This window comes from Rhamphochromis longiceps, linkage group LG11, assembly GCF_057381845.1.
Source record: "Rhamphochromis longiceps isolate RC_006_pf linkage group LG11, R_longiceps_female_GT1.1, whole genome shotgun sequence".
NCBI lineage: Eukaryota > Metazoa > Chordata > Actinopteri > Cichliformes > Cichlidae > Rhamphochromis > Rhamphochromis longiceps.
Genome location: NC_140567.1, coordinates 28,623,787 through 28,695,875, shown reverse-complemented (window position 1 = coordinate 28,695,875; position 72,089 = coordinate 28,623,787). Strand labels below are relative to the sequence as shown.

Below are 72,089 nucleotides of genomic sequence, written 5' to 3'. Positions count from 1 at the left end.
GTAGCTTTTGGGTACCACCGTCTACTGGGACATACTTTAAGGGGTTTATATATTGTTAATGTTCTGATTTTTACTAAATAATTTATCACTGCTTTATAGGCTGGTAACAAGCCTTTCGTAATCCCATGTTTTACATTTCCAGGCTATGAAATTTCATTTTGGTTGTCATACAACCTTGTGCAGCAAAACATGTCTTTTTAACTGTTACCTTAATTTATCCAAAAGAACCCTTTCAGAGATGAGCAGCATTTGTAGAAGAGATGAAGAAGACCTGGACCAGAAGGGATTCTGTAAGATCAAATAGTTAAACCTTTGGTAAATATTTACTCATAGTTTAGCGACTCTAACTTGCCAACTCAAAGGCAATATTTGCTTATTACTCATAAAAAACATTAATATATCCATTAAAAAAAGGGAACTAAGACAAAGAAGCAAGATTTAATACACAGTGGTGTGTTAATGATTTTCTTTAATATTAGACGTTCTAAAAAAAATGTGAAAAGAAATGTGGTGAATAATTTAAACAGTGTTGATAAGTCGCAGTGGCTACCAAAGTATACTTTGTCCTTTGGTATGCCCATGTGTATCCATTTTCATTTTATTGCAGTTAATGGTGAAGTTCTGCTGGATCAATACTGACATCTTTATGCAATCAAAGTGCACGAGGATGGCATCGACAATATTTGTAACAAATTACATCTATCATATTACTCTGTAGGTAGGAGTGCAGAGAAGGCGACAGAGCCTGTAGCTTCCTTATTCTCCATTTCTACCTCTTCCTCTGGCCGAGTTCTCCTCTCCTCTTCTCACCGTTTATGTAATAAATACTCCTCTCCCACAGCGAGCGGTAGAGAAAGTGGGGTTGGAAACTGGAAAAAGAACAGAATAATGCATTTTTTCATCAAAAATTCCTTCTCTTCCCCTACCTCAAGGTTTCCTCCTCTGAGCCACTTGAAAGATGGGCAACAATGTGGCCACACAGTGAACACCTAGTTACCATATGAAACACTCCAGCAGTGAAGTGAAGGAGACGGAGAAGGGAGAGGAGAAGTCTTGTGTTATTTATGATACTGGACCTTGTAGCTATATGGGTTACCTCTTCATGTCTACTCCGAAGTATGGCCCCCATATGCGAAGGGGTATAAGTGCAGGTTTATAAAGTTACTCCCCCTCCTCACTGTATCTCTTTGCTCCTCACTGAGAGGTTTTGAAGAAGAGAAGTAGCCCGTCTCCCTCTGTCATGGCTTTGAGCGACATTTTATATCGCCTCAGGTGTCTGTCAGTGTGACTAACAGTTCTGAGAATGGAGAACTAATATCTCAGGAACTTGCCTTCAGGCAGCTGCACATAGATTTTACTGTTGGTGGCATACAATGAGACGAAAGTCATACTTTAGAAGCATTCAGTAGCAGTAATTACTAGTGATTCAGTGAGCTAGTAGGCATTAAACATTGCCTGTGACAACTTTAGCAGGTGATGAGAAAAGAGTGGGAAAGGCAAGATAAATACAATCATCTGTACTGCAAAAGCTGCCTTCATTTTGTGGGCTGTCAGGCAAAAAGGTTGAAAAGAACAAAAGGAAATGTATTAGGGATTGTTCTCTAACTAAGCAAAAGCAGTAATAATGATGGTTTTATTTTATTTTCAGAACCTCGTGGCACTTCTAAAAGTGCTGCTAAAGAGGCTTTTTAGACTACTGCACAAGGTTGCAAAATTAATTATTTTTGCATAAAAGGACATAGTAGTCATATGTTAAAGGTTGCCCCCTCTTTTCGCCTTTATGCCAGTCCTTTGTCAGCTGTAGTGAAGGCGTTGCAGTATCTCTTGACTTCAATTACAAGGTTTACTGAAGAGAAGAGGAGAGAAAAAGAAAAGACAAGACCTTGCAGTAAAGAGACACATACCAGAGTAGGAAGGTCATCTGAACCTCGAGCACACTGAGATGTTCAGGGCCTTTCTTCAGTCATGTGTATTCAAAAGAAAAAAAATATGGCTAGTCAGTGTTCAAAAACGTATACGAACAGCTGAAAGATCATCTTTCTGCTCACCCTGAGCTGATCTGTTGTTTGCTCTGCACTGTGTACCAGGCTTATAACCCAAACCTAAACAATTTATCTTTGCCGTTGTCCTTTACATACGACTGATCGTTCCTGTTATGCATGATGGAACAGATATCACATTGTGAAGCCCTGCAAATTGGAGCCGGACAATAAATAGATCATCAAAGATGATCCTGCTGCCCCAGACAGTCGGCTTTGCCCTGCTACGCTGAGTTCAAAGGACGAAGATCGGTTGGCAAATGAGTGCGGTTGCTCAGCTCGCAGTCAATCGAAACAACAATAAAGATAAGGCTGATGGAAATAAATAAAAAAGGATGGAGGAATGAGGAGAGGAGAGGGGAAAAATAAGGCAAATGGGGGTGGGTGGGGGTGTGTGTGGGTAGGCAAAGCACAAAGATGAAATGGAGAACTGCCACTGTGCTCAAGGACACCGCATGCCACCATGTAATTAGAAATGTACACAGATGATTTGGATGCAGCGATATGATTAGGCAAAGCAGTCTCCAGTCTTAGGCCTAATCAGCTCACTTCTGAGAGATACTCCACCACTACTTGTGTGTGTGTGTGTGTGTGTGTGTGTGTGTGTGTGTGTGTGTGTGTGTGTGTGTGTGTGTGTGTGTGTGTGTGTGTGTGTGTGTGTGTGTGTGTAGGTGATGTAGAAAGGGGGGTGAATAATACTACTCCTGTCACTACAAGCTTTGGGAGGGTACAATGAGGAAAAGTTTCTGAGAAGATTTGTGAATAAGCAAGCAGATAGAATAAGGAGGTTTGGAGAAGACCTCATGATATTGTTTTTCTTAAAGATAAATATGGGGACAATAATAATAATCATATGCAAGAATATTCTGAACCAAAATATGTTTCTGTCTTCTACTCTGAGTCACTTTCTAGGTTCAACTTTAAACCAGACATTTTCGATGAATGCATTTTGATATCAGCTGAAAAAGTACAAGAAAGAAAAAACACCCAATACATGTGTGACCAAGAGCTAAAGCCCAGGATGTGCACAAAATAATCGAGGATGTACAAAGACCCCACTAATGAGCACAAGCCAATTAAAAGAGCTTCTGCTTCCACCTCCCTTTCTATCCCCTTCTGTCTGTCCTTCTGTCTCTGTGCCTTCAGTGGCTTGTTATTGATCACCTTTAACCTCGTCCCTCAGTGGTGTCAAAACTACCATTTAGGCTCATCCCTAGGGCTAAGCGTGTGTCGATAGCACCCTGCCTCATAAATCATTACTGGACGGAGGCCTTGGGAGGTTTTGCCTGCGCGAAATGCAGAGGGAAGGCTTGACTATCGTTGACACATTTCGGGACAGCCGACCCGTCATGCCCCTAGGGGTCAAGGGTCATCGATGGCACTCAGACACCACCGTCAACCCTGGTTTCTCCAGCCAACCCACCTCTAATCCCCAGCGGGCCTAGCAGTGGCACCCTTTTGATTTTTAAATAAGACAAAAGGTCAGTCGTCACCCTGCCCTGTCTTTACAGTGATCACCTTTGCTGTACGTGACAGTTCTTCTTTATTCATGATGGATCTCAGTGTCTGGATTGCTACAAACTGAATTAATGATTAGCAGAGTTTTAGGTTCACAGAATTAAGTATTTGAAGTTAGTGACAGTGGCATGAGTGAATGGTGCTACAGGGCACTATTGTTATCACTGTCTATCTTTTTGGTTATCTGTGTTAGCCTCACTCAAACTCCTCTTTACCTCCTCCTGGACTGAAGGCGCTTCATCTCCTCAGTACACGCCTGCATATCAGCCACAGCATCTACCCACAGCACTCCTCTTCTTTTTCTCTCCTTTCTGACATCCACTGTGCTCCCTATGATTTTCTCCCCATGTAAAGAGGCAAATAAAGAATTCATCTGATCCTCTCTCGCAGTTAATCTGCCTCTCTCAGTCCGCCTGTCTAGCTGCTGCTCTCCAAGCAGTGGTCAGACAAGCACAGTTACCCTTTGCAGTGGCAGTCATGGGGCCTGGGGATCAGGTAGTGATGGGTAAAGGTGACAGGTCCTTTGTTGGGGATAAAGACTCAGGGCGCATGGGTAAGTATAGAGTAAAGGGTGGGGGAATCAATGCGTGCTTTTCATTATGCTAACTAATGCTCCTTTGCATTCTCTCTATTACTGTGACCCGGAAATCATTCCTCTGCCAAGATGTAGGATCTTTCAATCATTTAATTGCAACTCAAGGAGCAAGGAGGCTTCTGGAGGAACTTAGGAAATACGGGTCTATCCCTCACAGATGTCTTTTCAAGTGGGTGACTTATAATTGCTGCACCTCTACATGTCAGTAAGTAACTGATGTCACTTAAGACTGAGGCAGTGGAATCAATGATTTCTCACTCGGTAGCTTCGGCTCTTCCTTCTGTGGGGGGACCTAACTAAAGAAATCAGGGTGATTTTAGGATGAAAAATACTTTAAATACCAATGGGTCTTATGCAGTTGTATGTCATTTTTTCCTCATTTTGTGATCAGTGGTGCATTGAAGCCATTTACTCAAATATACTTAAGTACAATAGCCAAGCATTTTTACTTAGGATAGCCATTATACATACATTTCTTTTGCATGTGGTATGTTGCTTTCATTTATATAAAGAATCTGAATATTTTTACTTTTGCTGGCATTACGAACACATCTTTACATACTCGCATTAGTTAAATAGTCGTTTTGTGTTGCATGCTTGAATAGATAGATGAAAAGGATCCATTGATGTAGATGCGGGATGTTGGTGTAGCAGAGCATACGGTATAGATTTGGTGCACATTGTTGATTGTTGTTGGTCCCCATGAGCCTCTCCACCACTGCACCCCACCTCTACCCTGCGGGATGGCCCTGCCAGGGGGTGCAGGCATGGGACAGGACACTCTGCCACCAAGGGGATTAATTGGTGTGGCACCTCTTTGGTGCACATGGTCAAAGCAATTAAATGGTGGCCCTAGGCCCTCGGTTTGCTATTACTAAACCAGTGACAAAGCTGCAAATTGGGTCTTTTCTCCTTGTGCCCGTAGTTCAGTGCATATGCGGATGAGTTGAAACGAATTCTGCATGTGTCTGCAGAATTTGCTTTATGATGTGTGAATAAAGGCCAGAAGGATTGCAGGTGTGGCAACATCAAAGCTTCAACTGAGGTAATTTTAAAAATACATTATAATTTGTGCTGTGTGCATGTATTAGTGAATATATATATTATATGTGTCTGGATGGACATTTGGATGTACGATGTGCTTAGTGTAAGCATGGTATGGTGTCTTTCACATCTCTCCCACTCCCTGCAGCCGTCAATTAGTGAGCCCGGGTGTTCGAAGGCCTTGTGCTCTTTCACATGAGCCTTTGTTGCTTCTGTCTCCCGTGCTCTGTCTCCCTTATGTTTGAAGATTGAGAAAGGACACAAGGCAGGTTACTGCTTTTCTCTGGGGTGTTGGTTTCTAGCTGTCATCCCTCTGTTAGCCCGCGTGGGTATGAAGACCACAAAATCCTCAGAGCCTTCAAACACAAGAAGGAAACACATGAACACACAAATGACCATTGCCAACTAGATTAATACACTAACAGATGATAGGACATATTTTTTACAGTAGTTTTTTTCTGGTCAGTTATCAGATTTTGTTTCTTATACAAATATATATAAAAAATATAATATTTAATAAAAATTATTTGTATTGAATAACTGACAGAAGCATTAAGAAATTCAAGAGATTTGGCTAATACTTGTTGTCATTCAGCCTATAAAGAATCAAAGCACTTGAATATGCTTTGTTTAGATTGCAGACATTTGTCTAACAAACCCAGCCATGTTAACCCCCATCCGCCTAGCAGCCCGGCCGTTCCGCCCCAATCTCCAGACACTGGGCTAGAGAAAAGCGTGAAGAAGGGGGCCAGACTGCAAACCATCCATCACATCTATCTGACCTGCCCTGCAGTGTTGAAAAGACCACGGTTATCACTCACCCCTGACACTGTCATCGATGTCTGTCCTTAAGAGTGCACACGTGTACACACACAAAGACACTGAAGCAGCACGCATATAGACAAGCTACAACATCTTGGCACTCAGTCCAAAATGTCCCGTCACCTCCTGTCCTTCGCTCGATTGCACTCTCATGACCATTCATCAGCACCCATCATTCACAAAAATGCCAACATGCTCAACAGATGGCTCCAACCCAATGAGATCACGACGAACGACAGGTAACTCCCAAAAGAGACCGGCCACATTTGTCTGCGCTGGAACCGTTCTGCAAAGTTGGTGTCAGCTTAGACCTCGACTGGTGGAGGCCTTTGTGCTGATCTGAGTTGGAGCTAGGCATTACAATACAATAGCTTGTATTGTCCCACTGCCTCTCAGCTTTATTACATATGTATGTGTTGATTGCTCCAAAACAACAATGCTGGTGGATGGCATTAAGCACCAACAATAACAGTGATGCTTGGCGCTCCTACTCAGCGTTGGATGTTTATCTAACAAACCTCTGTGTTGACGCCCAGCACGCAATAGTGTGAAATACCAACACAAGTGCCAGTTTGGGAATATCATGAATGGGGAGTTTATAGGCTTTTTTCTTTTTCCAGAACCTATTTCAGCAATTTTAACTTTGTGAGCAAGGAACAATGACAGATGAATGATCGTCATACTGGTGTTTCCTCTATTACAGGATACAGACAAAAAGAATAGCAAACAGCTGGCTGTATACAAAATTTAGATTAAGTCTGAGTTCTGTGCTTAGTGTAAGAAATTAGTAAGAGCCACACTGCGTAGATTTGAGAAATTGATAAAGAGACTATGGCAAAATGGACACATGAGAGAGATCCATAGGCTCAAAGGTCATCTAGCCCACCCACGTCACTGTGGTGTAACAAGCCTGCAGGGAATGCTGGATCGTGCTGGTCGAAAACCTTGGGTTTGTCACCCGACCCAACCCTTCAAGCATCACAACACACCCGATCAGGCCAAGCTATGTGCCACCCCTGCTGGTACCCTGTTGTATCAGAGACCTCCCCACCCTTGGGTCCCATTCACACTCAACCACACATGGGCGTTTGCAGACAACAGCCATCTCTGATGCCCTTCTGATTCGCTCTGCTGGCATTTAGCTGGTGAAGTTCAGTGTGTGCGTATGTGTGTGTGTTTGCTTCAGTGGGGCAGCAGGGAAAAGGGACTGAGGTGACAAGAGTTGTGGTGCAGATGTCTGCACAGCTAGCGGAGCCTCATGAATGGCAACTGTTGTGATGGTGACGGGGAAACGCGTTGGAGGCCTGGCCTACGCACTCCAGTCATCTGAATGGCCGGAATTCAACATGGTCGAAAGACAAGCTCATGCGTGCGGACTGGAAACAATGTGCCCTCTTTATTACTTTTTTTTCTATGTCTCTCTGTTACTGTCACTCAATTTTTAATCATTCCTTTTATGTAGCTGCAAGTTTCATTGTGCCAGTACTGTCAGTGGCACATATAAAATATATACTGATAGATAATATAACCGATGCATTCCTAATAATACTTTAAACATAACTAGTAATTCTTCGGGAAAAAATCAATTGAAACAAAGGAACAAAGATGAATAGGAAGTCAGCATAATTGATTTGAAGTGGAAATGTTGTGATTGATCTATTGAGTAGCTGTCTGGTCTTTACTCAGGGGACCATAAACCCTGGCCTCACATGAACAAATATATGCCATGGGTTATGTTTTTTTTTCTTCTTCTTCTTCTTTTTTTACCATGTTTTTATCAAGACTACAAGACAAAAGAAATTCATGATCTAATAAGGCAATGCTTGCAGCTGATGAGGATTTGACACAACACAAAAGGTGTGCACAACTACGCGTGTGCTGAAAACACGTGTTTCAGAAAAGTCTCCTGCAGTATCTGTTTACTGCACAAAGATGCCGATGGCGCTCATTTACTGTTATTATAAATGAGATTGGTATGTATTACCTCACCTCACACTGACTGCAGACAAAAAAACCATCCTCATAAACAACTAGCCACAGCCAGCAAGAAACACACCCTCAAATATGATTAGATAACATTTACTGATAGATGGATGGTGAGCTATCTAGGCCTAAGACTGCAGTTTAGGCACAGCTTCACTGAGAAACAGCAGTGGCACCTTAGCCGGACAGACGCCCTGGTACTAATGAGAGAAGGTGACAAACTGGGAGGCTGGGGTACAGAAAACACAAGAAAGAGGCACGTAGGGAAATAAGGCATTTAAACATGACTGTTCCTGAAATTTAGATGAGTTATCTACAATGTATGTGTAAAGGCATACATGCATAGTAGTGGAAACCTCGTGTTTATGTCTAAAAATGCGAACCACATTAGAGAAACAGCACATGCATGAGGGAAAAAAATAAAACGCTAGATAATACTTAAAACATGCAAATCACCTGCCTTTGCCAACATTTACAGGAGACTAGAACTTGAACATTTTCAGTCCTGTCTTGCCCTTGTTTTCCCCATCAACTTCTCCCTTATGTGTTTTTTTTTTTTTTTTTTTAATTGACAGTCAGACTACAGTAAAATCTTTTATCCTGACTTACAACAGATAAATCCCTTACCCACCCACCTCACACAGTGGAGAGATAGACTGTAAAAGTCTAACAAGACTGACTAAGAAAAGGATTCTTGTTTGAAGCAGGAAGGGGTTATTGTTCACTAGATGGCTGGGCGTGGGCATCACGGCAGAGATTAGCTACAGAGAAACATTATCTCTCCGGGCCAGTTTACAAAACCCAATGAGGCCAGGACTGGCATAGTTTGGCTATCTAGGTACTTTATGTTCTAAGAGGCTCTTGTCCCCTATATGAACAAAGTTAGGGCTTGTTGTTGAAACCCAGAGGGGTGAGTCCCTGCTTTCCTCCCACCTCCTCTCCTCCCTGCTTCCCCTCCTCTCCTCCTCCCTGGCCCACGGACCAACTGCAAGGCTGCTGGAGTTCAAGTCTGGCCACGTGTTGGCCATTACACTCCCACAATGACCTTGTTGAGCTCAACATTTAGAGTCCCATAAAAACATTATTGTCCAGTTCCTGGGATCATTTGTCCACTACCACAAAGGCTCAGAGAAAACCAAAATGTTAACCACCCCCAGGGTTTTGCGGAGACACATTTTTCAGATTCTGCCCCTTCTCCTCTCTACCCATCCGCCTTCCTGGTACCACATTGCACCCACATTGACGCACTTCCCAGCAGTGCCCACGGGGTACTCCTACACCAGCACATTCAGATATAATGCAAGCTGCATGGTCAAAATGCTGCCCCATAAAATAGCCATTTTGTGTGTTGTACTACAAAAGAAGAAAGCCAACAATAATGTCCATTCTCCTCTGCATACATCACCATTTCTACTTCCCCCCTCTCATTTAATTGACTCCTGCCCTGAAATTGTTCCTGTTTGTCATCTATCAATCTATGCGCCCATCTTGCCTTCCGTTTTCAGATGCATAACTATGGACCCATAACAGCTAAAAGTCCCTAATGGTCATTCAGTCTCTAAATATGTCCACTTCATAACGGCTCAGTGCATATACCTGCTGAGTGAATAGGCAAGGTCGTGCCAGTCTATTAGCCATATTAAAAACCAACCCATTATGGTAATTGGCGAGGTCTAATGCATGTACAGGTTGCTTAGCGCCCATGTATTAGCTCTGATAGATGACTCAGTGATTAGCATTGAAAGCTACATTGTATTACAAGACTGCTTTTTGCCCCAGTGCTTGGCGTCCTCTGATCCTGTCTCTCAGTGTGGTGACCTCTACTGTGGACAGATACACATGCCCCTGACCAAATGTTTCATGCTGGGAAGCAGAATGTCTGCTATGGATGAGTTACTTACTGTGACAATCACAAAGACCTTTTTTAAAAAAATATATAATTACTTAATTTCCATTTGGTTGAGAAGATGAGAAAGGTTGGAAGGCACCCTCATTGTTATTTTATCTACCTTACTTTAATTTGCCTAAAATCCACATGTAAATACAGAAACGTAACAGTCTGGACCTAATGCACATGATTTTTTTTATGCCAACAATTCTTAAAAGACAAATATCTTACCTCTGCCATTGTTAAGTATATTGCACAGACCAAAAACATTCAGGTTTTCTTAATTCCCTTTTTATTGGACAATCTCACAAGTCAAAAAGCAGTCAAAGACTTGAATTGAGAATGTGGGAAGGAAGAAAAAACAGCTTTTGACAGCAGCGTTAATGCTTCACTACAAGTTTTTAATTTAGAAAGCCATAAGGGAAATGCTTTGCCTTGAGTATCCAAATCACATTTCATTAAATTTTACCATCTGTCCTAAACCACCGGCACCCACCCCAATCCTTGTCTTATTCCCAATCCAGAGCTGGCATCCCCTGCTCTGTGAGCGGCCCTGACTGGGTCTCTCAGGGAAAGGAGTAGATTCTCCTTTCATCCTCTCTTAGAGGACAAATATCAGTCCCATCTCACTGCTCATCCATATTCATGAGCTGCTTATAAATATCTGATAGCCACCTTGCTACAGCTGTTTAGCTGGGAAAGCAACATAAACTGTGTTGCATTGTATATATATAAATATATGCCGGTATGTGTGTGTGTATTTAAATAAAAAGCACTTTTACCTAATGGTCCAATCATATTTGGCACATAGGTGCTTAAACATGCATTGTATTGCTGTATTGTTCTCTCTTTCAAACATATGTGTCCACCGATTGGAGACGAGATCTCAGCTTCTACCTGCCGGGCCCCCTGATACCATCGCCTCATTGCAGGGCTATCGCTCTCTCTTTTTCGCTCTCTCCTGGTTTTAATTAAAGTTAAGTGTGACTATAGAATAAGAGAGGAATCCTTAAGTGCTGTATTTACCTTCCCTCTGACAGGGCTCATGCTTATCAGTAAGGCTGAAGTACTGGAGCCACAAGACAGGGACTTCTCAAAGGTCTGAGTAATCGCTAGGGTCCCTCTCCCTCCCAACAAATAAACCCATGCATACACTTTTTCAATCTAAGCATACCTACCTTGTAGCACATCTCTCCCTGTTTGATGCAAATGGAATACAAATGCCTCACACTTTCACTCGTGAAAGGGGAAAATCTTATGCTCAGTTATATGGTTGCAGTGATTCATGGTAATTATTCTTTTAATCTCAAACAAACAGGATATTTTTTTTCTGTTGTTGAAACATTTCACTTGCTGTTTAGCCTAACAATTGAAATTTACTCTGGAAAGATGTAGATGACTTCTACATGTTTTAGAAAAGCTCAACTTTCATATTATCACTATTATAATGTGCTACATGAAATGACAAAAAGAATAAAAAACAAAGAAACAGAAAATAAAACAAAACAATGAAAACGTTGTACAGTCTTTCCCAAACTGCTCCTCACTATGAATGCGTTTGGATAACAGGCTCTGAGGGACGACTGGAGGATAAAATCCAAATAAATAAAAAGTAACCTCAACTCTTTCCTGAGATTCAGCTCATTTTTCCAGCTCTTGTGTTTTGATTTTACGACTAAAAAAAACTTAGTTCAAGTGTGTGTCTCTAATTATCTAACATATTTTCATTAAAGATGATGTACGAGGTGCATTCGCAAAGATTTTAGCAAATTTCCATTTCAAGGTCACCTTCTTGCGTGCTTGTGGGCCCCTTTTTTTCCACATTCACTGGTTTGTACATTGTAAATTTGCGTCCCAGGCTCAGGCTATCAATGCAGTCTCCAAAATGAAAGTGGCATTAAGACCATGCAACAGGTGATGATATAACCCTAATGTACAAAAATATTTGCCATCCAAATGCAAGCAATAACACGATACACAGTCTGACATTTAAAAAAAGAAAAAGATGCACCCCTTTGATGTTACAATACAACGCTAAAAAGGGTTTAAAATAAAAAAAATTTAAAAAGCACTCAAGATGGAAGCAGTGCAGCCAAAGGGGAGCTAAAAGAGAGTGTGGAAAAACTGATATCAGGTATGATTATTGTTTTTATAGGCAGTGATTTTTTTTTCATTCATACAATATGTCATGTTCACTGTACATCTAATGAATTTCTATTAATGTTTGATATTTGGATTTGTTTGTATTTCTTACAGAGAGTTAGTTAATAGGGCTGACACTCTCCTCTCTGCTTTTCTGTTTGGTAGATATGAAGCGAGAGACAAGAGAAATATTGCATAAGAATGAAGAATGACTAGCGTGGCTTTGTGGGGGGTTGGATTCGACCAGCATCAGTGACTTCCTGAAGCCAGTGATGCAGTAGTAAGCAAATACTTCATTGCTGTGGCTGAGGCAGTAGAGTGGGTTGTCTACCAATCTGAAGGTTAGTGGTTTGACCCTTATCTGTCCCAGTCTTTGTGCTGAAGTGTCCTTGGGCAACATACTGAACGTCATATTTCCTTTGATACATTCATCTGACTGTGTGTGAGATTGTTAAAAAGCACTTTGTTGAATAAAGTGCTGAGTGAATGTTGTTTGTAATAAAAAAAAAAGCTTTGAGCTAGACTAGAAACGCTTAGATATTACTTTAACATTTTGTTTTTACATGGCTTAAATAAACAAAGCACATGTTCTGTTGTACAGACCTTTTACTAGCTGTTTCTACTTGTTTCTAGTGTTAAATTTAAGCTGCTTTTTCTTTTTCAAATTCATACATGAATGTGATATTGTCACACTGATCTGATTCTATGCAAAATAATGCATTTTACCAAGATATCAAAGTGTGTCTTTCAATGTAACATTTTCTTTTCCCTGTCTTTAATATTTTTGAACTTTCATTGTTCATGAATTCTCCTTCTAAGTGCTGTTTTCAAATATGAGCAGGTACCTTACAGAGATTTACATTGCAGAATTTTGGGGGGAGGAATTTTTTCCCTAGTGCTCTAGATTAGACTGGTGATAAGAGCACCTTCCTATCACTCTCTGCTAGTGGCTTCCTAATCACATCTCTGCAACTGATACTGAGGCCGAAACACTGAATGTGAGAGTAAGAGTGAGCAAGAAGAAGAGCGATAGGATGAGGAGCAGAGAGAGTGGGGCAGTTGAAGACACAGTCTTGAAAATCAAACACCACAATCCACCGTGAGCTTAGCACAGCACATATACAGCAGCAGCAGCATTCAGAGGTGACATTGCAATCGATGGTGAATACTGTAACATGTTTACTGGACTGTTAGGAAGGTGGAAGCCACAAACTGCACTTATGAGGAACTCTTACAGTGTTTCTCTTCTTTACTTGTGATTTTATTTTATTTTTTTTTAATTTACCGATACCTAAACCACTTCCACTCGCTCCACTTCTCTGCCAACTCATTAGAAACATTAGAATTGCTGATGCCGGCAAGAAAACACATTTTGCTTCAGTCTGAAGAATATCTTTGTTCTGCTTCCAATACAAATAGAAGGAGATTTAAATATTGCTCCTCTGGAGTGTGCCTGGGTGGCTCTGTGAGAGTGAGGCAGAGAGTCTGTGCATCTGAAGTTGAGCCGCTATTGGTTGTGTATACCAAAGGATGAGCTATTATGTGAGCTTGTATGTGTGCGTGTGACTGTATGTGTGTTCCCACAGGGTATTTCTGTTCCTTGTGGGGAGTACAGTTGAAGTGAACAATAGGCAGTGCTGCACTGCACCCTACGCTGCACGATACTACAGATGATCAACAAAAAGAAGGCTTCGGCTTTGTACGTGAATCTGGAATCCTGCTCGGTCAAATAAATGGTCAAAAATATTGTGAGTTTTTGGCCCCTAAGGTCATGCGTGACTCGTAAAAAAACAACTCAGGAGCTGATAAAAAGGGAAAGAATTGCACTTGCAGATAAGAGAGGTGAAATATAATGACTGAAAACAGCAAAAACAACAACGACAAAAAAATGTAAGTAAACAGAAGGTGGAGACATGAAAACAGAAAAGGGTGGGATGTTTAAAGCTTGCTAGCTTTCCTCATTAGCCATGCAGAGCATCTTGGCTGCTCTCCCACACCTCCCGGCTCATCATCGCCTGAGCCGTGGCTGCCAGCGCACCCCCACTTCCATGAACCATCCCTCTCTGCCTCATCCCTCCATCCCTTTCCCCCTCCCCTCCCGGCCCCTATAATCACACCCGCAATCACAGCCCCTAATTAGGTTAATTAATTTGTATCAGCCCTTGTAGGGACTTGGCTGATGAAGCTGCCATAATAGCGTCATCACCCCCTCCTTTAAAAAAAAAAAAGGAAGAAAAAGATCTGATGCAAGCCTGTCTGTGGTAAGACAGTACTATAAACCATGGGGTCACATTTACATCCCCACCCCCAAACCTTTCTTTCAGCTGCATCTTTTCTCTTCTCCCCTCCAACTCCAACACATCCCTTCCCCCTGCTCTTTTTATTCAATAGGTGTGACGCTGACACCAAAATAGTGATATATAACCTGTCGTGTCACAGTGCATCATTGTGTTTACTAGAATGCAAACATCTCGTGTAATAATAATAATAATAATAATAACAACAGAGTCTGCATCTTTACAATGACACACTTCCCCACATATTGAAGTGTGCTGTTTTGCTTGTTTGTTTACACTTTGTTTGCTGCAGCGTTCCAAGAGCGGAGGGGGGAAAAACTGTACGCTATGATAATGATTCTCTTGGCGGTTTGTCTCTGTAGACCGATCGAAGCATCACATTACAATCAGCGGCCCTCATCGCCCCTCATCAGGCCACTGACGAACAAACTCTGATTAACACCCCCATCTGATTACTGCAATCACCCGAGATAACCACGCACAAGCACTGTCCCCCACCGGCGCACACACGCTCACACATACTGATTCTCACACCTCACCGTTAGTAGTAGTAGATAGAAGGCAAACGTGTGCACACAAAGTAGCTCTGATCAGGCATTGTCACATAGTTACCATTAAAGGAAAGCATTAGAGAAGCAAAACACTAACAAATTTTGAGAGGCAAAAAAAAAAAGTGCACGGAGGAGAGCGTGATTGTGTGGAAGATGGAGGTAGATTAAGATATTGAGATTATAATTAAGTCATAATGAGCATGCTTGTAGGTGTATAAATATAATGAATGGCTTTTAAAAACTCACAAACACGATATCAAACTCAAACGTGGGTCTCTAGAATAGTTCTTAATTTTAAGTAACCAAGTAACCCCCCCAGTACACTTGAATTGGGTGCATTCAATTGTGATGCAAGCAGACACTTGCATAAATATACATACACACAATCTCAAGTCGACAATGACACAGGGAGACTGCGAGACAAGGACAGATCCGGTAGTTAAAGCGTAATGAACACGTCCCCAAGGCACGCGGCTGGCATTCCCCTGAATGATGGACTGACAGTAATGCCGGGGCAGATGGGTGCGCTCCACGCCCCGTTCAACACCACAGATACACACATATACACACACCCACACCCTCCCCCTGGTCTATTCTGGCCTTCTTTCCTGAAGAGAGATACCCCCTGTAGGTCTGATATGGAGGTGGGGGAATAGCAGGGGTGCTGTGTATGTGTGTGCGCAACTAGAGGTGGGGTGCGCAAGTATGAGGCCTCTGTCATGATTTAGGCTCCCATGCAAATTTAATCAATTCGAGTACCTCTCGCCAGCCAGGGCTCATTAGCGGCAATTTAAAAAGGAGGCTCTGTGATCCCACCTCATTGCATGAGCCAGACATTTGGCTCAGGCACACGTTCATAGTATATACACACAATCATGCTAGAATACACACAGATATCCAAATACTCACACACAAATACACAAAAATGAATGCACATCAGGGGGACTGTCATGGTTGTAAAGATTTTCCTTCAGATACCTTCCCCCTGGCATGGAGAGAGACCCTGCCTGAACATCCCCCATGCTCCCCCTTTTTGGTCTCTCCTCTCTTTCGACAACTTCAAAAGGTCCCTGACACCCAGCTTCAAGTTAAAGGATTGAGGGTATCCATAGATAAAGACTAGCTCTCACCCCCACCCCTCGCATTTGGAGATGCCCTCCCAAAAACTCAAACCTCAGGCTACTTCAGTCTTCTCACCACCTCTCACTCTCCACCTCTCAGTAATTGGGGGATCAATAAGTACTGTCCCCAAATCACGCTTTACTGTGGCACTGAACGCTGGCTTTGCAGAGGAAAAGTGGTACTGGTAAATGAAGTGGGTGAAGTGCAGCAGGTTGTAAGGATCAAGCACCTGTTTAAGGGAGGTGACAGCAGCACGTGTCTAATTAGAACCCTGTATAAATAAGAATAAAATTTCACCACTTTCCAGAATAATAAGCCATCACATCAATGCCACTGAAGATTTGTAATGTTTAAATGAAAACTGCTCACAGTGTGGTCTTTAGATCTCTCTCAAGAGGAGTTGTGTATCGTTTTGAATGACAAATATCAATACTGCAAGCAGTAAAAATGAGGTTTTGTTCACTCTGCCTGTACTAGTTGAACTCGTTGTGTGACCACTTTGACAGAATTTCCCAGAAGAATGCAACAATCTGAAGAAAACTGACCAGATATCAGACATCAGTTTAGGTTAAATCTTGAATATATTAGGCCACTAATAATCACACGAGGGGTATGACTGTTCAAAAGATTTTAACAAAAAAATAGATGTTGGTATGATTTTATTCTGCTGTTTTTTATCTCTTGAATTTTTTTTTTTAATTGATTCCACGCTGCCTGTTCTACTAGTTGTTCTTCACCCATTTAGCAATTACTAATATGAGGCATAAATCACTGGTAGTCCAGTCTGATTTGTTAATCCTGTAGTTTGTATACAGTAATTAACAAAATAAGATGGATTACCTGATTCCAGATAGCACACACTGGGACTCCTAATTCAGATCACTCTAACCCAGATTAAGTGTTGTTAACAAATGAACCCTTGAACAATTCAAGTTTATTTAAAATGTGCAGTATTCAGTGGAAATGTACAAAAAAAACCCAAAGTGTGTCATTTTTTAGTTTTGCTCTTTCATATGTTTAATAACTAAAGTTAAAGAACAAAGCTCTGTTGTATTCCATTTTAACCAGGCTACACTTTCACTCTCAGTGAAGTTACTATATATCAGGGTCAATGTCATACCCTGCAGCTGTGTGACTACCCCACAGTACTCCACTTCCACCCCCCCAATTCCAAAAGTGACTATCCGTTAACAAACCTCAAGGGTCATTAACTTTAGAGATGGCTTATGGGGGACAGGATGGCCTGTGAGAGTAGTCAAATGAATTATGAGCCTTTTGACAAAAGAGGAATGCCTGTCTATATCTTTAAAATCAGAAGGTCACCCACTGCCCACCCCTGAGCCCTGCCTCTGCACCCCTGCATAAGAGTCCCGTTACTGGGGAGAATGAAAGGAGAGCTTGAGGAGGAACAGAGGCTGGTCTGTGCTTGGGTCGCATAGTCGGATTGGGGTCCCGGAACTGCGCACACAGTGTTTTGACCCCTGGGCTTTCCTCAATGACCTCCACCCCCTCCGCTTATGGACAGTGAGCCTCAGGGTCCCGGTACACACACGCCCTCATAGGAGTGTGACGCAGTAACAGAGGGCAGAGAGGGTGAGAGAAAGGCGTAAGGAAGGAGGAGGGAGAGCTGGCTGAGGATGCAAATCACTCGTACTGGGTACAACAGAATTCTGACATAAATTGTCAAACATACAAGAGCCTTGTTTATGCTTTGATTAAAGTGAAATACATCAATCTGTGCACTATATACTTGAGATGTTTATTATATAGGTGTACGTGTAGAGGTATTTGAACTTACATTAACAGAACATTTTGTAGTGCTAGATTTGTCAAGCTGTTCTTCTAGACAAGTGCAACTGAAGCAAGCAGGAGTCCTGCTATCACTCTGCCTCTTTTGGCCCATTCTGAGCTATTGGCGCACCTTTCCTCTGGTCAGCAGAGTTTGGGCCAAGACCTGTGGTCCCCATCCTGCAGCCTCTATGCCTCTCACTTTTCCTGATGACACATTCACTAGGTTCCCTGCCTGCCCTCTTACCCCCCCAGTGGCTCCCAGGAGAAACTGATGGATGGGCCCCATTTATGAAGCTGCTGCAACCAACAAGGATCAATCAAGACCGGGTCACTGAACTGTTGCTGGGCATCAGGTACTCAATTTGTTTCAAACTACTGGAAGTAAGCAAATATATTTTTACCTGCTTTATGTGCAGACAAGACAACATAAAAGATTAGTGGAGATCGTGAGACAAGGAGCAAGAAAGTCCAACCTTTATTTTATTTTTTTGAAAGTGTGCTTGCTTTACCCTAAATCATGATGCTTTCCTACATTTCAGGGAGTAGAGCAACCTCTGTTGCCCACCCAGGAATGGGATATCAACGGCTAACTGGAAAGGATTTGACGGACAAGTTTCATCATCAGTATATTGTACAATTGAATGCGAGTACTCATTTGGTTAATTAAAATTTCATTTTTAGCACCTTGATGTCCAGTAAGATTCTTAGGAAGCCTCAAATCAGTTCGCTGAAAGAGAACTACCTGCTGAAAATGAGCTAGCTGCAACAATTTATCTCTCAAGGGGGCCTTTTAACAGAGATGTTATTGCATAAGCACAGCTGCAGCTAATAAAATTAATAATGGGTAATTTTGATTAAAGTGAGCTAATGAGCAAGCATTGGCAATAGTGTTATTGTTATCGATGCTTGCTAACTGACACCTAAATCATTTTTAATTGTATTAGCTGCAGCTGTGTCTACCCTGCTGCGACATGTGAAAAGGGCCTGTTAGAGGTGTGCTGCATCCCAAGTCGAGGGCTGCAAACAAAGACGTGTCCTTCAGAGGCTCTGAAGGCTAAGCCAAGCCTGTGTCTCCACCACAGAAAGCACTCCAGCGCTTCAGCACGCAAACAATGTCCTCAGTTGATGTTAAAAACATATAAATGTGACTTCATTTTTTTTAGATAATGTATCAGAGCTTCGAAAATATTTAACCTCGGTATACAAGTGTTATTCAGGACTAAATAACACATTAACACATCGTGGGTATCTCAACGTTCAACAAAGCATTACGTGTGTAATATGGAGAACTTCCAAAGTTGTCCTCAAACCTGGATAAAGAGAATGTATTTCTTGATGTTGTTGTGTAAATGGGACAGTTACTGAATTAGAGAGCAACAACACATGAGTGAGAAATGTTATAACCTCAATCTGACACAAAAAGGAAATTGTAGGTCGTACTTGTAACTCAAACTGTGGGGCAAGGATGGCCTGGAATACAGTGCAGAGCCAACTTTTACAAAATATGGCATTTATTTAACTACAGTTCAGCTTGGATCTTAATATTATTACTACTAATAACACTACTTTTACTACTACCTAGAAAAGAGTGAGGTGTGGGATGCAAGTCTTCTTCATCCTCTTAAAAAGAGTATGCTAAAAACAAGTTTAAGAACCACTATAATAACTTCTGGGAACAAATGCACTTATGGCTCTCTTCTAGTTGCCTTAGATTGGAACACTCATGAAGAACACTAATGCCCCCTAGTGGTAAAAAAAAATAAATTATATTTCTTAGCTAACCAGATCATACAGCACCCCCTCGAGTCATAGAGCCTGAGAGCTCTCCACTTCTTCACAAGCAAAGAAATCCTTAAAATATAAGTTGTCTCCAAATCAAGAAATTAAATCCAATTACAAGTTCTTTTGATATTTATTTGAAACAAATTAAGCATAGTTGATAAATATATACAAAACTGAATTTTTATCCTTTGCCTCTGCTGTGCAGACCCATAGGATTCGAGAAGTTCATTATTTTCAAGTATCACCTCCCGACAGTGATTTTCTTTCCCTCCTCTTGTCAACGTTTCCTCTTAGCTTCAAACTTGTAAATTGCTGCAGAACTGGTGGTCTCCTTCTTTACCTTCACTTTCTTGAACTTATCCTGTACAAAGGCAAAACATAAAAAAAAAAAAAACTGAAATGAAGACAGTCATAGCACACCAGCACCAAAACTTTTAAGAACCATGTCCTCCTCACCTGCAGGTCCTTACGGGTCTGAATTTTCTGGCTGATGACAAACATTTTCTTTTCTCTGTCAATTCGCTGGGAAAGTATCTTGTATTGATGTTTCCTTTGCTTTGCCAGTTTCTACAGGTACAAATCACATAGACCCATCAGTGGAATGAAATGCCGAATCTTAAACTTTATTACCAATGAACAATTCCGAGGAGCTAAATTTTAAAGAAATATTCAAAAAATGAATAAATATCATCTCCACAAACCCCCAGAGCACGCGGGTCTACAGCTCCCTGTATTCTCTTGGTTTCCAGTGTTCCCAGACTTGGTCTGTTGTACACTCTGTCCACCAGCTCTGGAGCTGTGTTGAGGTGGTCCGCCAGGTTAAATGACTGCACTGAGGGAGAATAAAAACAACTTCTCAGGCAATCTCAAGACTGAAAGCACAAGAGGAAAAGGATAGTTTGTGTGCACAGCACTTACACATTTCCAAGCACTCACTAAATTTATTAAATCTACCAAACGCTTATATTTACCTTCTTTTTTGGAGTCCACAAAAAATGTGTGCTTGTTTTTTGGTTTGCTCTCTGCATCCAGAAGATGGAGCTCTCCTTTCAGCCTCTCAATTTTCTGGAAGTACATCATATACCCAGAAAGATTGACCGAGGCACCACCACAGATATAAATGATGGTGATAATATCTATGCTCATGCTGCTGCCACTGCCCTTAAACTACTAGGCACATGTACCACCACAGAGCCCTCTCATTCGTTACTGCAGATGGCTACTGGAAATTTGCCTTTTCAGGAACAGAAACCCTTCATCCCCCTTTATATTCCAGTACTAGGCCTACTCTGTGGAGCCTTTGGAAACTGAACAGTTTTCAGAGGGGAACAACTTTTACCATTTGGTTTAACGTTTAATTGTGATGTGATGCAATGATTTGTATGTTGAGAAGTTATTTCTTTGTTGTTTTAGGTTTTCTTTATGTTTCCAAATTGCGAACTCATGCTGTTGGAAAGAGTCATGCACAATATGCATTTTAAAAATATTAGTGCAAGGATAATATATAGCCTGGGTACACTGCCCTGCAAAGTAACCACTTCCAAAATGGTATCGTGAGTATTTAAAAATTACACTGCAGTAGCATTGCTTTTAACATTTAAGGGGTATAATGTATATCCATACCATTCTTCACCTTTGCTATTCGTGTGTATTGACTTAATTTTCAGATCTTCACAGGTGCATTTCTGATGTCTAAAACAAACTCTTAACATCTCTCATTAAGAAAGCTTCATACATGCCAAATTCACTTGTTACTGGTCCTGCATCAGCAGTGTGTTTGGGGTCATGATCATGCCAAAGAATGAAGCCGCTGCCAATCAGAAGCTTTCCAGAAGGTGTTACGTGGAGACTCAAAATCTCGCTGTACTTTTTGGGTTCGTAATTTTATCAGTTTTAACAAGATCTTCAACACGACTGGCTGAAATGCTGCCTCACACCATGACAGAGGCTCAGTGTTCTCCAGATGGCCGTAGACACTCACTGTCGTACTTCTCTCTTGACCTGCGCCGTACATATTTATGACAATTTGAAGCAAAAATTTCAATTTGGATTCACCACTCCATAAGACGTGTTTGCCACTGATTGTCAGCTGAGTTGTTATTTAATTTGGGATACCTCAGCCTGTTCCCGTTGCTTAAGAATGGCTTGTGTCAGGCCATATTTATTCCTATTTTTTAAGCACATGACTTTTTTTAGTTATTGTTCATCTGCTGCAGATACTTTTTAAGCCCCGCCACTTCTGTTGTCCTCCCTTTGGTTTTCAGCTAATAGCACTTTGCCAAATTGTCTTCTATGTGTAGACAGACAAGTAGTTAATTGTTGAGGAGCATTTTTAATGCTTGGATGATTCGCAGATCAGTATTAAATACTATTTTAAATAATTACAAGAAAGACTGGCTCGTTTGAAGCAGTATATAAAGAAATGAAGGGTGAGTCAAGACTTTTGCACATTACTTTACCACAGTAGTTACTGGTTCAAAGATGTTATGATGTCACCAACCAACTAATTATCTATCAGTCAGATGCCTGGTGTAATCCAGTAAGATGATTTGTAGTAATGAATCTCATAACTGGTCAACAAGCATTTCCAAAAAACCCAAAACAACAACAACAAAAACAAAACCCAACAACATCACACTAATTGAACAGAACAGAAAAATGCAAATTTGGTTATAAGGCAATGAGATAAGCTGTGGCCACTGAGCCTACTTTAAGTGAAAAGTGAGCCTATTAACAAGTCAGTTTTGCCACAGTGGTGGTATTTTGTTTCTTCTGCATGACTTATTACATGGAAATTAAAGGTTACCTTAACTTCTGCAACCCTTTTCATCTCCACGTAGTTGATATCCTGCGTCCTCATCATTTTCTTCTGTTCCTCGGTCACCTCCTCCTGCTCTTTTGGTTTTTTAATTACGTGAACTCCATCCTGTCAACACACCACAAGATAAAAAAAATTTAAAAAAAACGCTGAGGCAAAACTCATATATGACCAAATCTATGAAGCAAGGAGGTGCTTCTTGTTGCTTTAATACCTGCAGTGCAGAGCTGATCATCTTGAAGTAAAATTCATCCGGGTTCTTCTCCAGAGCTTTCTTTCGCAGAGCAGCGAGTGTGTTCTGTTTCTTATGATAGTCACTATACCAGCAGACAAGGCAAACTTAAACATCCTATCTTCAAAAGGTAAACACAACTATAAAGTGTGGCAAAAAACTTGCACTTTTCCTTACTCTGCACGGAGTTTGTAGTCCTTCTTCTTCTCCAGCAATCCCAGTTGTTTCCTGAAGCCGGGCTACACACGCACACACAAACAGACAGGACAAATCCAACATTAGTATCTATTACTGTAAGTGTGTGTGTGTCAGAAAAACAACCGAACACACGAGAAGTATGTTGTTTTGCCTTGGCTAATAGGCTAACGAGCTAGCCAACAACATTGCAACGCTCACCTGAGATCTTTCATGGTGGTTTCTCTGTCGAGATTTCAGTGCCTTTCGGAACGAGGACATATTTGTGAAATGACCCCGACCGTATACACGCAAAAATAAGTTAAAACAGATTAATATAAGACTTATTAAGCACACACACACAGATATCTAAAGCCTTCTTGCTGCCTCTGGTTTCTAGTGCTTCCCTGTGAGAGGGACACGTGGGTTCCTGCCTGATTCAGAGCGAGCCGTTTTTCATTTCGCTGTCGCAGATTCGCAACTCAAATTCCGCTGAAAATGTCGTCATATTTTTAAAATCTGGAGCTCAGCAACAAGTTGTATAACTATTTAAAATTATATATTATTTTTAATTTACATTTTAAATAAAATTAAACATGTTTTAGACAAATTAGAATAGTCGGTATTTTGGTGTTGCTTATTGTACATTCGGGTAGTAACACTAGGGGGCACTGTTGCATATGAAATGTTGATAAGATAACCTGTACGTGCGCTTCAGTGTATTATACAGAGGAGAGAAGAAAATATTAAGCAAAGCATTTTTAGATATATTTAAATAGTAAACCCAGCTAAAAATTCATTATTATAGTTTTCTGTGCATTTGTAATCTTTATCCAAAAACATACATTAAATATATAGGCTATTTTTTTAATACTTACATGGGCTTTCTGGTGAAAATACTACTGAAAATCTGTTTTATTAAAACCCAGCATTTTTCTGATTCTGACTATAGACGATTGAAAGGTAATTAAGTATTTTGATTATTAAACTTTTTTTATTGATAATTTTAATATTTTTTAAATCAGTAATATTAAATTATGAAGTTATTTTGATATTATTAGTCTACATAGATGGGGAAAAACAGTGACATATTAACCAGTTATTTAATACATTTTCTAATAAATGTTATGTTTAAAAAAATCAACTAATGTAATATCATTGAAATCCGAAGCCCTGTAATTTGGTTGTCTTTTGGTTTTAAATGTTGGGTCTATAATACTACAGTTGTCGTGCTGTAAGGCTTACTGGCAAAGACAAGCTGAATTAATCTTATTTATCTAACAAGTACTCTCAGGCTATATACAAGCCAGACTTGGCACAGGAAAAAAAAAAACCCCAAAACAAGTGAGGGTACTCATACACCAAATTGCTTTGGTTATTATAATAACAGCCAGCATTTGCCAGAGAGCACAGTTAACACTAATTGGTAATACGTTTATGTTTTTCCAACATGAGCATTCACTGCGTGTTTCTGTTGGGATTCCAGACCCCTATTTTGATTAATACCCAGTCCAACAGGCCTAAAAAGGATTACACAGAAATCCTGTAATATGCCTTAAAACAATCACATGCTCTCAAACAGAAAACAAACTCAATTACACTTAAAACATTTATATGTGCTTTTCTTATGGCTATAGAACTAAGACACTGTGACTTTAGCTCACATGCTTGAAATGAAATATATACATGAGGAATTTCTGTGTTTTTCTTTCTTTCCACTCTGAAGATGAGGGTCAACCTTTCTCTCTGTGAGAAAAGATTCTCCACTTCCTGACATTTCGGGGAGACAAAGACAAAGCCGCAACGGCACCAGTCCCTAATCTCACCCAGGTTCTCAACTCTCTGTGGGACAAAGCCAGCGAGACAGAGAGTGATATTCCTCTTAACGGCCATTTTCTCCGATGGAAGCCCACTATCTCCTCACCAACCGCAAGGAATTTGTTTTATATGTGCGAGATTTGCCTGGCATGCAGAATGTCTTGCGGGTGATGAGACCTCTGAATAGGATCAGTTTTTCCACATTATGTCACGGGCTTGTTTATCAGTGTGATGGCTAATCACCCCAATTCCTGTGAAGGTTTCAGCCCAAGGCCCCACTGATCCACTCACCCACTAACATGTATTTAACTAGGCAAACACAGACAGCCAGGATTTACGGGTTAATGTCTGCCTTCTGACTTACTGGGCTCCGTGCTGTTTAATTCATGTGAGTATTTATCATTACAAGTAAAATGCCTGGTGAGCCACGGCAGGGGTAAATGCTACTTTGGAAATCGGGGACTTGTAACGAGCTGACACAAGAACAGGAGCACAACAGCTTGTGGGTTTGTTCATGGTCAGCAATGGAGGAATGCCCTTGCAGGGCAGATGCAGAGCCATTGGGTTTTCAAATATGACCTCGTAAAAATAACACTGCTGACATATTGTGAGGCTGCTGCACTCGGGGTGAGCTCAGGACTTTGGTATGTCTCCCCTGACCGTGGTTGGTCTTCATCTGCAACGGGCCATTTGACCAACCCAGTCGAAAAATGGACGGGCTACAAATTTCTCCTGTGTGATTATTTAGTTGTATCTCCTAAGAGATTGAATAAGTTGCTGTCAGCGGTGGAAAGTAGTGTTCGGGAAATTCTATTTACATCATTTCTATTTTCTAGTACATTGTATATATAACCTTTATTCTTAGATGGAAATATCAAACTTTTTACAACATCTGGCAGCTACACTTCAAACTGACTTAAGAATTCATTGGAGTGAACCCATTATGCCTACTTCTATATCCACAATGCCTTTTTCTTGGCACACAATTTAATATAATCCCTATTTACTTCATACCAGGACTTCATGCAGTTGCTCAGTCATCTACTTTCAAGATGCTGTAGCTCTTCCCCCTTTAAGGAAACCTTTAGGCCAACTTTCTCCTGATTGGCTGCCTATTGCAAACAGAAGATGAAGATGTTTTCATGTAGTTAGCAATTCTGTCAAGCATCTTTCCTCTTATGAATTCCTCATATGGTTTAGTTTAGATAACTAAGAAGGTAAAATGACCCAACATTAAGAAAAGAGCATTAATAAACAAAACAAGAAGAAACACTCAGTATTATATTATATACCCCAGAAGGATCCATTGAGCACCCCAGATTTATCTTGTGACTGATATACTAGATAGTTTAAAAGTATTTATATTGATTCAGTCTAATGGTGTAACATATAGTAATGTGATGCATAGCGTTTCCCTTGTAATAGAACAGTGTTACATTCTGCTTCTTTATGCCCAGTTCCCAGTAAATTACAACATAGGGGCACTACTGGGTGGGATTCTCACAATAGAAAGTTAACCACAAACTCTTGTAAAACAAAATTGTCTACTATTAAGTGTTGATATGGTGCTTATTTTCTCTGCTTGAGTTTTGAGAGTGTATATTGTGCCATAACTGGTTTTATACTCCAAGCAATCATGGCTGCAAAGTGTAGAAAAAAGGGTCATTGTTTTTAGATCAGACCTGATGTGCTCTGTAAATAAGCTCTAATTGCTGATATCAGCAAAAGCCTTTATTCTTAAATTGATAGTCTTGTGATAGGTTATTTTGAGTTTATCTTTGATAATTGATAGACAGTGTGCTCCACGTGCTTCTCTATCTAAAGCTACAAAGACATTGTAAATTCAATTTAAGTATCCAAACACCATTTGAGTTCATGCTATTTCGTGCCTCTCACCACTAAATATGTCGATATTTTTATTACATTATAGCGGGACGTCACGATGTCCACTTGCCATTATGTATCGTGTGAAAACACACACAAATTGTACAGGACACATTTAGATATCACTCAAGTGGGGCATTTAGCAATTTAATAACACCATTGGTCTTGTGCTCAGGGTTATGTTGTTCATTTGAGCTAATTTGCCTCAGATGTTTCAAAGCCACACGTCCAAGAAAAGAGCGTGTTGTGTGTAGTTTAGCACATAATAATCAAAAACATTCATTGCATAGCATTCACTTTAGACATTATGATCCATTTCTGTTCATGATCAAGTCACATTCAGTTGACTCATATTAAACCTTTAACTTGTTTTGCAAAACTAAAATATAAATGTTTAAGGTAAAGGTCACAGTTAACTTGGTTACAAAGTAAGAAACTCATCGGACTATCTCGACCACGATGAATTGACAGGCCTGTAATCCTGTAATGTTTCACACAGCCTGATGGGACCACGCCTCAGAGTGTAAAATTAGAATTCATAATTAGGGGGTTGCGTGGAAGTGAGGGGTCAAACGAGTGGGGATCACACTCTTTCAGTTTTCAAAGAACCATGAAAAACAACATGCCACATGGTCGGAGGGTTTTGATTTGAACTTTAACTTAATATGGGATATCCTCTGTTGCTCGTCCATAAACAATCAAGAAACAACGATGCCATATTAAGTGAATGAAATTAGCAGCAATTTATATTGTAGTGTTTAGTACTTCTGAGCACTGGCATTTCTTGTGAAAGTCTTATTTGAATGAGAAGTGTATTGACTGATCGCTGTTCTTATTTACTGATGGTGGTGCAGCTGTTACACAAAGTATGTCCACAATGTAATACAAACATCTAGTCAGTTATTTCTCATAGAGTGAAGAGATCTTTTCATCTCTCTGCAATAAATTTACATGAAACTTGCTTTAAATAGTGAGTTGAATCCCAGTGATAACAAATAGCTAACAGATAGCTGAGGATGGACACAGAGAGTTTTAAATTAGTATGTTAGTGCCTTACAGCCAGAGGGCTTTTCAGATGGCTGAAACAGTGTTTGAAACCTTTTAGCCCTTTACACTGGCACATTTCTGAAACTGTCACTCGGCACACATCACCCAGAGACTAATCCTGTTTTGTTAGGTGGAAGTGAGAAAGGTTTGAAATTCTCTTGCATGGTCTGTTTTTGTTGTTTGCAAAGCTGTTTGTGACACTTTTGATTGAAATGCAGTGTAACGTGAATAATGTCTTCCAGGAGAAAGCGCGCACCACGGTTCACATCTGCGTGGCGTCGTGACGTTTTTTACTTGACCTTTATGTGGCCTTTGATTGAGGCCAGCCTAAAATAAGAGTATCAAATAGCTTGCCTTGCAAGAAGCATATAAACCACAGAGAAGGTTTGAAAATTGAGATCATCAAACTGTGAGAAGATTAATTACTGGTTCAAATCACAGATATGGTCAGATGGTGCGGTGGGTATTATGGTCTTATCTCCGCCTTACTGAAAACTTGCAGAGCACCCTTAAAAGGAAAATCTATGAGAGGGTCTTCAGTATAGCTGCAAACAGCAGCATGTAATAATAACAATACTGACATCCTTGAAATGAAGTCCTGCAATGAGCTTAAACAGTGGTTAAAAACAGCTTTTTTTGGCCACAGGATGATCTTAGGGGCCGCATCAAAGCAGCATAGGTCAGTATGAGGTCGCCAAGGATTGCTTTAAACTGTGAACTGCAATACAAAGCTATACTAGCAGACTAAAAATATGGAGTTGAAAATTAGCACCACAGTTGTTTAATTACACATATTGAACTGTTAAATGTTGAGGTTTTTTTTCACCAATTCACAAACAGTTATTCTTTGAAAACTTTTCCTACAGAGAGTGTGGTCTTTGTGGTCTTTGCTATGTTTGAGCTGCTGCTGTGTATATGGTTCAATCCCTAACCACAGAAAGTGTATGGTGACTGCCGACCTGAACGTGCCGTACTGTTTATCATGCATGGAGGCAATTCTGCCAACGATACTGTGTTTAATGGGTTGGGAACATACTGATTCACTGTAATGACTCAAATGGAGATATCAGGATCATTCACTGTATGACAAAACAGCAGCCAGCTGCATCCAGGGGAAAATGTCACTCCCACTTGTTGAGTCATGACAAAAAATGAAACATGGGGTGTGGAGAAATGACCCACACTTTAAAATAGGGAAGTGTAATTTAGCAACTGGGTTTGCTCTTTACCCTTTTTGGTAATGTAACTGCATGAAAAGGTCAACAAATGTCACTTAAAAAGCAAGAGATTTGTGTGTTTTAGAAAAGCAAGAATGTCTTAATACATATCTAGGCTGCTTGCTGCTGTTCACTTTCACCAGTTAATATTTATACTTACACATTATTTAGACTGTAGGAAATATAAAGTCTCTATTTGAAGCCAAGTCATTAATATCTGGAATTGATCTGAGACCAAAATGTCAGAGCATTTGAACACTATTATATGCATCCATTCATGCTTTATTTATTTATTTATTTTATCGAAATGTATTTTATTTTTTTTACCCGCTTCTCCAGTTGAGGGTGCTGGCCTGGCTGGAGTCTATTCCAGCTCTCATAGAGTGGTCACGTCTCATGTGTATTAACTCTAAACATTGCATGGGAGGTTCACAGATAATTTCACATTCATCTGTCAGACTTTTTACTTCTGCTTGATTTATTTACTAACCGGCTGATTGCTTGTCAGAATTAATTAAGGAAGCTCGTGAGCAGTATCGCCTTCTCCACCATACTTATTGTAAGTCGGTGTTTCCTGTTAAGGATATTAACTCGGCTATAATATGTAATTCTACTAAAACTGACAGCAGCACGGAAAAAATAAGGCCCGGTTGGGATGTACCCTCCACTGCCTAGACTACTCTCAGGTCTCGTTTGAAGTCGCTGCAGGGAGGGAGGAAGGGAGGAATGTTTTTTGGGGGGGCGGGATCTTGTGACTCACCAGCAACTTCCTCAGTAGTAGGACAAAAGTAGCCGGCAAGCTGCATCCCTCTCTGCCGCAGAGGTTTATCAACAGTCAGAGGAAACACAAAAAGTTGCACAGTTGCGGGCGACACGTCGGAGGAGCGATCTGCGAACTGATCCCAGTCCTGATCTGAGCGAGTGCCTGCAGAGGAGGAGGCGGGTTACCACTTTGAAGTTCCAAAGGTGCCTCCAGACTTCAGAGACCCCTGGTAGGATTCAACTTTCTTTTAAAAAAAATATAGAGAGAGATAGAGACTTTTCCTCTCCTTATTATCACGGTATTCCTTTTTACTAAACAATGAATTTACCTTTCAAGCAGGAAATTACTTCGCAAAAGATGGATCATGGCAAAATAAAGTAACTTATACATACTGATTCTTGGTGAGGTATTCAGCTGAAAATACATTTCACAAAGAATCTCGAGTTTAAAGAACTTAAAGTGTTGTAATTACTAGTTGTGTCATTACTATTTTATATTCAGTAAATGGATAATAAATAACAGCCTATGATTGTGTCTCGTGGCAAAAGTTTACTCTTTGTGAAATGTATTTTCAGCTGAATAGTGATCAGCTTACTGAAATACTGATTATTATTAGTTGTCTTTCATGTGGTTGTACTGGTAGCACTGCACTTAGCTGCACAGTATGAGCTTCATGTATAATTTAACATCTTAAGATCACATTTACTCTGTACTATTCATGTTGGGAATTGCAAGAAAAGAGCAGGCTTGGGCTTGACATTATGACAAGTATTAATCCTTCACACCTTAGTCAAACACAGGGCCCGTGGATAAGCCTGCAAAGTAAAACCCAGAGACATTTCAGGGGGTCTGGATCTTTTCTGTCTGTCTATGTGTTTTTCTCCTTTCTTTTCTCCTTTGCTTTTCCTTATTATTGTAAAACAGTATATGCAAACATGCAAATGAGGCATAAAACAAACAATGGAGAAACAGAGTGTGTTAGTTTGTGTGACCCACTGAACTGTGTCGAGGAAGGATTAAGGAGGAACTTTTGTGCCACTGAAGCTCCTGGCTGAGCAACGTGTGAAGGCCTCACGGAGCAAAGTCCCTCGGGCTTAACTTGTCATTTCTCCAGCAGAACAAAGTGGGGTATGGCAGTGTGCGTCTGGGATGGGTGTGTCTGTACTGCAGCTTTGAGGTTTGTGTTGGGCGTGTATCGTGACATCATAATGCATAGTAGCAGTGTCATCCTTGTGGTGATTGTTTGGTGTTTCATCTGTTGTGTCATGCGGGTGCAGTGGGCATGCGGTGAGAGTAACGTGTTCACAATGGGATAAAGTTTAATCCAAGGATTGAAGATGGAAATGGTGTTTATTTTTATTTCTACAGCGTAAGCAGATTACAGACACAAAGTATTGTGTTTTTTCTCGGGTATAGTTGGAAGGGCTTTCAGGGACATAACGACTGCTGTTGTGCTGACACTACATGTGATGCCAAGTTACAGACTGAAGATGCAAATTCAGTTTTTCCATTGTGTTAGGAGGGTTTTTATTACATTGCAGTGCCTGTAACAGATCATTAACATACAAAGATTTGGTCAAGTTAAATTCTAACCATGCTTTGAATCACTAGGGATCTCAGAAACACAGAAACTGTTATGCAGCACTGACATACGATATTGTCACCATATAAAGTTGATATGGCACTTACAGTTGCATATTTGCATATCCAGCAGATAAGGAACAACACAGGCTTTTGTTTAGAGCTCTGAAGCTGGCCAAACAGTGAGCATAGCTGTGATATTGACTTTCCTTTCTTAGTTTTGTTCTCTCAACTAGTTCCTGTTTGTTAGCTTTGTCTGTCTGGAACTCAGCATGTAGTTTACAGTCACACTTTCCAGCTTTAGCTGGGAATAGGGTTTAATGAGAGCAGAGATACGCAGTGAGCACAATAAAGTTAGGATGAGGACACGAGAAATGAGAAAATAATGAGGCAAAAATGCTGATACTCTTTGCAAATGAAGGAACCTGTGGATCTGGGTGATGTCTTTGTGATGAGCGAATGCTTATGCATAGTCTCTTGATCCATTGTTAAAATTAAATTATTATTAGATTTAAAGTAAGGGCTTGACTCCTGAAACCCAGTGGTTCCTTAAAAACATATGTCTTTGTGGAGCAGCTGAGGCCTAGGAGCCAGAGGCAGTCCTCTACTAATTAGAAGGTCACTGGTTCAATCCCTGACTACTGTAATCTGTATGCTGAAGTATCCTTGGGCAAGTTTTTGAGCCCTGAGTTTACCTCAGTGCATTCATTGGTGTGTGAGTGTTGCTCATGATGGTTAGGCAAGGTGCTTATACATAAAGTAACGTGATGAAGGCTTGTAGTAGAAAGTGCTTTGAGTCCCCATTTAATGCAGAAAAATGCTAAATGAATTATTAAATAAGGTGTGTTTTAATGCAAAGACAACAACTGTTTAAATCAACATTAGATCCAGCACCCTTGTTTTCTTTGTGTCACTACAGAATTGAAGGGATGTGCTCTTTTTGAACTCTCGTTGTGCTTTCACCATTGACAGGTTATGTTTATTATTTTTACACAAATGCTTTGCCACAGTGACAAGCAGAAGTAATACCCTAGCAACCAAAAGACAGTCATTCTGTCCCATTTAGCATCTGGGGAGCTTGCCTTGACAGAGCCCACGGGCTGTATAATGTATTTGTTTGCTTTTTTCCCTCTTCCTCTCTCCCTCTCTGTTTCATTGACCATGGTCACATTCTTCAGAGGTCTCAGTGTTTTCTAAAGGTTTCTCCCTGCATGGTGGTTGGACCATGGCCAGCTCTAAACTGTAGTGGGACTGCAGCTAAATGACTTGAATTGGCTGTAGCTAGTTTTATGTGTTGGCACCATTTGAAATAAGGCCAAGGATAATGATGGAGGAACTGGTGGTCAAGTGCTTGCAGGTGGTTTGAGAGCAGAATATAGATTTGTAAAGAAGTGGTTCTCCCCTGACATTTCGCATTGTATTTTTCCTGTCCCTCGGTGGTATGTGTCAGAGTTTTATTTTGATTACTGCTTCAGCTTCTTTCAAAGTTAAGGCGTGTGTGTCTTTTAAAAAGATAGCGGTGTCTTCCTAACCCTCACTTGCATGCCCCCACGCTTTGGTCCTTGTTGTGTCTTGTTTTTCTTTTCAGTTAAAAATCTGAAAATTTGATTATCCTAGTACAGATATGAGACTGCATAACTTGTTTCCAGAATTGTAATGTCTGTGTTACATGTGAGACCATATAAGGCAAAATGTAGTCCTTTCTGCTTCATATACATACATATATATATATATTTTTTTCTTTTTTTTCTTGAATGTGTCTCCTCCACCATTACTCACTTCCCTCTTCATTAGGATATGGGGGCGCGTGGCTGGCAGCATGAGTGTGTCTGCATTCCGTGAAAGGGGGGAAATGACCTCAGGTTTCCTGTGTGGGGAAGGCCCAGGTGCTGTGCTGTTATTGTGAGGGTCGCAAGACTTCCTCCATGGACGCTTTGTTGGTAAACGTCTGAAACATGATCCCTTGAGCCAGGGCCCCTGTGGGAGGTAGTGCCCCCCTCGCCCCACCACCACCTCACAATTCATTCATTTTGCCTAACACGTGTAACTGCTCTTATTTCTCACTGCCACAGTGTTCAGTCCATATGAGATTTTATGTAAGGAGAACTCAAACTTCATATAGACTGCAAAGGCGTGTTAAAGGTAACTGACTCTGCGCTAATGGGGTAATTATGCTCCTTTAGGAGTGTAATTACGGGTCTGTACCTAGCACTTACAATACAGTACCTGCTATCCTTAAAGGAAATACTGTTTTCAGAAGAAATACCAAATTGTGAGGATGGAATAATAGGTAACTTATAACTACACACCTGCGAGTTTAATACAAGCTAATTATATGGCATGAAAGAGTACATCACTCCGCCTTTCACCTTATCCATTCAAGTTTTCCACACGTGTCCTATAAATTTATTACACATTGAATTTATGGAAATCATTCATAGCTTATCAGTGTTTCCTTTGCAGCCTCTCACATGAAACAGATGTTGTTTGGGTGCAGAAATCCTGTCGATTCAATGCTTCGTCATCACATTCAGTTGTGCGCTGAAGAAATGTGTTAGTCACTCATGACTCTTTCTCTGCGCCCTCACCTAAAGGGAAGAGAGTAGGGTCATGTGCCAACAGATGTATGGGACCCGATAAAAGGAATGTCATGTAAAACCTACGGCCGTTACAAAGCCTTCCATCATCTGTGTAACCTGACTTGTTCCTGAGAGCAGGATCCCAGAAAAAAACTTTCGTTAGTTTCTTGGAACTCATTCAAGTCCGCTATGTGTTGACTGAAACTTTGCCAAAAGGTGTGAAGATCTTTGAATTGCATAATGTAATTGGTTGCTTAAAAAGTTGGCACCCATAAATGATGCTGTCCTGGGAAAGTAGTAGATTTTGACAAAGAGGAAGAATAGTTGCAAGTCCCATCAAGAAAAGGGAGAAGGGAGGACTCAGAAGAAAGCTCAAATTCAAAGTCTGTGGACAAATTGCAGGGCTTTTATATAACTGGTAATAAGATGTGTGTTATAAATTCATATAACTAATGGTTATGTTGGGCTGTGGCTAAATCATAGGATAACCTATGGTTAATGGAAGTACTTGAGGAGAGGAATGTTGAGTGAGGAGAATTTCTTCAAGATCCAAGGTAATAAGATGTTATTCCATCCTCATATGTCTGCTAGGGAAGATGAAAAAATAAAGAACCAGTGCTTACACTTCAGATTGTAACACCACACTTTTTGCATGTGGAATAACAGAGAGAGATTCTTCTGGATAATATAAAGAGGGACTCACTGAGTTGAAATGATCATGACTTCTGTCACAAGTAGATGACTCTCAAGTTGGTGTGTCTGTTACTTATAGATCCCTGATCCTGATCCTACCTGCTAAAATGCTTTGTAGGTTACTACATGTACATTAATCTAACAGCAATCATCAACTGTATCATCCTTTCCATTGGATGGTCTTGTACATTGGCTTAATTAGGTAATAATTTGAGAGCATGTGGCAAACAGTCCTTAACCACGCAGTGATGCACAGCAGGCAACAAACACAGCAACAGTGCCTGCAGCTTAAAATGCCACCTTTCAAAACACTGCAACCCCCAGAAAGAATGGGCTGTTAGCAAAGAATTTCTTCTAAACAACATACTAGCAGACCTCTGTTCTCATAACAGATGTCTTGGAAAGGTAATTAAAGCTTGGCTCTGTATACCTGCACTGTTTGTTCCACCACAGCACTACTGTATCTCACCTTTACCCCATGCTGCAGTAGTTGTGTCTTTATTTGGCTGTAACTTCAGTTTGCCGCAATGCCAACTGCGCTGGTGTTGATTGCTTCCCAAATACTTTATAGGGTCGGCTCTCACATCTGCACAGAATGAGCCCAGACTGTGACATCACAACAGAGGAAGTGCCGTCAATCGAGTTTGGGTGTGAAGCAAGCTGTTTAGCATGTGCACATTTTTATTTGACTGCTCACAAATGTTTGCTGTGTTGCACAACTGTCTCCAAGGAATGAACCCCAGGGAGTTTACACAATGTCCTGTGTGAAAAGCTGGTACATGTTCAGAAGTGAATTATCTTGTCTCTGATAAATACAACTCTGTTTATTTGGAGTGAAGCTGTAAGAGAGCACGTTCCCCCTTGCTTAACATAAACACTGTAAAAATGCCTGCTCTGCATGATGAAACTAGCAAATGATGAAGAATGTGATTCTTTAGCCAGAATATCTTGCTCCATCTTCGTAGTTCTTTTTTGCCTTTTGCGCGCACGTATCGCAGGCACACATGCATACTTTTCTACCATCTCACTATAATCTTTACGGGTCTGTGGCAGAGACAATAGTCTCTACAGAGAAAACAAGCTGAGACAAGCCAGACTCGCTGCATACACAGAGGTGTGGATTTATGTCAGTCAATAAATTGTGCTGTATATGACAGTTGTGCCCTTTTCAAAATACACAGAGGAGAACGCGTTCACTACTGCTTGGGTAGCATTTGGCACTAATTGTAAACCTGTCAAAGTTACATAGAATAGGTGTTCGAAGAGGGCAGGATATTTTTTGGCCTCCCTTGCTTCCCTGTCTTCTCTCACCTTTACTGGATACTGACTGGCCCTCATTCAGTGCCTTGGAGGAGCCATAAATGGCAGAAAGTGGCCGTTGTCTGGCTATAAAAGGACGTTAGCTTCTCTGTGAGAAGACGACGGTGATGTACGACTAAAACGACTAACAGAGAACTGGGAAGGGATTTTGTGGCTTCTTTGGTTGAAGTGAAAAGCGAGAATGAAAGGGTGAGATGGCTAGGAGAGGTGAGCGCACGCATTTATCAAAGGACTGTTACAGAAAGGTGTAATCAAAGGCAAATGTACATCCCTACTGTTTATAGTACACTCTGTGCACCACCTCTCTGTCTTAGAGAAATTTCTATTAATTTGCAATAATTTCAACAACTATTTACTTTTATTTCAAAAATGCAAACAAGCAAAAGAACACATTGTGCATCCAGCGATGCGTCTGGCATCATCTCTCCACTATGAAACTCCTTAAAAGTGATGCAGTGTAATCTTAACAATGAAATACTGCCGTGTTTGAAAGTGTGTTCACAACCAGCCAATCACATTCAGCTCAGGATGTTTTTAGTACTTTCAGCACAGCTCCTAATGATTCAAACTTTTCCAGCACCCCAGAATTATGTAGGCGTTGTTTTACTTTTGTTTTAGCGTAATCACCTGGCATTGAAAACCATCATTGGCTCTGTAGCAATTCCAAACCTTTTTACCAAGGACAGAAAGTCCACGCATGCAACACTGAGCATGGAGCCTTTCACTGTTTTTGAATATGAAGGGTAACTATATATTTGCTGAAAATTTACAGACAATTTCAGACACTTAAACTTAAATATTGCGTAAGTTTACATGCATTTCATATATAATTTTTGATTATTTGTTTATTATTACTTATCGGATATATGTTGGGCTGTGATGCAATTATTCTTGGATATAGTTGTCTGCACAGTTCAAAAAATTATATTAAAAAAAAATCTAAAGCCAAGATGTCGTCATATGATGACTATGTCTCTGCCACAGCTGGAAAAACATAAAAGGGCACACAAAATAGGCCTTTTTGCAGAACATGTGGTACATCAATACACATATGGCTAAATGAATTTGAAAAATAGTACCTTGGAGTGCTTTTGCAGCAATTCAGTTTCATTTGATGGGGAAAAATTATAAATGTCTGGACCTCATTGTTGCAGCCTCAATGAAGTGTATTTTTGTGTCTTTGGAAATGTCTTCTTTTTGTTCCCTTCTTGCAGCTAACCGTATAGTGTCTATGTTGTCTTATCCGAGCATTATAAGAGTCACTGTGTAGTTTTCTGCCCTTATGCGTAGAAATAAAGCTGTCTTTGTGATGTTGTAGAAATTATGTGACAGATACAGACCCCCCATTACAACTAGCAGCTTGATGTATTGTGTATGGCCTGGGCAGCGAGTCAAACCACCTACAGAGATGGTTTTTGACCGCATTAGTGGCAGCACAGTACAAATATGACATTTCTCCAACACAATGCAACATCCGGGTTTTAAAAAAAGTTTTTTAAAAGTTAGGATGCTGATGTGCAATAATTTGCAAATCATTTAAACCCCATATTTAACTGAAAATAGAATATAGGCAAGTCAGATTTTGAAGGTGAGATATTCTACTGTGTGTTTAAAATTATATTTGATAATAACTACCAGCAACACATTTGAACATAAAGATTCTACATAAATGGATATAAGCTTTTCTGACGCTTTGCTCACATATGATGCACAAGAAATAATTTGGTTTTATTTATATAAAGCCATTACACCACAACAATTGTCTCAAGGCATCTTTATATAGTAAAGTAAAGATGCTAGAAGGTAACGTTAAGGTCTCGCCTTCTTCCATCCTGCTAAACGCCCCTCAGAACGAGACAGTCTTCCATATTCATACTATATTCTCCAGTCTTTTCAGAAGCCTGGCAAAAAACACTAAGTTGTTTTCCTACTTGTCCTAAGGTCCACCATACGTTTGCAATTCTGTCAGTACTTTAATGGACCTAAACATTCAGCTTCAAACAGAACCACATCCAGTGTTGGCAATGGAAATTAGATCAATGGGTAAAATGCAGGCCAGACGGTGAGCAAAGCAAAGCAGAGGGCCAATGACACAAGCGCCATGACTTCACTGTGGAAGTATTCAACCCCCCTTAAAAAAACCCATCCCTCATCGCATCGCACACTTTCTCAACACTGGTGAGTGGAAACTGTTTAAGGTTTAATGATTGCTGAAGAAAAAAGAAGGAAAAAGTGTCCTATAGTATGAGAAGACTTGCATGATCAAGCTCATTTGAGACACTGCGTGTTTCTTGAGAAGGTCAGGCATTGGATTATCTCAGTGTCTCTGCACAGCACTTTGTGCCATGTAGCTTTTAACCTTTATCTACTGCTAGTCTAATAGTGAAGGTGGATCCATGTATCCTGATAATTTACACTTAGCATGACTTACATTTACACTTTACTTGATCGATGAAGAGGCTGTGAAACCAGGATGCTATCCTTGTGGCTTTAGCTAAGTCCTCAACTTGTGTCTGTTTTGTGTTCAGCACAGTTACCAAATCATTCTTCTATATAGGAAAGAGAAGCAGGACAAAAGCTGAATAAGGTCAGACAAGAGTCGGGTAGGAGCTCTGGTTAATAGATTGAAAGAGATAGACAGGTCTTCTTTGGAAGCAACATAATTCAGCAATGCTATCAGTGTTTACCAAAGCACCTGTTTTCACATCTCGCCTCTCCATTTAACAACTGCAGCTGGGTCTTTGCATTTTATCACCGATAATGAATTAGGTGGGGAAGATGAATGGTGTTTTGCATGGCTGCATGATAAAGAGATCCCAGTGTGTGACACTCTAAGATAAGGACCTGACGGATTGCAGCTCTCTTTCGGCAAAGTCAAGAAACAAGCTTGGATTTCTGCACTTGCGGCTCATCTCGGGGACTTAAAACAATCTCAGATAAATCTACTGGGATGTATTGTGTATCACAGGGACTGCTGTTTTTTGATACTAGTGCTAATCACTTTTAGGTGACTATACGCTTACATCTACTACTATCACTCCACCTCTCCCTGGTTTTTCTGCAATGTTTTTTTTTTTTTACTCCTACGGCTTTGCCTAGGTCACTACACAAATAAATGAATGCACTTGTGCGATTGTGGCCTTGTGAGTGGATGCAAGAGCTCAAAACATAAATGATCAGAACTAGTAAGGGACAAAAGACATATAGTCTGAAGCTTTGTTCGATGGCGGCAGAGAAAAGGGGAAATCGGTAGGTGTAAGAGCAACTGAGGGACGTGGGGAGGTAAGGGTGGATGCATGTCAGTGTGATTTATGGACACCTTTTGAAGTGAGCTCATTGCAGCCACAGAGCCTACCTGCTGCATTTCAGAACCGAGACATTCTCCTAGCAGTCAGGCGAGGGGGATGTCTGACCTCTAGGTCACTAACCTCCACTAGTGCACCGCTCACATATACACATCCTGGTTTTGTAGCCAATCATCATGTGTTTTGTTGGGGTTTTTTTTCCAGAAAGCATACATGCACTGCCAAGACATCAGGTAGTCACATGACTTGGCCCAGAGTAACCTATTTAAAGGTTAAAGCAAACAGGGAGACTGACAAAGAGGAAAAAGAGGCGGCTGATCTCCGGATCCTAAAAAGTGGGTCACAGGAGATATGTTCCTACACAGTCCTTTCTTCTTTTTTTTGCATCAGTATGCAGAAATATAAATGGAAATTTATACAATCTCAAGTTGAGTCTGAATGGAAACTGATTTTTATCGTCCCTTGCACTTTAAATCTCACTCTACGGTAGTCTCACCAACAATGACATCATTGTTTGACTAAGTAAGGCTTCCATCTTCCGAACTGCTGGTGAGGGTTCGAGTGTAAGGGGGCGCCTGATCATCAGCCTGGTGTGAATTCATCAACTACTCATCATGTTTAGATTGTTGTTACCAAGATCTTCCCACTGTGTTTGAAACTCATTTCCTTAATGCATCAGACTGCTTGACCCTATCAGCTTCATTTATGTGAGCAGAAAAGCTGGAGATCATAAATATGAGAGATAATTACACCCAACAGGAAGTCCCCACAAAGAAAGTTAAACAAACGGTGTGTGTGTGTATGCAGCTGCTCATTGCACTCTTCGTGCCACTTATTGCCCCCTGTTTTGGTTGCAGTGTTTATTTTTTGTTTGATCTCTCTACACTCTACCCTCAGCTTTGTGTGCACTTGCATTAGGTGTGTGTAAAAACGTCCACAATTTGCTGCAGGTGTATCTGTGACTTTGCCCTTCCGCGGGACTGTTTCACTGTGTTTAGACATAATACATCTGTTTTTCATTGTGACTGTGTGTTTGCAAAATGTATGTGAACATCTCTCTGAGAAGTCCCAGAGATGTCTGTGTTTGGGGTAACAGGAAGAAGCAGTGTGTGTGTGCATACTGTCTTGGACTTCTCATTGTTATCCACCGCATACGGGTGAAAGCGGTCATCGGCCAGTAGGAAATGAACCTGGGTATGTTTCTCAGACTGATTAGCAGAGTAAAGGAAGTGGACATCACATCTTTTTTTTTTCTTTTTTTATGACCGGGGAACATGACGCTTGCGTTACAGGCTTCGCTCTTGAAATAGTGAGGAAGTCCAGAGTCGCCTTTTCAGGATGGCATAACACATCAGTTTTCACATTGCACCAGCATTCCTAATAAAACGTTGGGTAGTGCCCTCAGGCAGAAGTGAGCAGGATGAAATGAGAGCTAAACGTCACTGCCAAGAGGTTTATGGTGCTAGGGAATGAGGGCACTGTTTACTTGTTGCCATGGAAATGTGTCTGAGAAGGGAAAGAATGGCAACATGTACTGGAAATGACTTCTAAGCTAATCATCCCAGCCAGTTCACAATTGGCATGTTACCCTTATTTTCTTATCCAGTGAATTGCTTTTTTGTTGTTGTTGTTGTTGTTTAAATAAACCTGTCTTTTCAGGGTAACAGTGTCAAAGGGGGAGAGAGGTGAGTGTTCTGGTCTGCTGCGGTTATGAAGGACAGTTTGTGCAGCTGTTGTCAGGAACGTAGATTTCTCTCACCCCTTATAATGCATAAAACTCATAAAATCCCTGGCGCTCAGTGAATGAAAACATCCACCTGCTTATTACAAAATGCTGAATATTCATGTCTGGGGATATTTGGATGAATGTCTAAACAGAGAAATAATAAAAAGCTCCCTTGCCTTGATATTAACCTCAGGGTCAGGTGCCATCACTGCAGCCACGAGCCGCAAGTCTAAATGAGTTAAAAATAATTGCTTGCACTTGTGAGTGTATACTCAACAGTTGTGTGTGGCATGCTCAGATTGCTGAGTGTGCGGGCTGTGAAACTCTAGCCTGGTTCCTTGATGTCCTGGCTAGTTATGCTGACTAAGCAACATTAGGAGACCACCTGGGAATGACCAAGAGTCTGAAGGAGCCATTTTGTGTCTTTTGGTTCTTTAGTTAGCCTCAGGGCTGGTTTCCCAGCCATGAAGTAAGTATAGTCCTAGACTACAAACTTTTATCAATGGAGATGTTCATGGATTTATTTGCTTTTTGCTCTGTTTTGCGTTGTTTTTTTTAGTCTGGGACTAGGCTTAATCCTCGTCTGGGAAACTGCCTATAAATTTCAGTGCCCCCCTGTGACTAATAGCCACAAAATCAGTGTCTAAGGAGCAGAGGTCTGAACATGTTTAAGTTTCCCACCTCTGTGGCCATGCTTATCCAGTATACTTTAAGTTTAGACATAAAATACAAGTGCATAGTTAATTAATTGTGTTAGCAGGTATGTGAAACATTGGTGACTCACATTATAGGCAGGATTAAGTGGATTTGTGCATGTGTGTGAGTTACCCCCAAACATTACAGTTGTTTTTACAAACTTTGTTACTACAAAGTGTCAGTTGCCTGAACCCACTTATTGAATCAATCACTCTTTTGGCAAAACCATAAGCATTTTTTACCTGTTTAGACACATCTTGTCAACACATTGTCATTGTGATGCACCTGTGTTGCATAATGGTGAGCACAGGTGACAAAAGTCAAACACAAGTAAAGCTCAAGTGTCACTGGTTGAACACAACAATTCAAAATTTATCACACTTGTGGCTAATGATGTGAGGGTATATATAAGCCAGAGCACTGGTTTGTGAGGCACTACAATGGATAGACATCCAAAAAAAGGAGTTTGTGTGAGAGGAGGTTGAGCAGGTCAAGGTGGTCGAGGTGGTCAGCGAGGACAAAGAACAGTACGGTAATTTCAGATGAAATCAGAGCTACTGTGATTGATCATGTCCTTGTCCATGGTATGACAATGAAGGAGGTCGGACTAAGGGTACAACCAAAAATCAGTAGATTCCACCATACTCCCCTTTCCTGAACCCCATTGAAGAATTCTTCTCCTCATGGCGGTGGAGGGTATATGAACGCCAACCTTACACCAGGATAAATCTCCTGCAAGCCATGGAACTGGCCTGTGGTGACATAGGTGTGGAGGCATGTCAAGCCTGGATACGGCATGCCAGGGGTTTTCCCCCCCATTGCCTGGCCAGAGTAAATGTGGCCTGTGATGTAGATGAAGTCCTGTGGCCTGACCCAGTACGGAGAAATGATGCTGTGGCGGAGTAATGCACTTCTTTTCTTTGTACTTCATTTTTAATATTTGTGTGCTTTATTTCTACGTACAAGTGCTACATGTAAATGCACAGGATTTCTAGAAATGCCCAGGTATTTTGGTTTGCAACATGCATTTAGCCTAAATAAACATTTATTTCTACCACTTCATGTCCTGAGCATTGTGTTTTCCTTTTTTCTATGTAGTGTTTAGTGACTACTCAGTAGAGTATTTAATTTAGATTGACTTGAGGCATGATTTGATGGCATAGTTCAGTTTTGAGCACAGATTGAACTGTTTTGGGGTGAAAGTTTGGTTTTGAAGAAGAGTCAGAGGTTTTGTGAATGTAGCTTGAAAATTGGGTTTTGTGTTCACAGTTTGGGGAAAAGGAGAGTAGCTTCCCAGGAATGAGTCTTAACAATCGAGAAAAACTGTAAGACTTGATTTTAGGTTTGATGTTAGAATGACATAACAGTTTGACTGGGCAGTGTCCTCTCAGAGACGCAAGTACAAATGCATGTGTGTTTGTATGTTAACTAATGACAGATTCAGTCACTGTGCTACATTACAATGCATCAATCTGTGGCCCTTTCAGACAGGTCTCTAAAGGAACTCTAAAAATGAGTGCTCCTCTTGTTTTCACTCAGAGTGAAAACAGCCATTCCTAACAAGGTCAAAAGTTGTATAACACAGATTTAAGTACAACAATAAAGACATAGCCATAGCAAATAGAAAAGAAAAGGAGAAATGTCCATGACTCCATCACAAGTTATTTTTATTATATCACAAAGCATGGAAAACAAAGTCAAAGCATTTCCAAACCACTGTGTAATTAGATTTAATTTCCCAAAATGCCTTAAACAGGTTATTCTGCCCTCACTGATACACTGGATACAGTTATGCAAATAGATAAACTCCTCGACAACTGACAGGTGTATCGTCCCTTTTATTGACGCTGCCTTCAATTATCAACGGAGTGAAACTACAAACAGAAGAAATAAGCAATATTCAGCCTATATATTCACACGATAATGCAAATCAGTTGGCTAAACTAGCTAACATTGGAAAGAAAGTAAATCTGAATACAGTACACCTTTAACCATAAAAGTGCATAAATAATAGCCAATATAGTTGCATTAACTCTTGTTCAACTTAAATACTCACAAGCGATGCTTTCTGTAAAACAACGAAGAGGATGGATGCAGATGTTTATCTGAACAACATGCTGAGTCAGTCTTTTCTCAAAGTGTGCTGCATTACTAACTCTACAGCTAATAACAAACAAATCTTGGCATGAAAGAACTGTAGCGACTCTTGCTGGTGGGAAGAACTACACCAGCACACTCCCCGTCTGACATCTATTGGATGTCATCACCATCTTTAAGGATCAATGTCTCTATTAGTATTTCGCAGCAGGAGTACAGTCTCTGTCACTGGTCTTAAGAAGGTTTTAGATATTCATGCAGAAGTGACCTTTACCTCAATCTTTCTGACATGTCCGTCTTGGCTAGGAAAGGTCTCAACAACCACCCCCATGGGCCAGTGGTTTCTTTTAGCTCGACTGTCCTTTAGAAGAACTAGATCTCCCTTTTGAAGGTTTTGACTCACAGATTGCCATTTTCTTCGCTCTTGGAGTGTCGGCAGGTACTGTGTTTTCCAACGGTGCCAGAAGACATTTGAAAGATGTTGCACTTGTCTCCATTGGCGTCCGAACATATCTTTATTGTCAAAGTGTCCGGGTGGTGTAGGTGGTAATCCAGTTTTCTGCGTAAGGAGGGTAGCAGGCGTAAGAAGAAGGGGGCAATCTGGATCTGATGAGACTGGTAGTAGCGGTCGAGAGTTTACAATAGCGGTTACCTCTGCTAGAAGGGTAACGAGAACCTCATGGGTCAACAGGCGAACTGAGTTGACAGTTAGCATAGAGTCCAGTATGCGCTTCACGATGCCGATCATGCGCTCCCAACTTCCTCCCATATGAGAACTATGAGGAGGGTTGAAGATCCATGTGCATTCATTCTTGGATAAAAAGTCTTGAATTTCCTGGTTGCCGCAGTGTTTTGAAGTTATTCCGAGCTCCTTGCACGCTCCCAGAAAGTTGGTCCCACAGTCGGACCTCAGCTGCTTTACTGGTCCTCGGATAGAGATGAATCGTCTCAGAGCATTGATAAAACTAGACGACTCCATCGTCTCGATGACCTCAACATGAATGGCCCTGATGCCCAAGCAGGTGAAGATGACGGCCCAGCGTTTGCTGCTAGCAAGGCCTCCTCTTGTTCTCCGAGAGCTTATTGTCCACGGTCCAAAGACGTCAACTCCGACGTAAGTGAACGGGGGGCAGACTGTCACACGATCGATGGGTAAGTCTGACATTTTTTGCGTTTCTGTGTTCCACCTGAGCTTGCGGCAAATTACACAGTGGTGGATGACTGAACTGATGCTCCGTTTCCCACCAACAATCCAGAAGCCAGCGGATCTCATGGCTCCCTCTGTGAAATGGCGCCCCTGGTGCTGCACCTGTTGGTGGTAGTGTCGGATTAGTAAAGTAGTTAAATGGTGGTTGCCTGGGATGATAATGGGGTGTGCTTCGTCGCTTTCCATGCTGGCTTGTGAAAGGCGACCACCAACCCTGAGACAGTCTGCATTGTCTTTGAAAGGAGAGAGTTTTCTGAGAAGGCTCTGTTTTGGAATGTCTTTTTGGGCTTGAAGACATGTGAAGATGTCAGGGTAAACCTCGTGTTGAAGACCACTCAGAACAACGCTCTTTGCCTTACTGTAATCTTCTGGACTAAGACTTTTGCAGATATGCCAGCCATGACACCCTTTTGGGGGAGTGCTATTCCTGTAACACCTTGCAATATGAATGAGCCTTGCTATTGCTCTCAACAGTGACCCCCAAGTAGAGAAAGACGCAAATCGTCTCGTTTCGAGGAAAGAAGCCACGACATTGGTTGAAAGTGATGTCACTGTTGGACGGATCTCAGGATCTGATTCAGGATTGACTAGTTCAAAGGTATGTTTAGTCACTTCAGGAGTTGCTCTCAGTAGGTAATCTGGTCCTTTGAGCCATGTGCTTGATGAGAGTGCACTAGCTGGGATTGATCTTGAAGCTATGTCGGCTGGGTTAAGCTCTGTTGGAACGTAGTTCCACTGCTCTGGGTTGGACGATTTTCGAATCCTCTGTACGCGATTGCATACATAGACGTAGAATCGTCTGGATTCATTCTGTATGTATCCAAGTACCACTCTGCTGTCTGTGAAAAATCTTGTAGAATGGAAGGGAACATCAATTTCCTCTGTGATAATGTCAGCAATCTCGACAGCAAGAACAGCTGCACATAGCTCGAGCCTGGGGATTGTTATTTCTTGCTGCGGTGCGAGTTTTGCTTTGCCAAACATGAATCCCAGTTCATTGTTGCCTTCTGAGTCTGTTAGCTTGACATAGGCTACTGCAGCGATAGCTTTTGTAGACGCGTCACAGAATATACAGAGCTCCCTTTTTTCTGCACCATTGAAGGATATAGAGGTGTACATTCTTGGTATTCTGACTTCTTCGAGAAGTTTCAGGGACTCTTTCCATGCACTCCACTCTTGGAGCAACTTTTCTGGGAGTGGATCATCCCATTGACATATGTCTGTGGAAAGTTCTCTAAGGAGAGCTCTGCCTTTGATGCTGACCGGAGCTGCAAACCCGAGAGGGTCAAACAGACTGTTGACAACTGAAAGTACCCCTCTGCGGGTATAGGGCTTCTCAGCAGTGGACGCTTGAAACGTGAATTTGTCTGTTGCAATGTCCCAGCTTATTCCAAGGCTTCTTTGCATAGGTGGAATGTCAGCTCCTAAGTCGAGGTCTTTTAGACCTTTGGCTAGATCGTTTTTGTGGAATGCCTTCATTACGTCCACGTCATTGGATGCAATCTTGTGTAGCCTCAGATTAGATGAAGCCATAGTGTCTTGAGCGTTTTGCATAACAACAATGGCATCAGTACTTGATTGGAAGGAGGCAAGACAATCATCTACGTAAAAATGTCGTTCCACCAGATGTTGTGTAGTGATGTCTTGCTTGTCTCGGTCCTCTGATGCCCTTCTGAGTCCGTAAGTTGCAACCGCGGGCGACGGGCTGTTGCCAAAGACATGTACAGTCATTCTGTATTCCACGATCGGTTGATCCATGTCATTGTTTTGGTGCCAGAGGAATCTCAAAAAGTTCCGGTGGTCCTCCCTGACCACGAAGCAATGGAACATTTGTTTGATATCGGCTGTGACTGCCACCTTTTCTTCACGGAGTCGCATCAACACACCCAACAAGCTATTGTTGAGGTTGGGCCCAGTAAGAAGAACATCGTTGAGGGATACTCCATTGTGTTGTGCGCTTGAGTCGAAGACAATGCGTATTTGTTCCGGTTTGCGCGGGTGGTACACGCCGAAGAAGGGGAGGTACCAGCACTCTTCTTCTTTAGTGAGTGGTGGCGCTATCTCAGCGTGGCCATTGTCAAACAAAGTTTGCATAAAGTCTGTAAACTGACCTTTTACCTGAGGGCGTTTGTTCAGCATGTGGCGTACTGATGTAAGGCGTTGCATAGCCTGCCGCTTATTGTTCGGCAGCCGTGGCCTGGGTGAACGAAAAGGTAGTGGCGCGACCCAGCTGTTAGCACTGTCCTGGTAGACTTCCTTATCCATTATCTGTAAAAAGGCCCTTTCCTCCTGTGAGTAGCCGAGGCTCTCGTCCAAACTTGTTTGTTTGAAAACTGTTTCTCCAATCGAAGAGTGCTTTCTTCGCATTGGGGTGTTGACCTTGTTGTAGCCTTGCGAGTTGAAACTTTCCTTTACCTGAATGGCATTTTTGCATGGAAGGAAGTGACTTGGACGACCATTGTCTAAGATGTTCGTTTTGAAAATGTTAGCACGCACGGGTTTGTGAGCTCCACCCAGGCAAACGTTGCCAATGATCACCCATCCAAGAGCTAGCTTCTGTGCAAATGGCGCATTTGGAGGTCCATTGCGCTGGTCGAGAACTTTGTGTGCTTGAATAACGTCCGTTCCAATGAGCAGCAGGATCTGAGCACTCTGGTCGAGAGCCGGGATTTCGGTTGCGATTTCCTGAAGGTGGGTGTGGTTTCGAGCAGCTTCAGCTGTGGGAATCTCACTGCGATTGTCGGGTAGCATATCACACTCGATAAGTGTCTGGAGCTCAAGACGTGACGTGCAATCTGCCGATTCCACAATGAAGTTAAAAGCTCTCCTCCCTGTCACTTCCTCCAATCCAGCACAGGTTCTCAATTTATATGGAAATGAGTTTCTTGTGATGCCAAATGTGTCAAAAACCGATGATTTTGCGAGTGACCTGTTGCTTTGGTCGTCTAGGATGGCATAGGCCTTAAGTTTCTTTTCAGGTGAGTTCTTTGGGTAAATGAACACAAGGCAGATCTTGGCACATGAGTGACTTTCAAATTCACTTCCACATACTTGTGTGCATGTCGAGATAGCTGTGGGCCGTGCTGCATTGCGCTCCCCGCCGTCAACTGTTACCGGCTCTGCAATAGTAGCTGTCGCAGTAGTCGTTGATGCCAGTCCCGGATGAAGAGCTGTAATGTGTAATTTTGAATCACATTCTGTACAATGTATTTCTGACTTACATGTCTTTGCCTGGTGGTTTGTAGAAGCACAGCATCTGAAGCATATCATGTTTTTCTTGAGATAGGCCTTTCGCTCCTCCAGTGGCATTTCCCTGAATGCTCTGCATTTTTTGAGAGCATGAGGTCTTTTGTGGATAGGACATTCCTTATTTGGGTCCTCAATGTTTGTAGGAGTTGATTTCGGCTCCGTACTGACAACTTCGGTTCTGATAACTGAGATAGGTTCTCTTTTAGCGTGTTTTTCGTAAAGTTTATTCGTCTTTGAAAGGGCAGGAGGAGGCGGCACAGACTGCCTAAAGCTGGGGTCGTTGCGCATTTTTGCTTCTCTACTGATGAAGGCCACAAATGCAGAGAATGGTGGAAATGACACGCAGTGGTCCTCTTTGTATTTAGAACCATAGTTCATCCATTTTTCTTGCATAGCATAGGGGAGTTTTTCCACCACTGGATTAATGCCTCTCGCTGTATCGAGGTAGAGTAGACCTGGAATGTAACCTTCACTCTTTGCGGCATCTATTTCTAGGAGCAGGTCCTGTAGATCTTTGTATGAGATTTTTGGGAAACGGTCCAATCTGTCGAGCAGTGCGTTCTCTATAGCTTCGGGGGAGCCGTAGCACTCATTTAATCTTTCCCACACCTTAGCAAGTCCTTCAGAGGGATTGTTAATATGCACAGCTCTTAAACGATATGCATATTGCACTGATTCTGTGCCAAGCCATTTAATCAGCAAATCCAGTTCCTCACTGGCCGTTAGGTTTAAGTCACAAATTGCATTCTCAAACGAAGATTTCCATCCCCAGTAATCTCCTGCCTTGTCACTGAACCTTCGGAGGCCACCGGTGAGTAAGTCGCGTCTTGCAAGAAACCTGGCTATGTCAGAAATGTTTCCTTGTTGCATGCTCACCTTATGTTCAAATCTCGGTGAAGTACCTGGTGACATTTTCTGCATTAATTTCGGAGACTGGGAAACGTTTTCTCCTTTGTCAGTACTCAGAGGTTGAAGGACATATTCCTTTAAGGTGTCCGACCTGGTTGGCTCTTGTTTTGGCGTGAGGAATGTGACATTTGGTGCAGGCATTGAATTATACTCGGTATGGCCAATTGGGCTTGTGCTGTCTTTGATGATGAGCTGGTCTTTCACATAGTTAAAGGTGCGTTCCAAAGTGTCAACCCTTTGAGGTACACTCACGTGTTCTTCTTCAAGATCATTGACTGCTGTTTCAAAAACTATTGCTTCGGCGTGTGCCGCTTCCGCGTCACATTCTTGTTGGAGGGCTTGTAATGTGGCCTCTAGACGTGTTTCCTCTACTTTAAGCTCTGCTTTCTTAACTTGCATTTCGATTTCCTTTTTAGCGTATTCAGCTCTTTTGCGTGCTGCTTCAGCTTTGGCTCGAGCGTTTAGGGCGGCCATACTGGCAGATGACCTACTTGTACCTTTTGACCCATATGATTTCTCTGAACGGACAGATGATGCTTTATCTTGTCTTGCTTCAGACATGGTTGATGTAGCTGAGTTGACGTAACATCCAAAGGTTGTCTTGTAGAAGGACGCTTTTTCACTATTCTGCCCTCACTGATACACTGGATACAGTTATGCAGATAGATAAACTCCTCGACAACTGACAGGTGTATCGTCCCTTTTATTGACGCTGCCTTCAATTATCAACGGAGTGAAACTACAAACAGAAGAAATAAGCAATATTCAGCCTATATATTCACACGATAATGCAAATCAGTTGGCTAAACTAGCTAACATTGGAAAGAAAGTAAATCTGAATACAGTACACCTTTAACCATAAAAGTGCATAAATAATAGCCAATATAGTTGCATTAACTCTTGTTCAACTTAAATACTCACAAGCGATGCTTTCTGTAAAACAACGAAGAGGATGGATGCAGATGTTTATCTGAACAACATGCTGAGTCAGTCTTTTCTCAAAGTGTGCTGCATTACTAACTCTACAGCTAATAACAAACAAATCTTGGCATGAAAGAACTGTAGCGACTCTTGCTGGTGGGAAGAAGAACTACACCAGCACACAGGTCAAAAGTGCCTGCCTCAAATACAAAGTAGGACCTGTGTAAAACAAGGGGGGGAAAGGACTTTGTGCAATTTATTAAGGTTAAAACTCACAAAAACCCATGCATGGAGTATGATACTCTTAACTTTATGAAGGGATTAATGGGGAAAAGTTCAGAAATGTTGTGCAATTGGTTTAGTTAGCAGGTCATTACTGAATCTGACTGTTCATGAAACAAAGGCACAAAGAGACAGACAAAAATATATATCGTTTGTTTTGCCATTGAAGATATTGTATCAAAAGGGCTCCCCCCTCCCCCTCTGGAGCATGGTCTCGTGAAAACATCCTCTCCTGGGGCTTGCAAACCAGTAAATGAATCACCCAGCTTGGAAGTGGAAGTACCCTGACCTCACTAAGCATACTTCTGTCCTTAGATCTGAATGGAGACTAGGGTGGCCACACTGAATACATGAGTAAAGAAGGGCTGTTAAAAATGGGAATACATTTATTCAAATGTTATGCACAGCATTACAAAGCAGGTGACTGAAAAGGTTCTCCACTAAACTGTGAAGGATTCAGATTTCAAAGGGATTCCCTATCCTGTGGATCATAGGGTTGGGGATGACGGGGAGGATGTGAAGATAGCAGTACAGTGACTTTCCATGCTTGTGCACAAATCTGCCATGGGAAACTTTGGAGAAACAGGTTCTTGGTTTTAAACTCTGTGTTTCTTTAAAGAGAGACACGGTCGTGGTAAATCCTCTCTGAAAGCTATATAGAAGGCTTAGAACAACTCTGTTCATTTTAACTATTCAAAGCAGGAGTAAGACTTTGAGAAAACTGAATTTTTGTCTTGAGATCTTTCAGCACCTTTATTGGCTTCCCTTTGTTGTTTGCCTTTGTTTTCTGCAGGAATCAACTTTTTGAATCGTTTGTTGTGAATTGGCTGTTTATCACACATTCTTTTCAGCGCCATTGTTTCTGAATTCCTTACTTTCCTCTCCTCACTCCACACTGTTTTCCACCTTTAAATATATTCAAAGATTAACTACAGAGCAGACTGTCAAGTTTTAGTTTTTTTTTACCTTTCTTGCCAGCTTTTACATTTTTTTTGTCTTTGTCCTCGCTCCCATTCTAGTTTTCCCCATGCCATCTAAATACCAGCACAGAGAAATAAAAAAAAGTAAAAACGCCGCTTTTCCTGCATTCTCAAGGCATTGATTCTCCAAAACCTCCACTGGCACACAGGAGTTAACTGCATAGTTCCTCCAATGCAAACCAGATGTGAGGCACTAATGTATGGCAGCATTTTTTTTTCTTCAAAGGAAGACAAATGTAGGCCAAAAATGTAGCCTTTTGACCATCTGCACACAGTGGTACAAAAATACATTCAGATTCAGTTCACTTCCAAGCTTTCCCTCATGGTGGTTGGGACAGCACTGTATGATTTAAAGTAATTGTAATGTTATTGTTTGGTGTTGGTGGAGTATTGTGGAACACTCGGATTGAGATTGGCTTCTGGAAACGGAGCGGTGACGTGTGACAATTGCATTTTCAGCTGGGTTCTTCTTCACGGAGTTTTGTGATCCATGCACACATGGAGGCCCTCTAGCTAACACGTCCTCAACTCTCAGTTGGGCCAAGTGACTGTCAGACTGTGAAAAATTTATGTTTTAAGTATAGCTAAATTAAGTGCAGTATGTGCTGGGCTTTTGTTTATCTTTTGTACACATATAAATCATTGTGTCAGATCCTTTTAATGAAGGACTCCAGAAGGTTTGAGATACAGTTCTTTCAAGCCAGCTGATATTCACTTGTAGCTTTTCCCTAATACTGCTGTGTGCACAACACAACAGACTGAAGGCTAATATTAAAAGACATTAAGTCATTTCCCACACTGGTCATTAAAAGCTGCCAAGAATGGACAAATTACAAAGGCCATGGTGACATTTGCTGTTGCAGGTACTCATTTTCTTCCTTTATGTTTATGATGTTGGCTTTAACTTGAGCCTTCTGTCGCCTCCCACTCCACACCAGGCGGTGTTTAAATGCTCAGAGGCAATAACAGGTTAGCCTTCCAGTGTCTGGTCCTGCACCCTGTACTCTGTTGTCAAGTCTGACCCATGCTTCCACAGAAGAGCAGTCTCAGGTGACCTCGCACCAGACCATATCTACGTCTCTCTGCCCTGCCACATCTTTCTCAACCATGTTGTTGAAAGAAACTCAGCAGAAGAAAGTGTCTCTGTGTACCTTTATATTCAGATGCTCCTCTAATGTACTGAGAATGTGGGTGGCCCAAGATTTCCTCTAATGAAAGACGGAGAGTGCAAAAATGACAACAGATCTAGTGGAGCCACTGGTTATCTACCAATAGCATCTTAACAGTGGCTTGGTGCCGACCCCATCAAATAAACTCTGATGACTGCAGAGTTTATTGCAGAGATTGCAGTTTGGATTTCTTGCTAAGAGTCTGCATAACAGCTACACTAAACAGCGGCATATTTGACTAAACTGTCAGTTCATTGTGGTGGATTTTTTTGCTACTTTTAAGTAAGCAAAGTTGTTGCTTAACACTAGAATTAAAGTGTTTTTTTGTATTTCCAAAACCAGCACTTATATGCTTGTTTAAATAAGCACATCTGTCTTTGAATAGAGCTGCAGCATTATCTCTCATTCATGAGCAATTTCCTTCTCTTCCTGTGATAAGACTCAGTGTGTCCTTTTGATTGCTGGACTTTATTTATCTGATCTAGTGAAAGCCAACAGGAACAGCGCACCAAACAACTGACTAATTTAGCAAATACATAGCAAAGTCCAACCCTGTTTTTGTTTTATTACAACCTAAATATTTCTGACCACTTTCAATGATCCTCACAAAAACAGCCATACTGATGGGATTTCGTTTGTTGAGTGACTTGTGGATTTGGAACATTTTCCCAGAAGGTCTAGTTGCGAGTCACTTGAAAAGAAAACAGAATGCAGTTCTTGTGACATTGTGTCATAAACCTAAGCTCTGAACCATTAAAAGAAATCTTCATTGTGCAATTCATACTTTGACTGCATTAGTCACCATAATGAAATTCTTCCTTGGTTTTGAGGAACTGGAATGAATGAACTCATCTCCATCAGGCTCTTTTCATATAGCCACTGGATGGAGACACAATTGTTTTCACAAGTGTTTTTCTTGCTAATGTGCTTTATTTTTCATATGCTCAAGTAGGCTCTAAAACGATATACTGAAATTTCTCCTATCTCAAAGCCAGAAAAGGCTTACTGTGTTTGGAAGATGTCCAGGCAGCAGACAGGACACAATGTGATCATATGTGTTTATCCAAATGCAGCTGTTTCACTTTTTCTCTAATTTATTGTAAGACTTTTGTAAGACAACATGCATTTTGCTTTTTATCTCACACTCTTTGCTCATTATCTGTTTTTGGGCTTCATTTCTACTTCATCACTGTCTCTGGAACCTTTATAGATGGTATACTACTTGAAGGTGACCCGCACAAAACACACTCCAACTAGTTTGTGAGTCTTTTTACTGCCGAAAGATTCAGTCAGTTAAAGTGATTGAGTGGCTTTTGTTGCTACTACTTTTTCAAAGTAAATCAGGCTTTACTCTCCACAGTAAAATCCACACATTACAAGTATCCACTTGGATTTAAAAGCACACATGTCACAAAGGACGTATAAACACAGACCTACAATAACAAACTTATGCTTAAATGGCTTCTTCTTAACTACTTTATTGCATGCATGCCTCATATTACAATGTAACCACAACTTTTCTGTAATTTCCACCTTAAAATTAAACAGAACAATTTTAAAATATGCTCCTAAAGTGTCACTGCTGTGCCACGGCCGTGATGCTATTTCCTCCAGTTGTCATGCTGGCTTATCTTGGTCCAACCAGTCACACTGCTTCTGCACTGGCACTATTATTAATCTTTGATATGTGACATTTCCCCATTAACTGTTTAATAAAATAGTCATAAAATGTGTTTTTCTCATTCTTGTTGCTGAAAATTGATTCAGTAGTTTCTCTGTTAATGTGGAGTATATGTATATATCTTTACATATATAAATAACTATAGGAGTGTTTATTACAGATCATACACAGCCATCTGCTTTCTGTGGTCAAGATGATCTCTGTCCCCAGTTGGTGTAGCATGATGTCAGGAGATATTTTACAAACATGTTCTCCAGATAAGCTGCAGAGGACAAGGGACAGATTTCGCACATTTGTTCCCAGCAGGCTGTGTGACTGTTCATTTGGAATTAACCAGAGCATATGCAAAGTTTGGGCTGGGGATTAACAGGCCTGCCTGTGGGACTGGACAGGGTGTTTGCTAGCTCGTCAGTGACCAACCATGACTATGTTGCTCAGCAACAGGATACAGTCTGCATGCTCTGGTTGGTCTGTTGCTTTGTGGTGTCTCACAACTGACCCTGAACTTGACCTCCTGATGCCAATCATGGATGGCTGTAATGACTATTAGAATGTGGCCTTGGCATTCTTCTGCTATCTTATAGCCTGATATACGAAAACAAGTCTGAAGGTCTGTTTGTAGCAAGTTTAAACCCAACTATAATTCTATAGTTGCGTTTTGATATGTGGTTGGAGCAAGAGCAATTATTGCAAGTTCATCCTTGGCATAGTATGAATTTGCAATTCATTTTACAGAAATTTATTAGATTTTATCTTTTGGGGTGACTGAGAGTTTGGTTGATAATGGTACTAGAAACTAAGGGCAAAACATTAGAGACCCCTGTGTCTCAAATGTTTTTGAGAGAGTTTTAAGATGACAGTTGACTGTCAGCTCTCAAACAATACCATTTTTAAACTTAACTCGTACAAGTTTATTCTAAATATGACTGTGACATTCCTGCAGAATCAACTTCACCGACCCCGCTGCTGAAACGAATGTTGCTTTGAAAATCTAGAGAATGGTATGCATCGTTGTCTGCCTAAAGTCTCTTTCTGAAGAAGCACTATATTTGAACTTTCGGCAATAATTTTGGGCCTATGTCGATTCAGTGACGATTTTCCTGAAAAGCCCACACTTTTCCCAGGGGAATGAGTTCAGTCACACTTCTGGTATTTTTGAACATTATTAACCCAGAGTGGGGCTTTTAGTCACTTGGTACTGTACACAAAGGCAATGGAACTCTGCCAGAAAGCTAGTATATACAGTAGTAGATACACAGCCCTCTCCCTGTGAGAACTGACTTTCAGAGTAGAGTTCACTGCGGCTGTCTCACCATCTTCTCTTCTCTTCTCTTCTCTTCTCTTCTCTTCTCTTCTCTTCTCTTCTCTTCTCTTCTCTTCTCTTCTCTTCTCTTCTCTTCTCTTCTCTTTTGATTAGTGGCCAACAATTTCTGCATGCAGTCACGTCTTAAGCCATCACTGCAGGGTCAGTGCACTGACGTCATGCCCCTCTCTGTGAGAGTCTGTGCTGTTAGAACTTCATTTTAGGCTTTGGATTGGTATTTGAAGTAAATCACTTCACTGTAACACTACAAATCCTGGGAGTAAAAAAAAACAGCCTTTGTTCTGATTCTTGAAGTATTACATGCAATATATTTGTACTTGGTTCTGGAAAATTTTGCAATTACTTCTAATGTTCATCTGTGCTCCACTGAGTTCTTTGGATACTTAACCCTAAACTAGTTTTTAGACAGGGAAACTAGACAAACCTAAAAAAAAAAAAAAGGCAGACTGTTTAGTACTCTTTAAGGAATCGAAGTGTAAACATCTCACTTCTCTACTTTAACAACTTCTATATACTTTATTATCATAATGGACAGATCATGTATGAATATGAAACAGGCAATAAATACGTGTGTGATTTGCTGTGGAAATTTAATCTGATATCAGACGTCATAGCACTGACTCTCTGGCTTTGTGAGTCATGCCTCATCCCGTACCTTTGCCTGGAAAGCAGTGCCAGGTATGTTAACGTGACGTGCAGATAATATTAAGGTCGCAGTGCTGCTTTTGAGCTTTATACTTTGCTGATCTAATCCTGACGTTGTAGTTATGTGGGCCAATGGCAGCCGTTTCTTAGATGGATGGTGTATCAAATGTACATAAATATAGTGTTAAAACACAACAGAACCACAGCTGCTTATTCTGATCTTTTCGCATAAGCCCCAGAATTTAAGACATTCAGTCATTAAATTAGAGTGACATGGCAGTGTAGTGATGTGCGCCCGTTCATACACATGTCCAAAGCGGCAGAGACGGTTGAAACTTGAGAGGCTGAGACTATTTTTTTCTTTGATGGTGGATCCTGTGTGACTTGGCTTTGTTCTTTTTTTCCCCCTTTGGTACAAAAAATGTCAGTATGTGTACTTACACGCCTCCTTTGGGATTTGTGTGTAATATGCTTGTGTGCATGCAGCCGTGGGTGTTTTTCTAAGGGTGTGGGTGTAAGACAGGCAGCAATGGAGCAGTTTAAAGTTTGATTGATTGTCTTATCAACGATGATTGTTGTTACTGGGTGGTGGGAATGAATAGCCAGCACTAGAGCCTGCCAGAGGGCGGTATAGCTTATCACTGGGCTTTTCTCCAGCCATGTTGTAATGTTTTGGCAACCTGATACTGTTACCATAATGCTCACACAATGTTGTTCTGTCACTTTGTTGTTCACTCAGTCATGATCAAGGGTGCTTTCGTACAACGGAAACCATATTCATAGACAGTTACTGCCTATTATCTATAAGGCACACACTGTAGCTGCATCTTGTCCTGCAAGGAAGCCACTTGCTGAGCAGTTGTGTTCAGACATACACACACAAACACACTTTCAAACGCTTCACCAGATTTCTGTATCTGTTGGTGGTCCATGCTATATACAAAAAAAAAAACCTTGCATCATAAATATTTACACGCACGTGGATTTCATGTGATGTGCGCAGATATACTACGTCTTTCTGTCATAATCGCAGCAGAGGTTGTTCAGTTTGGCGTTTTACTCGTTAGCTTGCGCTTCATAGAAACAGGAAGGTGTTTTACTCAAAGACAGCAAGTGACAGCTCCCTCTTTTGCCCCCTTCCCTCTGCACCTACCACACACTTTCATCACACAGTAATAAAACGTTAAAAGGCATTTTGAACTGCTCTAACTCCCTCCCTCACTCCTTTCCCTGCGTCTCTTTCCACTTGCTCCCACTTGCGCTGTGTATTTTGTTTGAGCTCAGCTCCATTGCTGGTACAAGCTGAAGTATTTACAGCATAAATATTGGCAGTGAAAGTCTACACTGATGTTCGGCTGCTGTGATGGAAAAGGTGATTGAATCATTCTTGAGCACGCTCCCTCCTTGTTCCCTTCTCTTGTGATTTTATTGTTTGTTTTCACTTTTGCTTTTTAGCATTTTACTTTAGAATCATTGATGACCTGAATGCATCTTTTCTCTATTTTAGGAAATTACGATGACTGACCGATTTGACTGTGACAATTGCAAAGAATCGCTGTATGGCCGCAAGTACATCCAGTCTAATGACAGCCCCTACTGCATCCCCTGCTATGACACCTTGTTCTCGAACACATGTGACGAGTGCAAAGAACTGATTGGCCATGACGCAAGGGTAAGGCATCCATTTCAACGTGACCCAACATGCAATCAGCTATGTGCTCGACAACAAGAGTAACAAGTGAAATATTTTTTTAGATTTGCAGTTGAAAAGCATTCGATAGTTGTTATAAAAAGATAAAAACATGATTGTATATATAGGATTTCCTTATGTAATAAACTACTAATAATGATCTACCTCTTTCCACAGTGTGGACTTTGTATTAACTGTTTAAACAAAGATAAATCACACAAAAGAACTACTCCAATGAGCTTTATGCCATTTTTACAGTGTTTGGACATGGCTTTGAATGGCTAAAACAGAAGTTATGTCATGTTAATGATGCATAATTCATAGTAAATGAGGCGTGATCTATATATTTTGCGTAGCAAGACATTGTAGAGGCTAATTTAACAAGCAATTATGCAGGTAATTTCCACAGAAGTCCATAAATGCCAACTAACTAATTTTGAGATAGTAAAAATGCAGCATTAGGCAATGTCTATTTCTTCCCCACAATCAAGTTAAAATGTAATCCTCCCTCAGTGGAAAACACTAATATGAAGTGGATCAGCTAAAGCCAATATGGTCCATAATGGAGTCAAATAAGTGGAGTTATGACACAGTGCTTGATAGTTTACTTAGCTAAAACATTCCATTCAGTTATCAACACCCTTAAGAGGGGTAAATGAAAAATAAAGCCAGCATTTTCCTGGCTTAAAGCCCTGTATACAATGAATTCACTCCACATGCCTGACCAATAAAATCACAGTCATGCACATGTGCAACCTACTTGTCACTGCATATACAGACATTTGACCTAGCCCAGGACTAAACTCCTCAATGCTCATGCTATAAACACAAATTATTTTTTAGTATTTTTGTTATCCCCTTAGTTTATATGCCTGGAAATGTCACTTCATTTCTTGGACACATTTGTAAGTGTATGAAATGACTTTCAGTGTCCTTGCCTTTTCTTTGCTCTGCTGCCAGGAACTCTTTTATGAAGACCGGCATTACCATGAGCACTGCTTCCGTTGCTTCCGCTGCGATCGCTCTCTGGCAGATGAACCCTTCACTAGCCAGGATGATGCACTGCTCTGCAATGACTGCTACTGTAATGAATTCTCCTCCAAGTGTGTAGCCTGTGACAAGATTGTCATGCCAGGTATGTGTGGATGCTGCAATGTTTCTGTGCAAAGGGACTTTGAAGATGAAATGTGCATTATAGTCTTTTTTCTAAATTTTGTTTGTAACAGTTTACAGTTTTTATTTTTTGTGTCTGTATGAAGTATGCTTCCAGTGGCATTTAGAAAAGTAAAGTTGTGGGGCATTTTGAAACATGAGCCGAGCCATAAGATGAAATTCAATAAAATAGAAAAACATTGTCATAAAATATGATACCTTACTAACCCCCTCCTCCTTGTCCCTCCTTTTATTTTTATGTATTCCACTTGTTTCAAATTGAAAAGTTAAAATATAGGCACATCATTTTAAAAGAACTGTAAGATGGTAAACTCCAGAAAGCAGGGTCAAATGAAAAGTGTAAAGTCAAAATTATAGAAAAAGGCGAAACAGGATGGATTTAGAAAAAAGGATGACCAATGATAAAGAGGCAAAGACGAGGCTTGAATAGTCTGCTTGTATTGACATGTTTAAACTAGATCCCAATGGCTGACAGACTGGAAGTAAACTGATCATATCAGTAGAGAAAGCTGCAAATTCCAGTCCCCGGTACTATCTTTATCAGCCCTCATAATCTACAAATAATTCAAGGAAGACTTTGGCTTCCCCCAATTACTCCTCTTTTTTATTCAGTATTATGTAAGACAAATTTACAGGGACACTTACTTCATCCTGTTTCATTTTTGTGCGTCCAGTTGCCATCATTTGTCATCAAATAACATAAACACCTGTAAAAAACAGAAGCATACTTATCATTGTGTAATAGCTGAATGATAGCCTTAGTGCTAGCGACTTGAGGAGAAAAGCACAGTTTACACTGAATCAGTATAAAGATTCCACAGAAACTGTTTTGGTTATCAAGATTGTTCTGATAAAAGTACTGAAATTATTCCATTGCCAAAGATCATCAACCAGATGTTGTTGTGCAGTCGCAGACAATGGTCCTCTTCTTCACTTCTGAAAATCATTTAGCGTTTCTGTTGTTGTGGCGACTGAAGTCTTGCATAAGTTCTTTTCTATTTTTCAGACAGACAAAACATACAAGATATGTTCTGCTTCACCTAAAAAAACACCAAAAAGTTTAAGTGATTTAACTTTTACCTAAGCTAACTGATATCATTTTGAGTTTTTGGTCTCTGGCTATAAACTCAGACACCAAATAGTATTTCCAGTAGACGAGCTTGGAGTTTTCAAGCCTGAAGAGCAGTGCATCAGGTCAGGCACACTGGGAAATTTTCCCATAAGATCAGACTGAGAGTGCCCAGTTCTACTGTCTTAAAATGGGATTCATGGTACTGTATTTGTGCTCATTTGCGTGAGTATTCGTTTATCTCTACAGAGATGCGCTGATGTGCAGTCCTCAAAACGACAACAGTGCATGGCTCAGCAAAGATGATGCTGTGTGTAGATCGAATGCTGATTGGTTGAAAAGTGGAGCTGGGCAGGAAAGGGAGCATTCACTGCAAAGGGGAGACAGAAGCATGAAAAAAGAACAAAATAATACCAAAGATCAAAACAGTAGCGTGAAAAAGCCCAGACACTGGCTGCAGTTGTTTTGTTTTGAATGCTTGGTTTCACTTTAACTCTTTGCATGTTATAACATCAATCTTCTCCATGGCTGGCTGAAGGATCAACAGCATCACAAGAACAGCCCACAGACTGGTTCTTCCACACATTTTTGACTCTGCCACCTGGTGACAGTAATCAGTTACAGCATATAGATGACAGTCTGCAAAATTGTGCAAAGGCTCTGCACAGCCATGCCAGTCCTTTGAGACGTCTGAGCAAGGACGTTATGTGCAAATGAACTACAGCACACACAACTGTCCTACAAGGGCACAATCTTCACTCACCTCTCACCCTACTCACCACTTTTAGTTACTTGCAACTTGAAGGGTCGCTGTTTTGACAGGCTGGAGGAAATCCAGTGTGTATCACAAATCTACGCCTGCGACTAGTCAAAACAGAGCTTCAAGCGAGTGATCAAAACGTAGCAGTGTATGGCTCAAGGACACGACCTTGAATGAAACGTTAACCAAATTGAAATCCTTTTATCCCTGTGCTGTAAGTGAAAGTTTTTGATTGCATCTCACATATATGGGAAATCCATTTATGGAAGTGTACTGTAAACGTGTACTGTAATAAGCAGAGTACACAGTAGTTTTGTGGTGTAAGATCAAGAGGGCCTGTAGAGTCAAGAGACTATTTAAAGAATACTGACTTTAGACTACATGCAGAAAGCATTCTTTAGAAATTCGGCTTTCTGTGCAGAGATTTCGTGCTTTGTTATAAACTTACTGCCTGTTTATAACGTTTTTAAAGCTTATTGCTATTCTTTTGAAATGCTTTCTCTTCTAAAAAAAAAGAAAGAAAAACAGAATTCTATTTTAGCATGTTCACTTTTATTGTTTTTGTCAAATGTCTATCAGTTAATATTATGCTTCTTGAGCCACAGTTATTAATGTCAGTTTCTAATCTGGAAAGATTTTGCTGGGGATTTCAGTGTTTTTGATTAGAGATCACAACAGCACATATACCCTAAGGCGAGGAAACGTTAGCAGTAATGCAAGATGTCAGCCCAACACAAACCACTGCGTCACTGTAGAATAAACCAACCAGTATAATAAAAATCTCAACAGCTGTGGAATACAAGATGGATTGGTTGAGGACACAGAGGGGGAAATGGCATTATCCCTTTTCTTTTAAGGCCTGCCACCAGTTTCCAGTTGTAGGAGAGAAGTATGGGGGCTGTGGTATTATGATGAAAAATAAATCTTAGTGAAACAAAATGGATTTATATGTCTTCATGCAATTCAACTGTTTTATTTCCTATTTTAATAAAACCACAAAAAATACCAAAATGATCGTAACTATCCTATAAAGACGTGTAGATGATGCAAGCTTAGCACTTTTATATTCATTCTTTCCATCATTCATTTTCTGTCTCTTGTTTCCATTCTTCTGTTACTGTAGGCACAAGAAAACTCGAGTATGCAGGTTCGACTTGGCATGAGGGCTGTTTCATCTGTCACAGCTGTTCACAGCCGATTGGCTCAAAGTCCTTCATTCCTGACAAGGATGAGCACTACTGTGTGGCCTGCTACGAGGACAAGTTTGCTCCACGTTGCACACGCTGTAAAAAGGTCAGCAAAGCTGCCACATTGTTATAAAGACTTATTACAGTTTGAGAAACTGGTAAACTGCCACACTTCAAAAAATGAGTTAAAAATTAGTTGTATTAAATATCTGCAGTAGTGTGACAGATTTCCACATGACCCTTGATCTTTTTTTAAGACTCTGACCAAAGGTGGAGTGACCTATCGTGATGAGCCGTGGCATAAGGAGTGTTTTGTGTGCACCAGCTGTAAGACCCAGCTGGCAGGTCAGCACTTCACCTCCCGGGATGACAGCCCTTACTGCCTCAAGTGCTTTGGAAACCTGTACGCCAAGAAGTGTGAGGCCTGCAGCAAACCCATCACAGGCAAGAATGCATCACGGTGTATACATCACTATCTTGATTTGTGAATATACTTGTAGTGCTACCTTTATACACTACATACATTGAATTTCAGTATGGTATGGAAGACTGCTTGGACCACAGAGGGTAGATACAGAGAATTTATGGCAAAAAATAGTGTTGAATGCATTGAAGACCTGAAACTAATCACTAACTTATGAAGACGTTTAACATTTATTCCCTCAGATATACAAAAAAATACAATTTCAAATATTAAAAAATATATATTTATATAAATTTATATAGTAAATAATAGCGAAAAACATGAACTTTTCTATCATGTAATTTTTTTATCTATTACCTAACTACCCTGCTGTAGTATAAATGACCATTGGTCTGGTGATGAAACTTTTGAAAACAGTAAAAAATTCAAAATGTATCCACTCGTCGTTAACATTTCTGAAAGCCTTCCTAACCCTGGGCCATATTGGAGTCTTTGCCTGGCCGATGCTGTCCACCGGGCCTTATGTTTGACACCCCTGTTATAGACAAAAAAAATGTCAGGATAATTTAGTGTCAAAAAACTGATATTTTATTTTCAAGTATCAACTTTCAGCAGTCAATTTGTTTTTCCTTGCTCTTCAGGCTTTGGAGGAGGAAAGTACATCTCATTTGAAGATCGTCAGTGGCATCAGCCGTGTTTCACCTGCTCGCAGTGCTCTGTTTCGCTTGTTGGTGCTGGGTTTTTCCCTGATGGCGACAGAATCTTATGCCGTGACTGCCACACCAGCCTATAGAGCATTCATTTCCTAAAATCCCACCTTTCCCTCAACTTACTCTTTATTATGGCAAGAACCCTGAGTAATTACCAAGACAGGAAACACAGGCTAACACATACTGCCTCAGGTCAATTTCTTTATATAAGACATCAGTTACTCAATGTCCCGTCTATGTCAGATTCTAATCTAAAAGCTGGTGTCCAAAATCCTGTTTTGATGCTGCATTGTTTGCATGAACCCTCACAAAGTTAAAAAAAAAATTTTAAATAGATTTTGTTCATGGAGTGCCTTATTATTATAAGTGCGAATTGCTTGTAACTGTGTAAAACATTTTTTTCCATCAATAATGTAACTTCAGGTAGAAATCATACTCTGAAGAAAAGACACCAAACACTGATACAGTATAGTAGATGAAACTTGCAGTCAATATTTTAAAAGTGTAATGGAGTTACTGTTTTAATGCTCTTATAACTGCAGTTTTATGCATTTTGAATGTTTCCTTTCCTCACGTGTCAGTTGCCTTTCTCTATTGTATGTCTTTCTTTGTTCAACTTAACAATTTACTGTATATAATGATCCAGAAAGAGGTGGGACATTTTAAAGAATTAGACATTTTTTTGTAAATGGTAAAATACGAATGAGAGAACATGAAAAGCTGAGCATATGTTTATTATTGTAGTCGGTTCTTATTATTCACTCCAAATTATTTGCACTTTGGGTAAGATATGTACGTGCACATAAAAACATTCACTTTGCCTCCCTGTAGCTGTTACTTGCTGTTATGAGGACAAGGCACAAGAAATACAGAGCATTTTTTGTCTTGTATCTGCTTATATTGAGCTTTGCAATGACACTTTTTACATAACATTTTATCTTATTTCCTTTTTTAGTTGTTTTAATAATTCTTTATACATATATATATATATCTATATATAGATATATAATCATTCTACAAAGAGCCAGCATTAATAACCTAAAAGAAGCTGAAACATCAACATTACTGTTGTGTGTGGCAGGCTGTGGCAGCCTGCCGTGATTGGCCACACTAATTATTTTGTTTCTGTTGAAGCTGTTATTGTTTGTTTTTTTCATTGTAAGTTTGTTTGATACACTTGTGAAAATTCTATTAAAAAATACCTTAATAATTTCATTATTTCAGCTTTGATGCTGGTGAGTCAGAGTTGGCAAATATACATTTTAAGATGGAGAATAGGCCATCAGGATTAAAACTATGAACATACCTGTAACTCAGATGAAAATTGATATGGCTGAATGCTTAGTTTTATTTTGAAGACTTGTTAAATAAATTCACACAGATTTTGATGTTTCTTAGCAGTTTTTATATTTTCTATGTTTATATTCTGTGCATCATTGTGGTCATTATGTATGAAGATTTCTGTGAACTTGTGTTTACTCTGTAAACCAGAAACCTCCCCACTTTGGCAAATGTCTTTCTAGGAAGAAAATATCTCTGTGTATGTGTGTGTGTAAAGTCAGGGGAATGAGTAGTCGAGCATGAAAGTGTGAGTGCGAGAAAATGGTAGAGACAAACCAGACGTAGGTAATAAAAGAGTGAAAAGTGTATGCCTTTAATTTTCTGATATTTTCAAAATATTTGTGTGTATGTGTGTGTGTGTAGGTGTGTGAATGTGTGTGTGCTCGCATGTGCGTGTGAAAAATGGAGCACGGGTGCAAATTTGTGTGTATGTCCCTGAATGGATATACATGCACCCGTGTTTATGCTGAGTCGACTGTTTCATTGCCTTGATGAAGCACAAATACACAGACCTCCAGATACACTCTCCTATCGGCGTTGGCGAAATGTCCTCCTCCCTGCCTCTGTTCCAGATTTTTTCACCAAAAAAGGAAATGGAAAACTCGTAGCTGCCTGGGGGAGGGCGGGTGCACTGGTGGTGGAAGTGGGAGAGTGTGGGAGACAGAGAGGAGGAGAGAAAGAGAGGGAAGATGTTCACATCTGGAGTTGCTCTATGGCACTTTCACTAGGGGGGTCAGCTCCGCTCAAAGCCCCCTTTGAATTTATTAGAAGAAGGAGGCAGGCGGGGAGGTGATGGCTAACAGGAAGGGTCAGAGGCAGACAGTTAACTGTATCATATGGCACACGATCCCAACAAGCAGTTTAATCATTCACAGTTATTGCTTGCAACAGAAGAAAAATGTGCTTATTCATATGAAAACCTGACTATAACTGCCCTTTACTGGGGGTCATTCTCTTTGTGGTTTTCAACAACAGAATGTTTTTTCCTTTCCTTTGACTCTGCCAGACGTGTTTGTGGCCACTGTCATTCAAAATGAAGTTTACCTCACAAACAAGTTCCTCAAAATCAGGACAGCTCAAAGAAGGCATGTCCTTGTTTGCCTTGAAGTGTGTAGACAGCAGCATTATTTGGGTTCCTACGTGATCAGTCACATAAAAATGATTATAATCACCATTTTGCTGTTAAACGTGTTTCAGTAAAACATCAACCCTTAAATAAACAGTTTGACTTGTAGGACCAGAATGCAGAAACAGGCAACAGTGATTACAGAGAGATGCCATGTTACAGGATTTGTGGATTTAAGGTCATATGTAATATAAACAGTTATCTATTTTAGCGCTTCATGCTTAAAGACAAAAATAACATTCAAGTTCCCAGTGCAGAAACGTAATTTTTTACAGTAGGAATTAGAAAACATGACTATAAATGCTTAATGCTATACTCTTTATCCATTATCAAGACATTCAAACAGACAGTGTTTAAAAAGTCCAGCATAGCATTCACAAGTTCTGCTGAAGGTTGCATGTAAAGGCTGCTTGTATGGCCTATAAAACACCAGTAAAAGGAGTGAGACTGGTAGAATCATATGGGCTAAGAACCCAAAGGTTTACAGAAAGTGAATGAAAAAGTCAAATAGGACTATCAACATTTTTAAATTACTGTTTTTAACCTCTTTTAAGGCCAAGGCACTTGTTTAAGATGCATTTTCTTAAATTCTCTTAGCTATTTGGTGTTGGCTGAGCCTGATACAAAACAGAAAACAGAAAAAACTGAACATCATCTCTGAACAGAAAGCATGTCTTCATGGGAACAGTGAGTTTATTTTACAGCACAATAAAGTCCCTTTAATTTAACCAAAGTTTAAAAAACTTTAATGAGCAGAACAAAGCAGAAAAGCCCAAATGTAATGTCCCCATATGAGGACTCATGGTCTCCTGAGGATACACGGACATCCTGCCTTAAAAACCAAATACGATTTGTGCAACTCTCAAAGGCTTTAATGTTTAAATGTTTGGATTAAATTAAACTGAGTTTAGAGTATTACATTATGATCAGTTTATAATGACACAAAGTTTTCTGTGAAACTTTTCTGTGAAAAATAGTTTAATGAATTCATGTCACATTTTCCTGATTACATGATTTAATTCATTTGACTGAGTCAGTGTGTATGTGGTCTCTTCCTACAGAGCATTTTCAAAGCTGTGGTTACCATGAACAGCCTTTCTTAGTCTGGTAAATGTGTATAGGTATAGAAAATAGAAAATGACACTTTAAGCAGCAAAAAAATTGATAGGGTTAACTGAGTAATAGTAAAAAGTATTAAGATGTTATGGTTTGCTTTCCTGTGTTTGAAAGTTGTTTTCTTTTTTCTTCACTTGCCTGAAAGTTTTATTTCTTCTGATTAGAATTTGCAGCTTCCTGCACACCATCTATACAGCTTTACAACCATATTAAATCTGAGCAGTTCTAAACCTGTGGACCCTGGTCCCTCACCCAAGACCAGTTTGCCTTGGATGACCCTACAAGAAGCAAATGCCCCCAACAACTTAGCTCCTGGGATCACTGGGCCACACAAACTTGTACATCATGATAAGATAGCAATTCAAAGAGGGGACCAGACAAAGAGTAATTCATACCCCAAGACCAACAGCTGTAGGTCTTGGACACATGAATATAAAAAGGGGCGATGGTGGTGAGCAGAGATGGGTGGTAACGCGTTACTGTAATCCGATTACTTTTTTCAAGTAACGAGTAAAGTAAGGGATTACTATTGCAAAAACGGTAATTAGATTACCGTTACTTTCCCGTAGGAATGCTGCGTTACTGCGTTACTAAAACCGTGATTTTTTTGCGAGAATGTCTCATGACAGTGACGTAAGCAAGTGCAACGTTCGTGACAATAGCTGTGTGCAGATCAACAATGGATCGCCTGCGGGAGAGAGTATGAGCATGCAGCATTTAAAGCGTGGAAGTACTGACCTTACTTTAAGTTTGATTCCATAAAAAGTGACAAAAACATTAGCATCCATTAGCATTGTGCGTGGGAAGAAAACTTCTTTTTACAGCAAAAAAACCCCCTAAACTTCCAAGCAAGCACCGAGTGCGCCGTAATGGGAAATTCACAGAGAAACTCGCGGATTCTTTTACTGACCGCTGCGGCACACCTGCACCAGGGTAAACCTCCGCCTACGCCACTCCTGCTTTACAGGTGAAAATAGAGCAACAGGACCGCTTGTCTTTGACTTTATTTATTTTCTGCTGTGTTTTACTTGCATCTATTTGAAAGACTGAGTGTAAACACAAAAAAATATATATTTTATGTGCTGGAATGTGCAGAAAATAGGTTTAAATAGGTTTAAAACAAATTTCTTCCAGTCAGAGAATGTTGCATATAATAAAATTTTTGCTTGATGCATAAAGTTAAAAGATTAAAACTAATAAAACAAGTTTTAAAAAAGGACTTTTCCATTTGATTACATTTTGTATGATGGATTATGCAGAAAAAGTAGAATTGGGCTGAAAGATCTATCGCTTTATCACCTATTCAGGTTGTAAATCGTGTTTTTAAAAAGTAACTAAGTAACTAAGTAATTCATTTTGTAAATAAGTAATCAGTAAAGTAACGGGATTACTTTTGAGGGGAAGTAATTAGTTACTGATTACTTTTTTCAAGTAACTTGACCAACACTGGTGGTGAGTTGGATCAGGTGATGAGGATGGATGTTAGACAGGGCTGGAGTATCCAAATGTATAGGGAGGGTTCACTTTGAATATCTAGCAGAGGCCCTGTTCTGCAAGATCTCAAATTCCCACCTTTGTAGGAACTTCAATACATATCCTGAGGGATGCTGGGGACACTGAGTCTGAATGGCCCATATCCCATACCTCCATTGCCAGAGTAGCTGTACAGATCTGTCATTGCAAGGTAATTGGTGCTTGTCATGGCAGTAATTCTCAAATCAAATGAATGAATGAAATGAATGAATGAAAATGGTGGACACTGGAGCTGAGGAGAGTCACCAAGTTGGAAGAGTACTACCAGGTTTGGTTAGCTTTTGGGACTCCTAAGGTCTGTGCCAGCATACTGGAGAAGAGAGTCCACCTACTGGTCGAATCTCCAATTCATGAGGAGAAACTGTTTTTGTCTTCATCGTGGAACACTAAACCAGCTTTTTTACCTCTCAAGGATATTTGAGATTTTATGGGAGTTTGCCCAACCACTCAACACATGTTTGGTGAAATTGGGGAAGTTAATCAACCACATCCCATGGGGAATTCTGTTACACGTGCTACTGGTGTATGGGGTACTTGACCAGTTGCTATTGGCCAGTCAGTCCCTGTTCAGCTACAGTGAGAGCTTGGTCCATATTGCTGGCAGTCAGAGCCAGGTCAGGTCCATTCCAGGACTACACCAAGCCTGCCTTTGTCACTGATTCTGTTCATAACTTTTATCATGAGAACTTTGGTGGCTGCAGGATTTCTTCTCTGCTTTTTGCAGATGATGTGGTTTTGTTTGCTTTATCAGTTGGAGACCTCCAGCTCACTCTGGGTGTGATTGCAGCCACATGTTAAGCAATGGAAATGAGATTAGCTGTAAAAGGGTGTAGTGCCTACTCAGTTTCAGGGATGGGTTGTTGCCCCAAGTGGGGGAGTTCAGATATCTCTATGTATTGTTCACAAGTGAGAGGAAAGGGGAGCGGGAGATTGACAGACAGATTGGTGCTACTTCTGCAGTAATGTACCAGTCCATTGTGGTAAAGCGAGCTAAGCATGAAAGCGAAGCTGTCCATTTACTGGTCGATTTATGTCCTCACTCTCAACTTTGGTCTTCAGCTCTAGGCAGTGACCAAAAGAATCACACTGCAGATGCAAGCAGCAGAAATTTCTTCCAAAGGGTGGCTGGGATCTCACTTACAGATAGGGTGAGAAGTTCAGTCATTCACCAGCATCTCAGAGTAGAGCCACTACTATTCCACATTGAAAGGGGCCAGTTGAGGTGGTTTGGACTGGATAACTACGGGTTGTTTCTGACTTAAATGCCTCCTGGTTGCATCATCCATCCAGCCATGGGACAAACCGCAAGTGAGAGATATAATCTCTCTCCTGGGTTTGCCTATGGGCCTCTTCCCAGTGGGACACTCAACTGGTAAAATAAGTATTGAACACGTCACCAGTTTTTCTAAGTAAATATATTTCTAAAGGTGCTATTGACCTGGAATTTTCACCAGATGTCGATGACAACCCATCCAATTCATACTTTACAAGAAATCAAACCATAGATGTCCATAAATTAACACTGGGAAAAGTACTGAAAAAGCTTACTGAAATGTATTTAATACATCTTACAAAATGCCTTTGTTTGTGATGACAGCTTCAAGATTTTCCTCTATGAAGAAACTAGTCACAAGGGTTACTCAGTTGTGATTTTGGCCCATTCTTCCACACAAACAGTCTTCAAAACCCGAAGTTTCTGTGGGACCCTTCAATGAACTTCGAGCTTCAGTTCTTTCCACTGATTTTCAGTTGGATCCTCCCGCTTTTCATTTGCCATAAGATCAAGACAGTCACAATGACAAAAAAAGAAAAGAAAAAAACTTGAGCAAACTTTAACAAGCCGGATGTTGCAGCAACTTCAGGTCATGTTTTTTTTTAGTGTCTAGACATCCGCACCATGACTCAGTTGTACAGTACTATTTTTCACACCGCAGAAGTATGCAAAAAAGAAAACACAGAGCTGTTCTATTTTTTAGAAATGGGCATAGACAAAAAAATGATAAGCCTTGCAGTTCTTACATAATGAAACTTTAAATCTTTGTTAATTTTCAAGTAATTCATTCACAGTATCGATTTTAGGTGTAGCCACAAATGACACATCTATGAGAAACAATTACTATATGAAGGTTGTCTCGCCTATTAATGACATATTGGGAGGCCCACCTGTGGTGAGTAATAAAGGTCTTTCGTTTGCTAAAATGTGTGATTTGGTTTCGCTTGTAGAGGTTTGGTGGCATTGAAACAGACTGACTATGAAGTTTGAGCAGTTTTCAAAATTTCCTTCATTGGACTCATTGAACTCCTTCAAAACCTGCTGTGATAATGTTGAACGTAAAAAATGTTACCAATACATACTTTATACAGCTTAAATTTAAAAACGTTTAAATAACATGGCTACTAATATCAGGTGGTTACACCACAGTGGGTCCTATTAGAATTCAAACCTTAAGTAAAGCTAATATTGAGTAAAATATTCCCGCAAAAACATGTGTAAGGGCAAGTCTGCAACTAAAGATGACTCCAAGAAGAAACTTGCATGACCTTTTAACTGCTTTAAATTAGGTTATTCTGTAAACCCATCTGCCAGAGTTTCATGTAACCCTTTTATCATGCTCCCACACAGTGTGAGAGGAAGTGTGTGAGTCTAAAGCCCACTTTTCAGCTGTGACACAACAAAAGCTGAAAAAGAGCCTTTGGGGGAGGAAAGGTCTCTTCTTTCACACCACAGTCAACAGTGGGCTTCTGACGTTTGTGTATGTGAGTGAGGATCACTACGTGCACAACATATGTAATGCACACTCACTCACACTTTATTATGTACACTTGTTCAACTGCTCGTTAACGCGAATATCTAATTAGCCGATCACATGCTCGCGTCAGCAAAAACAGCAAACTGTTCACATGGAAAAACATTACCTGGTCTCGATTTCTGAAACATTCAGACAATAGAGACAGACTGTAGCATAAACAGCATGAAAGCATGGATCCATCCTTCCTTGTATCAATGGTTCAGGGTGCTGGTGGTATATTGGTTTCTTGGCACACTTTGAGCCCCTTTGGTACAAAGTGAGCATTGTTTAAACACCACAGTCTGCCCAAGTATTGTTGCTGAGCATGTCCATTGTTGTATGACCACAGTGTACCCATCTTTTGATGGCTGTATACGGTGCCTTGCCCAAAAGCTCAAATCATCTCAAATTGGTTTCTTGAACATGACAATGACTTCACTGTATTCAAATGGCCTCCACATTTACCAAATCTAAATCCATCAGAGCACCTTCAGAATGTGATAAAATGGAAAATTAACATCATGGATGTGCAGCCAGAAAATCTGCAGCAACTGTGTGATGCTATCATGTCAATATGGACCAAAATCTCTGAGGAATCTTTCTATTACCTTGTTGAATCTCTAGGAATTGCAGACTAAAGACATCAGTGTACGTTAAACAAATCAATAACATGCAATATGTCTTTTGATTACTGCATATAATCCGAAAGAGCAATGAGTTTTGACAGAAAACAGACTTTATGAATATTTTCCACAGTAGATCACAGAAGCAGCCACAGCTGTCAAAAACAGAACTTAAAACGTGAGCCATACATCTCTATGGTTTCATCCTGGCCTCCAATGGCCTGAGGATTTTTCAGTTCAGTGTTTGGTGTCCACTTGACGAAGTGCACTGGTCCACCGCAGCCACGCCTTCAGTATGTAACCTCAGCAGACGTGGGTTAACCCCAAATGTCTGAGAAATTATTCTGTCATTGGTAATAAAGGATACCTCAGTGACTACTTAACTGCATGTTTGCTGCTTTGATGATGCACTGTCAGGATGAAATGGAGTTACAAATCATGACAGTTTACAGTTTAACTTGTATACTGAAATATTCCCAATCCAGTAGCTAAAATGGTAAATGGACTGCCTCTTACAGAGCTCCTTTCTGCTTTGCTTTAAAACTCAAAGCACTTTATACTACAAGCTTCATTCACACAAACACTTGCTTCACTTGTATATAAGTACTTTCTTAACATTCGCACTCTCATGAACTACTCAGGCAATTTCAGGGTTCA

At 40.6% G+C, this 72,089-nt stretch overlaps 2 protein-coding genes across 2 annotated transcripts; one reads left to right on the top strand and one right to left on the bottom strand.

Annotated features, from left to right (window-relative positions):
- Positions 1 to 19,685: 19,685 nt before the first annotated feature.
- utp11 (UTP11 small subunit processome component) lies at positions 19,686 to 23,225 on the bottom strand. Its single transcript, XM_085423493.1, has 8 exons — positions 23,021 to 23,225; positions 22,802 to 22,863; positions 22,607 to 22,709; positions 22,381 to 22,500; positions 20,546 to 20,639; positions 20,276 to 20,406; positions 20,031 to 20,141; positions 19,686 to 19,935 (listed from the first exon to the last, which is right to left on the bottom strand). Exons 1-8 carry the CDS (start codon positions 23,078 to 23,080, stop codon positions 19,852 to 19,854), a joined length of 765 nt encoding a protein of 254 aa, XP_085279619.1. The 5' UTR covers positions 23,081 to 23,225; the 3' UTR covers positions 19,686 to 19,851.
- Positions 23,226 to 29,532: 6,307 nt separating this feature from the next.
- On the top strand, positions 29,533 to 64,551 carry fhl3a (four and a half LIM domains 3a). Its single transcript, XM_085423492.1, has 6 exons — positions 29,533 to 29,756; positions 57,399 to 57,563; positions 58,542 to 58,716; positions 61,707 to 61,876; positions 62,028 to 62,214; positions 62,836 to 64,551. Exons 2-6 carry the CDS (start codon positions 57,408 to 57,410, stop codon positions 62,985 to 62,987), a joined length of 840 nt encoding a protein of 279 aa, XP_085279618.1. The 5' UTR covers positions 29,533 to 29,756; positions 57,399 to 57,407; the 3' UTR covers positions 62,988 to 64,551.
- The last annotated feature ends 7,538 nt before the right edge of the window (positions 64,552 to 72,089 follow it).

What these genes read in the sequence shown, in the direction of transcription:
- utp11 (XM_085423493.1), bottom strand. Translation starts at nt 23,080, where the DNA reads ATGTCCTCGTTCCGAAAGGCACTGAAATCTCGACAGAGAAACCACCAT. An exon ending in TGTGGACTCCAAAAAAGAAG is followed by an intron (nt 20,407 to 20,545) that starts GTAAATATAAGC and finishes ATTCTCCCTCAG; the next exon opens with TGCAGTCATTTAACCTGGCG. An exon ending in TAGACCCGCGTGCTCTGGGG is followed by an intron (nt 20,142 to 20,275) that starts GTTTGTGGAGAT and finishes TTGTACCTGTAG; the next exon opens with AAACTGGCAAAGCAAAGGAA.
- fhl3a (XM_085423492.1), top strand. Translation starts at nt 57,408, where the DNA reads ATGACTGACCGATTTGACTGTGACAATTGCAAAGAATCGCTGTATGGC. An exon ending in TGACAAGATTGTCATGCCAG is followed by an intron (nt 58,717 to 61,706) that starts GTATGTGTGGAT and finishes CTGTTACTGTAG; the next exon opens with GCACAAGAAAACTCGAGTAT. An exon ending in GTTGCACACGCTGTAAAAAG is followed by an intron (nt 61,877 to 62,027) that starts GTCAGCAAAGCT and finishes TCTTTTTTTAAG; the next exon opens with ACTCTGACCAAAGGTGGAGT.